Source organism: Triticum aestivum, chromosome 1B (genome assembly GCF_018294505.1).
Source record: "Triticum aestivum cultivar Chinese Spring chromosome 1B, IWGSC CS RefSeq v2.1, whole genome shotgun sequence".
Taxonomy (NCBI): domain Eukaryota; kingdom Viridiplantae; phylum Streptophyta; class Magnoliopsida; order Poales; family Poaceae; genus Triticum; species Triticum aestivum.
In genome coordinates, this window is record NC_057795.1 from 690,507,700 (window position 1) to 690,578,068 (window position 70,369).

At 46.2% G+C, this 70,369-nt stretch overlaps 5 protein-coding genes and 3 long non-coding RNA genes across 9 annotated transcripts in view; 7 read left to right on the forward strand and 1 right to left on the reverse strand.

The window, feature by feature from the left end:
- Positions 1-13,562: 13,562 nt before the first annotated feature.
- On the forward strand, positions 13,563-14,829 carry LOC123082696 (uncharacterized). The gene is made up of 4 exons (XM_044504974.1): positions 13,563-13,706; positions 13,894-13,965; positions 14,439-14,563; positions 14,688-14,829. The coding sequence occupies exons 1-4, from the start codon at positions 13,563-13,565 to the stop codon at positions 14,827-14,829; spliced, it is 483 nt and encodes a 160-aa protein (XP_044360909.1).
- A 3,360-nt stretch (positions 14,830-18,189) lies between these two features.
- LOC123101511 (uncharacterized) lies at positions 18,190-19,605 on the forward strand. The gene is made up of 4 exons (XM_044522930.1): positions 18,190-18,505; positions 18,672-18,743; positions 19,089-19,216; positions 19,346-19,605. The coding sequence occupies exons 1-4, from the start codon at positions 18,362-18,364 to the stop codon at positions 19,482-19,484; spliced, it is 483 nt and encodes a 160-aa protein (XP_044378865.1). The 5' UTR covers positions 18,190-18,361; the 3' UTR covers positions 19,485-19,605.
- A 7,402-nt stretch (positions 19,606-27,007) lies between these two features.
- Positions 27,008-28,455, forward strand: LOC123101523 (uncharacterized). 2 transcript variants are annotated; one of them, XR_006448595.1, is made up of 5 exons: positions 27,008-27,148; positions 27,282-27,421; positions 27,507-27,620; positions 27,884-28,038; positions 28,148-28,455. It is a non-coding gene; the product is annotated as an uncharacterized lncRNA (long non-coding RNA). The 2 variants fall into 2 exon arrangements; XR_006448594.1 differs by having other exon boundaries at positions 27,282-27,620.
- Positions 28,456-31,846: 3,391 nt separating this feature from the next.
- Positions 31,847-35,471, forward strand: LOC123101534 (uncharacterized). The gene is made up of 3 exons (XR_006448596.1): positions 31,847-31,950; positions 32,086-32,235; positions 34,520-35,471. It is a non-coding gene; the product is annotated as an uncharacterized lncRNA (long non-coding RNA).
- Positions 35,472-39,572: 4,101 nt separating this feature from the next.
- LOC123101541 (uncharacterized) lies at positions 39,573-42,542 on the forward strand. The gene is made up of 3 exons (XM_044522944.1): positions 39,573-39,675; positions 41,319-42,185; positions 42,293-42,542. The coding sequence occupies exons 1-3, from the start codon at positions 39,657-39,659 to the stop codon at positions 42,337-42,339; spliced, it is 933 nt and encodes a 310-aa protein (XP_044378879.1). The 5' UTR covers positions 39,573-39,656; the 3' UTR covers positions 42,340-42,542.
- Positions 42,543-57,402: 14,860 nt separating this feature from the next.
- On the reverse strand, positions 57,403-58,244 carry LOC123101552 (uncharacterized). The gene is made up of 3 exons (XR_006448597.1): positions 58,086-58,244; positions 57,919-57,987; positions 57,403-57,628 (listed from the first exon to the last, which is right to left on the reverse strand). It is a non-coding gene; the product is annotated as an uncharacterized lncRNA (long non-coding RNA).
- Positions 58,245-66,309: 8,065 nt separating this feature from the next.
- Positions 66,310-67,444, forward strand: LOC123101559 (uncharacterized). The gene is made up of 3 exons (XM_044522953.1): positions 66,310-66,447; positions 66,818-67,029; positions 67,151-67,444. The coding sequence occupies exons 1-3, from the start codon at positions 66,331-66,333 to the stop codon at positions 67,308-67,310; spliced, it is 489 nt and encodes a 162-aa protein (XP_044378888.1). The 5' UTR covers positions 66,310-66,330; the 3' UTR covers positions 67,311-67,444.
- A 1,564-nt stretch (positions 67,445-69,008) lies between these two features.
- The window catches only part of LOC123149666 (uncharacterized), a 1,551-nt gene continuing 190 nt past the window's right edge, over positions 69,009-70,369 (forward strand). Inside the window, exons 1-4 of the mRNA XM_044569377.1 lie at positions 69,009-69,180; positions 69,278-69,414; positions 69,914-70,125; positions 70,247-70,369. The exon at positions 70,247-70,369 is cut by the window's right edge and continues 190 nt beyond it. Coding sequence (XP_044425312.1) covers positions 69,292-69,414; positions 69,914-70,125; positions 70,247-70,369 — 458 coding nt within the window. The 5' untranslated portion in view covers positions 69,009-69,180; positions 69,278-69,291. The remainder of the gene's footprint in view (positions 69,181-69,277; positions 69,415-69,913; positions 70,126-70,246) is intronic.

A 70,369-nucleotide genomic window follows, 5' to 3' on the forward strand; every position in this document is an offset into this window, starting at 1 on the left:
GAGTTGTACGGTATTCTCCTTCTTCGGCACAGGTTGCACAAGTGCATATGGGTGGATTCTTCGGTCTCGGCAGCGTCTTAACAGGGACAACCAATGCTGGCTCCTATCTACCGGCATCAACTCCCACTTGACATTTTTACAAGATTTGGTCCACAATGCATGAATACTGACGGAACATACTTCAGGATCCAGACCGAAACTAGTTGTCAACCAGTACTTCAACTGTCTAATGTCCAGTCTGTCCGGGTCAGCTAGTGTCATAACGCCATTTTTAAACTCGCTAAGATCAACCCCCAACTCATTATATCGAACATTACCAGCGCCGTAGTAAACATTCAGATTTACTGATTCAGACATTTTCACCTGTCAGACATTGCCATCTTCTCATTAATCACAACGAACTATGCGCTAAAATGCCTCCAAAAATATATTAACACTAAAATTCATAATATGACTTATATACACTAACTAAACTATATTAATCACAATATACACTAATATTATCCGCTACACGAACTATGCGTTAAAATGCCTCCAGAAATATATTAACACTAAAATTCACAATATACACTAATATTATCCGCTACACGAACTATGCGCTAAAATGCCTCCTAAATTAAATTAACACTGAAATTCACAACGAACACTAATATTATCCGCTACACGAACTATGCGCTAATATTTACATAATATTTGTGACGACGTGATTATACCTTCGAAGTGTGTGTCCGCTTCTTGCTTCTCTCTTTGACTCAGCGGCACCGGCCACCTCGCGAAGTACTTGCACCACCGGAGAACGACAACGCCGCCCCCGACGACCGGAGGTTCAACTCCGGTCAGCCCCCAACCTGCTCCTCCTCCTCACCACCTCCTCCTCTGCAGCTGCTGCTACTAGTCACCACCACCTACTACCCGTCCTCCTCTCCACCATGGCTCCTCCTCCCCACCATGGCTGCTCCTCTACACATCAAAAACTATCCCATAGCAAAAAATAACACCGTAGGCCGGTGGAGATTGCTATGATCTACCGATTCTGTGGGTTGGATTTGCAAATGTGTGGCAAATGGAGGAGATCGGCGCGGGGGGGGAGTTCTACAGAGAAGAACTGAGAGAGAGAGAAAGGGAAACGAAGAACAGCAGCGCAGGGGCGAACGGTGCTTATCCGCACCTTTTTGGCCTACACCTGGCCGAAAACCTCTTCGGTCGAAGCCTGGCCGAAAAGGCAAGCTTCGGTCACCGGTGGGCCGAAAACGGCCCAGTTCGGCCTCCTGGCACCCGAAGCTACTATTTTCGGCCGGGCCCCCGCCAACAACGAGTTTTCGGCCCAACCGCGGCCGAAAAGCCTACTTCGGCCACACCCTGGCCGAAAACTGCCTTTTCGGCCCACTCCTGGCCGACGCGCTACTAGTTTTGCGTTTTTTTCATTCTACGCTATAGTTTCCGAAATTGCTACAAAAAATAACATAGTTTTGAAAAAAATTCTTTACGTTGTACGTACAATATCAGAGGATCAAACTTGATCTATTTCTTCCTTAATTTCCTGTTTGTTTGTTTGACAGGAGTTGACACATATAATCTTATATATTTGACCTACCTCTCTCTGCCTGCAGGCGCGTGATGGTCATCGGACGTGCCGTTGATTGTGTGATCAATGGAGCTGCCAAGTTGGCATTTTTCGGTATCGTTACGGCTACTGCTTTTGGTGGCGAGGACGTAGAAGCCTAGGCTCTTACCAAAAGAAACTAGCGAAGACAAAAGATCGACGAATGAGAACCAAAAGATGGCCCCATCTTGTTTTCAGATTAATTATGACCTCTGCAGTTTGGCTAAGATAGCACTATGCTATTGTACGTTGTGATATTTCGTGACAGGGTACTCAGGCTGGATGGAGCGTGCGTGCTTTTCGGCCCGTTCAGGACCGGTCAAGAAATTATCCGTTCCGGTTACAGAATTTCGACACGAAATTTACTCGGTCCAGTCCCGTCTTTGACCGGTCCGGCCGAGCAGACCGACAGGCGCTGGAGGCCGTTCATCGTCATCACAGCCAGCGGCGACACCATGCTCTGGCTGGTAAGATCCATGCGCTGCAAGTCCGGCGGCCATGCCCCAACGTCCTTCTCCAGCGTGGCCGCGCTCCTCCTTGATTCGTTTCCTTTTATTTAGTCGAACAGAGAAGAAAACTCATGTCACGCTCATCAGGTAGAAGAGAATGGAAAACAGAATGAACACGCTGTCACACCCGTGATTATCTCTACTATCTCTACTATTAAAGGAGGATCGAACGTCGTGATGGTTCGACCTCCTTCGATGGTTCAACCTCCCTCATACGACCCCGCAGCAAAAAATAGCAGAGAGAAAACCCACGTTCGACAGATTTTTTTTTTGAAACAACGCACGTTCTCCGCCTCCTCCCCTGAACTGCCGATCTGTATCCTCCCTCCCCCAAAACACAAACCACCGGCACCCCATCCCCACGACCACCCACGTCGGACGCGAGCCTCTCCGATGACCACCGGACGCCCCTTCTTCCTTGATTGCGCCTCCCACTACCACCATCGTTGATATGCCGCCCCACCCATGAACCTTTCGCCATGGCCGCCTCCTTGGCCATGCCTGCATGGCAGCCATGGTCGGGGGTCGACACCGGCCCTGGACGGGGTGGTATGACCATGGCCTGTGCGATGGAGGGGAGGGAGTTTGTGGTGGTCAGCCACGACGGTGGAGGCGGCGACGGAGTTCTAGGAGAGTTACGCGAGCTGCGGTGGTGGAGGCGGCGGCGGACATTGAACCCCGTCACCACGACCCCTGTATCGTCGGTTCTTCCTCTCTCTCTAATCCCTTCCCAATCAAGCTTCGACCCACCCGATCCCCAATTCCACCTCGCTCCTCGCCCTACCCAGGCCCTAACCCCAACCGTCTATCGTGGTGGCAGGCAACGATGCCGAGAGCAGCTTCAAGTTGGGTTGCCAAGGAGGCAAGGACACTGGTCTCACAACTATCCATCCGCGACCAGTCTAGCCCCAACCCAATCCCCAACCCCGCCGGCGGCGCCTCTCCACTAGAGACGGTCACCGAAGTCCACTAAAACGCCTGAGATTGAGGATGTCTGAAGGCGGCAAGAAGAACATGCGGGAGAGCAGATGCGGCCCAAGCTCTAGACGACAGCCTGGTCTTAGTCCTCTGCTACCTCTCAAAGACGTTCATGCCCGGTGCCCTACACATCCACGAGGTACCCACCTATAATAACTCCAACTAATGGTAGATGTCATTTGTGGTGCCCCTTGTTGCGCTACCTCTCCCCGTTACTGATATACTACTTCAGCCTTCAAATTTAGTGCTTTTGTGATATTTGTTTCTTTGTTTAAATGTGTCTTGGGTACTTGATGACATGGTAAATCGTTCTGGATTGCCTCTCAAAGAAGTGAATTGGAATTTGTAACTAGATCATTGGTGCAAACCAGCTGTTACTGTATGGTGTTGCATTACAGATTTTGAGTTGTAATTGAGTTTCACTGTTTCAAGTTTATGGCAAAGCAGATTCTGCTTATTCTGATGCTTAACTGGTAATTGACAGTCCTGGGATGGCGCCCTGAGGTTACAACTTGTTTCAGTGTAATCTTTACACACATTTTTTTAAACTGACACATTTTTCTTAAACTGGAGTATTCTCTTGCTTAGAGGTTTTGACATTGATATGGTGTTACCTTTTTATGAAGATGGGAGTGAGATAGATATTGATACTGCAGCGTCAGCAGTTTGAGTTACAATCAAAGCATGACTGCTGATATAGAGAGCGCAAGACCTGGACTTCAGAAGTGGTGAGGGAATTTTACCGCCTTATAACTATTTCGATCTTATTTTGCAATCTGGATAATTAGGCATTGAAGTGTAAATTGCGTCTTCCAGTTGCTTGTTCGACTGTAGCTTACTCTAGATGTATGGAATATTTGAATTTCTATAGTCACATTAAGATCTAAATTACAGATTTTGCAGGTTATGAGGGGGGTATCCCAATAGATAGGATGCCCGCTGGTAGCAGTTGGCGTGATCTGGTGTGTCACGAATATCAGAACGGGGATGCGGTGTTGTTGTTGTGCCGTTGCACATGTCTATGACTGCTGCATGGCGGTGGCTTATAGCTCAGGGCTAGCGGCACGCAAGCGAGAAATGATGCTTCAGGTTCCGGGCTCGAGAGCAAGCATGCAAGTGGTACGCATCCAATTTTCACGGTCATGTTTTAAGCGATCCGATCAGTTCGCCGCCATTTGTATTTACGTTACAAAATCATATATTCATGGTTTCACCCTATTTTCATGGCCTAGTGGAAGTGGACGGAATACCATCATGTAACCAACTTTGAAAAATTATGTTTGATCTTGAACGAGGAAAAGTTTACCAACAAAGACATCAAGGGACTTATATTTAGGGAGATATTTTAATACCACCCTCAGCCTCAGAAGGATTACATGAACGGCTCTTGAAAAAAAAGCTTTCTATATGCTAGGTTTCTATGATATATCCTTTTTCTCCGTATAATTTTGTCTATCTTGCAACATTCACAACTGATGCTCTTGAGTCTTGATTATTCTGTTATGCAGTGTAGTTGACCATTTCTAGAGGCAATTTCCTAACTTACAAGAAGATACTGAAGTGCGCGGAAGTCAACATGAAGCTTGTTTCTCTCACAAGGTAACTTACATTATCACATGTTTCCTTGTTCTATCTGTTATATATCGGGTTCACAATGATTTGCGCCGTCATACACAGATTATGTTAAAATATATTAGAAGTATCAAAATGTGTTAGTTAATAGGCTTTTTTACAAAGCAGGCTCGTCATATTTCAAAGCTCTATTTATGTATAATATGAATTATTGTGATGCATCACAGATTTTGAAAATTGATGATTTCGACTTTGAGGTGACATAAATTTTGGAATTCGCTATATGGACCTTTGGTCGGCTACTTGCATGACTACAAGGTTTAAAAAAAGACTTGCTGAACTAAAACAATTCACTTGACTCCAATTTCTCGAACAAATGGTCCTCCCAATTCGTCCCACGTTCCTCGAAGGATTCCAACGTATATTTATTAGCTATTTGTCACACACCGACGTGGTATTCTTATTTTCCATTTAATTTCAAACAACATCAATCTAACATATTTCACCTTTGCTACTCTCGCAGCTAGACACATAGAGTGATACGTCAGCGACACCAATCAAGAGTGCAAGCGCACCGATTGATACATTGGACGAATAGTAGCAACGGACCGGAAGGCGGATGACTCTAACAGGCAGGAGAACCTGCAGGGAATACATCACCATTTCACGGATACCAAGGTCGCGTCAGACATCAACATGATGTCCTTTCCCTACTACACTCCATTTAGCGGCATGGCTGCAATTATAGGTTGATACAGCAAGGTTAGTATGGCTACAAAGATGCACTAGAGAAAAGGTCAGGCAAGCTCGCATGGTCGAGCGTGGGAAGGCAGACGGAGAACGGCAATGGTTGATATTTCGGTTAGAGGTTCAGGGTGTGGGGGGCATGGTCAAATTCCTCCCTTCTTTTGAAATTTGTAAGAGACAGGAAACAAGGGCTCTCTTATATATATGACAACACTTGGTCCTCTCTGTTCTGGTTTTTGAAAGTGGTGATGCTCAAGCTTGTGCTAATAGATAGTTTTATCGGAGGGGAAAGCAACTCTGTTTGAAATGAACTTGTAAGTTGTGGAGTTTCAGTGCAATTTTTTTTATTTTGTTTTATTTTTTAGTTGTAGCCCGCCGGATGTAATCTTGCAATTTCCTTTTTATAATGTTGAAATAAAGCCATATTTCAGATAAAGAGTTTGTGTATTAGTGATTCATTTTGTTGCGTGATCTTTGTTGCATATCACTTAGATTAATCCTCATTAGAGAATCTTCTTGTATTTGATGTACATGATGCAAAGAGAACAACTAAAGGTAAGTAATGTATTTATTTTTTACGCTCGAGTGGAATGCATTAGGAAAGAAAGATATGTGGTTTGAGTAACAATCATGCGAAGAACCCAAGCACGATTTTCATATTTTGTTTATCATGGCCACTGCTACCAACCGGCAGATGTTGCTGCTGGATGTCTAACCCTTCATTATCCATGTTAATGTGAGGTTCTTAGTACATGACCATATTGTTCGTCTCCTACCTCAATACTCGCTTGGGAGCCGAGTTTAAAAGGAGATGGCACATGATGCGTGTAGCCGGAGATGCATTGAGCATTTACTATTGTTGTAATTTGATCGCTTATTGCCTTTATAAATGTTTTTGTCCCGTGGCAACGCACGGGCATCCAACTAGTCAAGAGGAAAAGAGGAAAGTGTAAGTCACGCGCCCTACCGCTTTGTTTTCCTTTTAATCAATTCAGAGAAAATAGTCAGAACAAGATAAACGGGGTTCAATTCGATCCGATAATTAAGGCGCCTTTCCACACCGTTCCTTTTATTTACGACGAACATGGGTTCGATCCGTTTCCTTTTTTTTTTCAGTCAAACATGCAGAAAATAGAAGGAATGAATGAAAAATGGTTCGATCCTATAATCACCGTGTCATTCCACAACTAACTTAACGTCAGAACTGATCCGCCACTCACGGCAAGGCCCATACGCAGAAAATCATGGTCCCATGCACGTGCTAAAATACCGAAAAAGGCGTTCGCCCGGCTTTATATACAAACGCACTCCACCACAACACACGCACACACCCAAGGCGGGATACATAGGCGCTGAGCGCAGCAACACCACCCCTAGCACTACAGAGCAATCGGGGTCCTCAACCGTGAACACGCAACCGCGAAGAGATGAAGCCGCATATGACGAACCGTGCGCTCTAAGGTGGCGCCTTCAAGAAGGTTACGACACCAACGCGCCGCCACCGCCCGACCTGACGATCAGAGATTCCCCTGGAGCAACATAATAGCCGATGAGAGCCGCGACGACGCCTTCAAGAAGGAAACGAGCTACGCCGCCGCCGGTCCGTCCGAGGATAGAGCAGGTTTTCACCCCGGCCAACACTCATCGCCACCGAACGTCACACCCACGGCGACCACGCCACCCACATGGCCATGGCCACCGGGCAACACCGATCCACGGGCTCTACCCAAGAGCACCGCGGAGCCACCACCAGGGCCGCCGCCCCGGCCTCTAAGACCTGGATAACACCTCACCTGAGTCCCGCCGCTACCCCAGCCGAAGAAACGAGCGAAAAGGACCCACCTTTCGCACCCCTGGGTGGCCCCCAGCAACGAGACCCAGAAGGCCGGCCAAAACTAACCTCCATCAACCCATCCAACAGCACCGGGTGCGAGACGAGGTCGGTCCTGCTGCCGGGCGCGAGATGGGGTCGGTCCTGCTGTCGGGCGAGAGACGGGGTCGGTCCTGCTGCCGGGCGCGAGATGTGTGATGGATCGCAGCTGGGGGAGGACCTGCCCTTCGAAGAAGGCAACGCCGGACAACGAGGGAGAGGGATCGCAAGTCGAAACGGACTACCTACAAACGACCCGACGCTGAAAAACCAGCCGCCGCCGCAGCCGGCCCGCCAAACTACCGTGATGCCACTGCGGCACCGTGAAACGCCGCCGCAGCCCACAACCGGAGCAGCAGCCACGCCGGGCCGATGCCCCAACCCGCGCCGCCCGCCGGAAACAAAGCGTCAGATCCGGCTGGCGCGCTCCACCACCACCGCCACCAAGTCGCCGGTGTCGAGCGCCCACCAAAGGCACGGGCGGATCCCGGTCAGCCCCGCAGCGGCCAGCAGCACCACCCCGCCTCGCGACCACCGCAGCCGAGCGAGAGGAGCCACACTGCCCACGGCCCGCGCCATCAAAGATGACGCCCGTGAGATCTGGCCGAAGACCAGCCGCGCTGCCACCACCTTCGCGCGCACCATCCGTCCCTACGCCACCTGATGCACCGCGACGACCACCACGGCGGGAGCGCGCCGCCGCGCCACGGCGCTCGTCGCCTGCACCGCGCCCAAGCCGGAGGCAGCCGCCCCGCGCCGGCCCCGTCCTGCGAGAGATCGAGGACGCCCCGCCACCGCCGGCTGCGGGCGGGCTTTGCCCGGCCGAGCCTAGGGCGAAGGCGAGGAAGGAGAGGGAGGAAGGCTGGGGAACCCGGCGGCGGCGGGCTAGGGTTTCCTCCCGGCTGCCGCGCGGGGGCGACACGGGAGGAGGAGGATGGGGGGGATGTTCCCGATTCTCTTCTTGTTAATGAGGGAGAGCTCTAGCCCATGCACGTGCTAAATTACTTGCATGGATCAGCTAAGAACAAACATGCGCATTATCATGGCTAACACCGCGCACTTCCTACTGCACGTCGTACACCTCGCCGCCGGCCCTCGCGCACGTCGTCCACCCTGCCACAGCACCTGCCCACGTTGCCTCCCGTGGTGGGTTGGCCGGTCCGCTCGGTCCAGCCCGAGCTTCGCCTCCGCCGGTCCGGTCCCTGGAAACAGGACCGCCAGCTGGTCGGTCCGGTCCAGTCCAGACCGTCAGCGGCGGGACCGGACCGGCCCGGCCCGGACTGTGTCCACCCTTACATGGTACCATGTTATTATACTCGAGTAGATAGTGTGCATGCATGCATGAAATTGTAGCTTGATGGGAACATATTTGAATAGCTTATACGGTCACTGGCATGCATTGTTGGTGTTATTGGCTTCTTTCTACTGCTTCCGCTTCAAAATGATTTGAATCAACTTAGAAGTTTCACTCTCTGAAACTAATTAGCTTTTTTAGAGAAAAGGCGTAAGGCCCGACTTCAAATTAATGAAGCCATCAACCGGCTAGGATACAACAGTGCTGATACAAAGACGAAAGCTTGAAGAAAAACTGAAAGATAAAAGGCGGCGAGCACGCACATTACAGAGCTAAGCAGAGCAAAGGCGAGCAGGGCACCACCACAGCGAAAACAGGATCAAACTGCCGAAGAACTCTACGCAAGCTAGAACAACGGAGCAACTGCAATCAGTAGACTACACAAGTGGAGGCCGAGAGGACCCGGGCTGCGTGGAGAAAAGCATGGCTCCAGATCTGGCCGCCCCGAGCCTTGCCGGAGGGGAGATGCAATCGCCCCCTACGTCTGAACCGTGCCACAACACGCAGACGCCGTCCACCAGCCGGTTGCCCAGAGCCGAACAAGATGAAGAGCCGCTGAAGGATTGCAGGGGGGCCACCTCGTCACCACCATAGCCGCCATCCCGGAGAGCAGGGCAACGCCGCCGCCACCAAGCACCTTGCCGCGAGACCACAACCTCGCCCTCCCTTGAACGACGCCTCCAAGGAGGACCGAGACGCCACAGAGCCACCGCCGTTCGGCCAGCAAGGCCAAGGCTTTCGCCCGGGATCGTGGGAGAGGAGGAAGGAGGTGACGAAGAAGCCCGACACGCCCTTAGGAGGGAGATCGACACTGGAGCGCCGCCGTCGTCGGGGTCGACGGGAGGTCGACCAGGGGTTTCCCCCGTTCTAAGATGGCCACCACCCACCCTCATGAGCCAGATCTGGCGGCCCGGAGGAGCAGCGCCCAGATTGGTCGAGGGAGGACCACAGCAGAGGAGAGGAGACCGGGAAGCAGCCAGCCGAGGCCAGCGGCACATCCCGCAGCAGCGACGAGCCTCCACTGCCCCACCGCCGCCCACACGGCCAGTGGGGACGGCCAGCACCGGCGGCGCCATCCGCCGGACGAGATCGACGCCACCCTCGCCAATCAGGGCCGCCACCCTGAGATCCAATGCCCCCTGCAGCGTAGAGCAGCAGAGCCTCGCCACCACCTTCACCGGCAGCCGCGCCGGCGAGCGCCTCAGGTGGCGGCGGGGCGGGGAAGGGGGAGGGAGGGGACGGTGAGGCTAGGGTTAGGTCGCTCTCGTGTCGCCCGTGAGGGGCGACGCGAGAGCCGCGGGGAGGAGTGCGTGAACCCCAGCACCCTGAAACTAATTAGCTGACGTCTTGTACAGATCCTTTCACAGCATGATTGCCCTATGCTTTCCCTTCTCTTGATCTATTCATTCTGCACGTTCGTTTTATCAACATGAGGTTATTCATATAGCATTCTTTTACAAACCTGTTCAAAAACATGGGGAGAGACTAATAGTTGAACTAGTGCAACTTAAAAGGACCCACCTTGTCTTAGAGCCCCTCACTTGTTGCGAGCGTCCTACCAGTTGCTAAAGAAACAAAATTCTGGAGCACCATCTTAAGGAATCTGCAAATTTGTTCTAGATCTTGCTATCTTCGACTTTTCCTCCCACATTACAGAGGGAAAGAGATAGGTTGCCGGAAAAATCTGATTCACTTGCTTGTACATGAGCGGCGGTCGGTCGAATGTGAGCATCACCAAAAACTGCAAAATGTAACTGATCCCAGAGCTCATCCGACCCATTAAGAACGGGATTTAGCCCTTTGACTCTGCTCCGACTCTCCTCATCACTTTGAACTACTTTGGAGAACCGGCATCATCACCATAGAGATGGGATAATAATCCCATGAGCTTCTTTCTCACAAGAAATGTATGCCCCAAGTATTTTACCTTTATGCAAGTAGCGGTTGAAGTGAATAAATCTAGTAGTTGGTGAGGGTTCATGATTTTTAGGGTAAAACCCTATGTTCTGCTTTAATTATATTGATGTCATAGGGTATCAAGTACAAGATGATCTACCGCTCAAGATTATATGTTGTGTTCTAAACCCTAAGGTGAGTAATGGTTGTATATCTACGGACTAAACACCCCGGGTTATATAGGCACCAGGGTATCTAGGGTTACATATGGTCGGTTGTCAACTAAGAATAAACACGCTGACTATTAGAGTAGTCCTTGAAGTGTAAGCCAAGTCTTCAGCAGTATCCGTCTTGACCACGCGAGAGTTCATAGCTTCTGGAGTTCTTTCTTCTGGAGATCGGCAGGCCGTAAGCTCGGCCCATGGACTGTGGGTCATATAGGTTAGTACACGCTAGTCCAGGACACCGTCACCACCCACGCCCTTCATTTTTTAGAAAATTTTTATCTATTCATCTTCAATCATGACTAAGAATATTAAAAAATACATCTAGAGTTGAAGGCGCGTCGTCGTCATCGTTCCTTCCTCAACGGAGCCGGACTAAATTTGTTGTAAGAAAGTCATCGTGCTAAGACCCCATAGGAACAACGCACCAGAATAACCGGCTCCAATGAAGCGAAGCGTAGATCGGAAGGACCTACCTGAAGACACATTAACATAGTCAGCGAAGAAGGACTAAAGCAGATCTACCAAGGACAACCACCAACGGAATCCTACAAGATCCACTAGAGACATACCTTCATACACCCTCCGAAGATGCTGCATGCACTACCATGACGAAGGCTAGGCGGGGAGAACCTTCCCGAGGAAGGCCCAAACCCTAACAAAACTCAAAGAAACATCTAAAAACCGAGCCCTCCCCTCGGCAAGGGCCAGGATCCATTGTGCTCCCATGACCCTATGGCCACACGAGGCGAGGCAGATCGGCGGCACCGCCGACGGGAGGCAGGAACCTAGTCGTTTGTTCACTCGGGAGAAGAGACGAAGGGGTAAGGAAGGGGTCGCACTCCAACCGAGGTCCCCTCGGGGAGTACTTCTCCCTCTGTTGATTATCTCTTAGATTGTTTTACATCACATTATCATCACTTCTCCCTCCGTTGGAAGAGAAAGGCATCCCAAGACGGCGGTTACTCAGGAATAGAAAAGGAATGCGAACAAGCATGGGTGGACAGGTGGTTACCAAGCGGGAGGCTCGCGTAAGAGAACAATCAAAGACGGGAAAGGCGGCGGAATCTCCTTCGACAACGGTGGCTACGACCATGACCCGCTCAATGACAACAAGGCAATGCCCACTTCCACAGTGAGAACAACAACAACAAGATTCGAAGGCGCCATGGACGTACTTAGTGCGACCAGGAACTGCACAGCTCGCGTACGACAAGGGGCACGAGGCGGCAGAGTCTTGGCTTTGCCCTCCGCTTCACCGGTGACGGCTTCCAATGCCCAACGTTCGGCGTGGCTTCCCATGGCGTGCAAGTCCTGGCACAAGGCATGACGCTCCTCAAGACGGCTCGGACTCCTCATCAAACGCATTACGCATGCATGATGTTGTTGCTCACTGTGGAACACGCATGTGTTGTTGCTTCTCCTCGTCACCCAGTGTATTTTTCAAACTCTTGCGTGCGGCAGTCAGTTGAACGAAGAAGCTGATCAGTGTGGTTTTAGCTATAATTTTATTTTTGTTGATTGGTTTAAAAAATATAGGACGTGCTCGCGTCAACCGCTGGATCATTTTAAAAGATCTACCGTCTCGCGAGCCGTCCGATTCGATGGTACGAGATGTTTGCACTGTTCCTTTATCTTTATTTTTTCTGTAACAAATCTCTTGTTGCAAACTCTTGTATTTTTTACAGCAAGACCCTCGCTTGTATTTTTTCTGCAACAAATCCTTTGTTGCAAACCTTGTATTTCTGCAAGAAGACCTTTTTTTTGCGGGGAAAAGGGAGTTTTTGTTGCAATATCACATTGTTACAATCAAGAGGCCACAACTCCTCGATACAAGGTGGAACCGAGTGTACCCACACAGCCGTGGTCCTCTCGGAGCGGCTATAGTTGGCCAACCGATCTGCATCACTATTCTGACTATGATGAATTTTCTGAGGTAAAAACTCCCTATTACTCATTAGTTCTTTGATCTCAAGGACTAAGTGACCATAAGCTGATGTAATTAGACCATTGCTAGACAACGTTGAAAGAGCTTCAGATGAGTCCGACTGTACTACCACCGGGAGCAATGTATGTTGGATAGCCAAAGCCATACCTTGCATGAGGGCATGAATCTCCGCTTCCAGTGCGTCATTACAGTTGAAAATATTTTGTTGGGAGACCTTCTACATACCTCTTCTTCTTCTTTATTTTTTCCGCAACAAATCTTTTGTTGGAAAACCTTGTATTTCTGCAACGAGATCTTTGTTGCGTGACCTTTGTTGACCGCTTTCTACTGCAATTTTTGCAATAGAACTCGTGTTACAACAAGCCTTTTGCAACATCGGACATGTTGGAAAGATAATTCTACTGGTAGTTGTGTGCAGCTCGCCGGAGAAGCTCGTCGACGTGCTTGTCAGCGCCTAGCGCCCGGCCGTCAAAGCAGCACCAGGAGACGACAACTCGACGGGGGAACTCGATCTCTCTGTCTGCACGCCTTCTGCAGCATTCATATCGCCAGAGAAACTCGTCGGCGTGGTAGTCGACGTCGAGCGTCGATGGCGGTTCTCTCAAGGATCTAGATCCTGCAATAGAGCCGTTGTTGCGATGATAGAGATTGAAACAATGTGCTAGTTGCAAAATTTGTGGTGGTGACCATGAGGCACGTGGCGTGCAGTGAAGGGGGCGGACGCCAGCGTGCGATCCACCGGGTGATTTATAACGTTTTCGAAATAAAAAACATGTATAGTTTCTGCCAAAGGAAAAAAAAAAGCAAACAAGAGTTAACTACCGATTCGTGTTGTGAGCGGAGGCGGAAGGAAAGCGAACGATGGGGGTTGTTCGGTGCGCTGTGAGGAGGCTCGGTGGCTCCCTGCTCCAGGGAACGCAGGCGGCGGTCGCGGGGGAGGGACGCCGGCTCGTGCCAAGCAGGTTCATGCGCCCCCGCCAGCTCTTCGGCGAGGTCTCCAGCGAGGTATCTTAACCAAAATTGGCATCTTTAATTTTTCTAATAATTTATATGTACCTCTCACGACATCAAGGATTACTTAACCTGACCTGAACCTGTACATCCTGACGTACTGCTGCTTATCATTTAAGCATCTTATTTTCCTGGTTGATCTGAGAATGACTTTTTACTCGTCCCTGCTGGCCTGCTCCAGCGATCGCAGGCGGCGGAGCGACTCCTCCTCGAGCCAGGCTGGCTCATGCGCTACCGCCAGCACGCCAGCGAGGTACCTAAACCCAAATTGACATCTTTTATCTCATGATTTATCTGTCGAAATCATCCGATAATTTAATTCAGTGCAATGGAAACAACAACATGCTTTTTAATCCCACTTGAAGCTGTACTGCTGTACTAACAACAGGACTGGATGCAAATAATACCATTAGTTAAGCAACCTTTTTTCCCTGGTTGATCAGAGCATTATGACCTTTTGCTCATCCCTTTAGCAAATACTTAGTTCCAACTCATCTTCTGCTTGATGCATGCTAGTACAGTATGATTATGTGACTTCGTTTATCCATATACGGCAAGTATGATCCTGTGCCTAGTTGATACACATGCACCATGCATTCTGTACATATCGAACTGACAGACAAGACAATACCCTTCTTAATTATTTACCAGTTGCAGTCAGTGCTTACTTCATGATTGATGATGCAAAGTAAGTACAGTGACCATTATCTATGTGTATTAATCTAGATCCCCAAGAAGAAGAAGCTGTCTGCCTTGGAATCTGAGTTCCAGTGGACACTGAAGACGCTTAATGCCTTGTGTGATAGGTTGGAGGAGCTTCAAAAGGAAACAGCACCAGATGCCTTTGAGTTGTACGTACAATATGCAAGATGCATGCAGATACTATACTTTATTGATTCCTTCCTTAATTTCCTTTTTATTTGTTTTCTCGACAGATACATATATCTTATTTGACCTACCTCTCTCTACCTGCAGGGGTGTGAAGGCCTATGGAAATGCGTTTAAGGCTGTGGTCGGTGGAGCTGCCAGGGCGTTGTTTTGCTTCAGTCTGATTACTTCTCTTATTTTTGGTGGCAACGAGGTGGATGACCAGGCTGCTATCAAGGAAAACCAGTGAAGAAAAGATTAAAAAAAAAGTAGAACCAATGATGGCCTCCGCAGTTTGGCTAGCTAGCACTGTGCTATCTGATTTTTTGTTCAGGTAATTGTTGACGCACTGTTCACTGATGTCGTAGTGTAGAGATGGACAGTCGATAAAGAATTATTCCCACCGGTTACTGTTCTTGCAAATATACTGTCCCGGTCTACTGTTTTGTGCGTCGGCAGCAACATCACAGAAATGAATCGGGAGGCGATCGTGATGGCTCTGTATCAGTATGCCGACGGAGAGAAATGATGTGTTAAAGAAAACCTAAATCATAATCCTTTATATAAGGACGTGGGGGTGAAGGAGGGGGAGAGAAATGATGTGTAAAAGAAATCCCAGTTTTTAATAGTATGCGCATTTTTTCTACGGAAGCACTATTCACGCAGAGGGCAATGTTTAATAGTATGTACATATGGATTCCTCTGCGTATGAATATTACTATAAAAAATAAGTTACTATTACCTCTGTTCCTAAATATATGTTCGTTTAAAGATTTCACTATGGACTATATACGGAGCAAAAAGAGTGAATCTACACTCTAAATACTCCCTCCATTCTCAAATATAAGTGTTTTCTAGAGATTCCAATAAGTGACTATATACGGAACAAAATTATTGAATCTACACTCTAAAATATGTCTACATACATCCGTATGTTGTAGTCCATTTGAAATATCTAAAAAGACTTATATTTAGGAACGGAGAGAGCATATATATAGTTTACATCAAAGGAAAAAGACTTGTATTTAGGAACGGAGGTAATAGTAACTTATATTTTTATTATTGATTGGTTTAAAATATGGGAAAAACTTATCTTTTGCCAGCCGATCTAGCGCCCACGTCCACCGGCTCAGTGTCTGTCGGATCGTCTTTTGATCCAACGGCCGATAGCACCCCACACCCATGCGCACGGGTCTGCAGCTCAGCTGCCGTTTCAGAAACGTTTTCTGCAACTGAGAGTGTGTTTGAAAGCTCTGTGGTGATTAGAGCCAGCAGCGGAGAGGCGGAGTACCGTGCGGCTGGGACAGTGGCGGCGGCTGGGTGGTAGACGGCGGCCAGGGCCGGCCCTATATTTCGGGAGGCCATGGGCGAACTGGAAGATATGGGCCCCTAAGTCAAAGAACCCTTCGATGGTTGAATTTTCATATCACTTTATTTATTTCTTCTCCTTTTTTCCAGCACCCACAAATGCTTCGAGCAACATGGCAAGCTAATGCCCTAACATTAGGGAAATGATTGTCCTCAGCCAGCTGATAATCACAATGCGTCCGCCGCCTTCGTAGCCTGCCACGCATCCTCAACATGATGGCAAGTGCAGACACCTGTTTCAACAACAACAACGGTGTTGTTGCAAATCTTGGTGGTTAACGACTACTGTGACGCGACGCGGCTTCGTTTTGTAGAAATAGTCCTGCAAAAGTAGTCTGCTGGAAAAAAATCCGCAACAAGACGGTTGTTGTAAAAAAAACTGCAACAAGACATATATTGTAAAAAAAATTGCAACAAGATGTCTGTTGCAAGAAATTTTCACAACAAGGCATGTGTTAAAATGGTGGACGGTAACTCTATGGGTCAAATCTAACGGCTCACGGCCTGGCTGATTTTTTATGTTCCCTAAAATTATGAAATAAGGAGTATACAAAATATAAGAAATGTATAGATTGGATGATCGGAACCCTAGTCATGTATACAGAATGACAAAAAAATAGGATGGTTGAATAGATACGGTCAAAGATTGAATTAGAATTCTAAAAAAAAAGATTGAATTAGAAAATTATGCATAGAAAATGTGAAACTTCATGGGATGAATCATTGATGAATAGTTGAATAGACGTACTAAAAAACTACTGAAAATCTGAAATTGATGGATGGATGAATGGACCAGGAACATGGATATTGGATACTACTGGAAAAGATCGGCCGTCACACGTATTGCCGTATTGCGAGAAGGCCTAGTTGCCGGAATAGCGGACTGCTGCGCGCAGCGACAACAACAAGCGGCCGATGCGTCGAGCGAGGAGCGACGGTCCAATGAGACGGCGAAGACGAACCGATGAGCGACGAACAGGAAAAACCAGATCTTTCCATCGATTTGTTTCACACGTATGCATTTCAATCGCCGTCCTGTGCGGCCGTGACTTGCGTGCGCCGATGCTTCGCTACCTGGCCGATCCCATCTCGTTATATTTCTCTCATAATTTTTTTCCTAGCATATTTTTTCTGAGCTATACTATATATATGTGTCCTACGTCATGGGCCCCCGCCCTGGCCTGGGCCCTCGGGCGCCCCCCCTCTGGCCATACCCCAGGGCCGGCCCTGACGGCGGCTAGGCGACCGCGGCAGACAAGCCGCGCTGGACGAGGACGACGTGATCTGAGGTCGATGACGGCTGCACAAGCAGCAGGTGTGCATCCTTTCCCCACTAGATCCACAGATTTTTTCCCCCATTCCTGCAGGGGCCAAATTAAGGGAGGGATGTGATGGTGGGCGGTGGTGATGGTCCCCTGTCACGTTGGTGGGCGGTGGTGGTGGTGCCCCGTCGCGGTGGCGGTGGTGGTTTCCAAAAAAAGAATACAATACTGGCGCACTATCTGTCTGGTGCGCCATTACTAGTTAGAATTAGTAATTGCGCACTTCGCCCGGATGCGCCATTAGTATGTATGGAAAAATGGAAAAAATAATAATTTATTACTAGTGGCGCACTGTGTGTCTGGTGCGTCATTAGTGTCTTCCACACTAATGGCGCATCATCAAATGGTGCGCCATTAGTATATAGTAGTGGCGCACCACCTGACAGGTGCGCCATTAGTGCCCATCCCATCTATAGCCCTTTTCCTAGTAGTGCCCGTCGTGTTGGTGTGCTCCCCGATAGCGGCGCGCTTCTACAACAGCAGGGGCAGTGGTACTACTGCTCTGTTGTGGTTGGCAGCGGCGCGCTCGACGCAGGCAACGGCGACGATGCTTTTGCACACTTTTTTCATTTGCAAAATTTTCCGCAATGTTACCTATGTTGCAAAACTTCTTTCACAACATCATCATTTTTGCCAAAAGAAAAAAAGACAAAAAAAATTCTGCAACACGACCTATGTTGCATAAAAAAACTTCTGCAACCTGACCTATGTTGAAAAAAATCTGAAACAAAACTTATGTTGCAAAAATAATCCGCAACACAACCTCTATGAAAATGTTGTTTGTACATCAAGGTCTTTGTAGCAAAGGTAGAAGAGCACGTTTAGCAACTAGATTGTGTTAAATTTGGAGGCTTGTAAGGTGGCGGATCTTTTAAAAAGATCAGCCGGCCAACGCGTAGTAGCCCCCTTAATGTCTTTGTGCCAAAGAAAAAAAAACAAAGAAGAACAAGTTAACTACCAATTCGTGTTGTCCGCGGAGGCGCAAGGAAAGCGAACGAGCAACCCTAGCCGCCTGAGGGGAACGCCCCGATCCGCAACGTAAGCACGACTTGTCATCCTAATCCCTAACCAATTGTTCGCCGGCCGGCGACAATGGCGGCGGTTCGGTGCGCGGCGAGGAGGCTCGGTGGCTCCCTGCTCCAGCGGACGCAGGCGGCGGTCGCGGAGGAGGGACGCCTGCTCGCGCCAAGCAGGCTCATGCGCTCCCGCCAGCTCTCCGGCCAGGTCTCCGGCGAGGTACGTATCTCACGGAATCAAGGGTCGATGTAGCCACCCATAATCGAATTCCGTGCAACCGAAACAGAAACATCCTGACGTACTGCTGCTTACTATCATTTAACCAACTTATTTTCCTGGTTGATCTGAGAATGACTTTTTACCGGTCCCTGCTGGCCTGCTCCAGCGATCGCAGGTGCCGGAGCGACTCCTCCTTGAGACAGGCCAGATCATGCGCTACCGCCAGCTCGCAAGCGAGGTACCTAAGCCAAAATTGACATCTTTTATCTCATGATTTATCTGCTGAAATCCGATAATTGAATTCAGTGCAAATCATATCATTAAGCAACCTTAGTTTTCCTGGCTGATCTGACTTGAAGCATTATGACTTTTTGCTCATCCGTTTAGCAAATAATTAGTTCCAACTCATCTTCTGATTGATGCATGCCAGTACAGTATGATGATTATGTGACTTCATTTATCCATATACGGCAAGTATGATTCTGTGGCTAGTTGATACACGTGCTGACGTGCACCATGCATTCTGTACATATCCAGCTGACAGACAAGACAGTAACCATTATCTATGTGTATCAATCTCCAGATATCCAAGAGACTAGAGGAGCCGTCTGCCTTGGAATCTGAGGTCCAGTGCAGGATGGAGGAGCTTTTGGCCTCGTGGCGTAAGTTGGGGGAGCTTCACAAGGAAGCAGCACCAGATGCCTTTGAGTTGTACGTACAATATACAAGATGCATTCAGATACAACAATTGATCGAATTCTTCTTTAATTTTCTGTTTGTTTGTTTGACAGGAGTTGATACATACTATATCTTATTTGACCTACCTGTCTCTACCTGCAGGTATGTGAAGGCCTATGGAAATGCGTTTAAGGCTATGGTCGGTGGAGCTGCCAGGGCGTTGTTTTGCTTCAGTCTGATTACTTCTCTTATCTTTGAGTTGTTTGGCTGCTACCAAGGAAAACCAGAGAAGACAAGATAAAGAAAAGGAGAACCAATGATGGCCTCCGAAGTTTGGCTAGCTTGCACTGTGCTATCATACATTGTGATGTTGTGTGACATGGTATCATGTTATTATATCTCTATATATATCTTTTCGGGCACATTGCCTTCATGCGTGAATGATACCGTAGCTTGACAAACATACTTGCGTAGCTTGTATGGTCACTTGCATTCAGTGTTGGTTTTATTGGCTTCTGTCTAGTGCTTTTGATGCAAAGTGATAGCGACCAACTTAGAAGTTTCACCATGTCAAAAAAACTTGGAAGTTTCACTCTGAAAACTAATTGTGTGATGTCTTGTATAGATCCTTTCACTTCATGACCGCCCTATGATTTGCCTTTTCTTGATCTATTCATTTTGCACATTCTTTTTATCAACATGAGGTCACTCATATAGCACTCTATTACAAACATGTTCAAAAACATGGGGAGACTAGTAATTAAACAAGTGCAACTTAAAAAAAGGACCCACCTTATCTTAGAGCCTCTCAATGTTAGAGATGATAAGTGGATCAAGAAACAGATTGCTGAAATTCGTCACACAATCGGGAACAAAAGGGACAAGTATGATATCCACATTGATTGCTACTACTAGGTGAAATGAAATTCTAGCGGAACCGGTTTCTACCTCGTGCATGCTCGCCGTATGTGCATGTACACAATTTGCGAATGAGTACTCTAACGATTATGTTTTCGAGCAGATATTTATTGCACTAAGACTATTTTATTTTTTGATCCCATGGCCCATCCACCCATGCTTTTACTCGTAATCTAAAATGTGTAACACTTTTAACTTTTGAACCAATGATCCAATTTAGAATATGTTTGAAGATTCTTGTTCCCGACATTTATATCTTTAAAACAAGATCAAACTTGAACATATTCTGAACAAGTTTAAATTCGAAATTGATACGATAATGAAACTTATATGAAATGTGAGATGACACGACAATGAAACCGGAGTGAACCAATAATAAAAACATGGAAAAGTGGATGTAATAACCCATAATAAAACTTATATAAAATCCGAGATGAAACACACATGGTTGAAGTGTGGAATGATATAATAATGGAAACATACAAAGGGGGTGTACGAATAAGTAATGAAAGCATGTAAATTTGTGATGATATGAAATTGATATCGTATAGAAACTATGTGAAGAGAACACTATGAAACTTATATGAAAGCTTCAAAAATAGAAAAGAAACTTGAATGAAATAGTACTGAAATCCGGAATGAAAAAGTAGCCAACCCATGTAATGGAAAAGATAATGAAACAAGTAAAAATACAACAAAACACACACGTAATAGTTTCATATAAGTTTCAATATGGTTTCACAATTGAAATTTGTTTTTTTTTCAAAAAAGTTCAAAATTAATTTTGTTTTGGAGATTTTAATACGATGAATGCTAATATTCAAATGGTCTGTCAATCAGATATTTTGTTAAAAAGATATCATTGGTACAAACTATATAATGAAACTCAAAAGCCTGGGCTGGTGGGATATAACTTGTTGTGGGTTCAAAAGATGTCATACTAGTTTTGACTACAAAACATACCCACTAGTCACTTTGTTGTTGGGCCTCCTCACTAGCTGTGCACATGTCAAAACGAGAAGATAGTATGATGTACATGAGTCACACAACGCATAGTATAGCAATATATGTATGTGCACACATGCGTGCATCTAGGACCCTGCAGAAACCGGTTCCCCTAGAAAATCCTTATCCCTACTAGTAGACATATAGGAAACCCTAACACAAGGGATACGAAAACATACAACACAACGGAAGAGAATCATTGGCAATCGCAACGGCACCATCATCGAGTGTCATGTTGAGGAGGAGATCATCAACGTCAGGGAAGAAGCCTTCATTCGGGAACTCGTCGTCGTTTGCAGCCATGATAAACAAAGATCCAACTGTCACACAATGGTGCTCCCCAAAAACCTGATCATCCGCCTTCCTACAGGAGAGGCCTCTTATATACGCCTCGAAACTGACCCACTAAGGAGAGGAAAATAAACTGAGGCAGTGCGTACCTTGTGCATAGGTCCTAGCGCATCTCGGCTCAATTCGAAAAACTTCTCGTGTGCATGGCGGGTGGCGAAGGGGAGTGCGTGTATGTGCCCTTGTCAAGCTCTTACTGGTGTGTGATAAAACTCACCTTATATGTTGGTCTTCCACATCCTGCACTAGCATGCTAGGAAGAAACTTTCAACACCCTCTTTTCATGCATGAATGGGCCATATGGGCCTCTTGGATTTTTCTATCGAATTATTGGAGAAAATAAGTGGGCTAAAACTGAATAATTCCAATAATCCCCCACCACGCGTGAGGCACATGAAGTTTTCCTATGGTTCCGAAACATTGTTTATATACCAATTGTGTAGACTATTAAATTGAACTTCCATCTAGAACTCATTGCTACACTTACTCACAACTTGAATAGTAAACTACACCTTGAACTACAAGTTTTGTGCAAACAAGTTTCACACAAAGCCTTGACCAATACTTGACCGCTGAAAAATTTTCCCGTCACTAGGAGCATATATGTCATACTCTGAAGTTTCTTCATGATTTTACTAGAGAGTTACCAACTCTCACAGGCTGCTAAGTTTAAAGTCTAACTCTCAAATGTGTGTTCTTTCAAGATATTCCATAGGAAAACATCTTTGTCTCACCAATCTGCTCAGAACACATTAAGATAAATATCAACCTACCATATAGATTAGGAGAAAATTGCATCATAACGGAGAAGATTTTTAAGCCCGACCTCAACTTCAAGTGGGGACTTGTGGTTGTCTATGCACTACTAGAAAATACCTTATAGATAGATGCTTAGCATTAGCGAGGGGTATATGAGCTGCGCTACTACTAATTTGTAGCAAGGGGTATAAAACCCTCGCTACTACTAAGTCGATAGTAGTAGTGCGGCTATAAACCCACACCGCTACTAAGTGGTCTCCCCGGGACAGGTCATAGTAGGAGCGAGGGGTATAAACCCCGCGGTACTACTAAGTTGGTAGTACTAGCGTGGGATATAAACTCACACTGCTAGTAAGTGTCCACAGTGCCCCCCGGGACAGGCCATAGTAGTAGCGAGGGGTATAAACCCCGCGCTGCTACTAAGTACAGGGTTTTTTAACAGCCCTGAAATCCCCATCTCCTTCCCTGAATCCCTCCTCACTCCCGTCCCTCTCCCCCTCTCTCCATATAGGCTCTCCCATGGCGCTCCTGCCCATGCGCGACTCCTCCTCCATGGCGCCCAATGAGGCCGCCGCCTCGCGCTGGTGGTGTCCAGGAGCTCGCCGGTCTTCCCTTGCACCTCCATGGCACAACACTGGAGCACCTCACTGCCGACGACTAGCCCCGATGCTCCCTCCATCTCCTTGCTCTCTCCCTCGTTTCTCTTTTTCCTCTCCCCTCTGGTTTGAGTCACCCTCCCATCTCCATCTCCGTGCAGGTCTTCACCATGGATGACCAGGATCTCTCTGCCTTGGCCATGAAGAGGAGTCCCACACCGTCGCCTTTCTCTGCCCTGGATTCGGTCCTCTCCACCGGACGCTGCCAGATCTTACCTCTTCATGTATGTGACTTTGACGACCCCAGATGTCGCTGGATCAAAACCACTGCCTCCATTAACAACACGCATTGGATTGATTTTTTTTTGTTTTTGAAATTAATAGTAGTAGTGTGGTTCACAGACACGCGCTACAGATAATTAGTAGTAGCGTTGGTGCCACCCGCGCTACTACTACCAGTTAGCTGTAGAGAGCTAGTAGTAGAGCGGGCACCCGCACTACTAGTAGGTATTTCCCTAGTACTGATGGCTCGGTCGATCACCGTCATTCTAGGGCATTCCTGGATGAACTCCATAGAATTTTTTTTGCGTCCAATGTCTCGATTGTGGTGGGCGGCGATTTCAATCTCATCCGCCAATCGGGCGACAAAAGCAACGATTGCATCAATTTTCCCTGATTGTGGCTCTTTAATGACTGCATTGCTGACCTGGGACTACGTGAAGTTAATCTCATCGGCACTCATTCACCTGGACGAATAAGCAAGTCAATCCTAGTTTGTTCGTGCTTGATCGTGTTTTCATTTGGCCTGAGTGGGAACTTTGGTGTCCGCTTGCTTCTCTCCATGCGATCAATTACTAGGATCGGCTCCGATCACGTACATTCCACTTTTCCTATCCTCTACAGAGGACATGCCCCGCCCACTCGTTCCACTTTCGGGTTGAATCAACGCGATTTCGTGGGTGCGGTTAGGGATAGGTGGATCGCTGCTAGGGCAAACCAATATCGGTCCCTATTGTCAGTAGATTCTTGCCACTATTGTGCAAAGCGTTGGCGCCAATTTATGAAGGGCTGGTGTGCCACATTGGTCGCAACTTTTGGGATCGTAAAAATACCCTTCTCTAGAGCATTCAGGCGCTTGATATGCGGGGAGACTCCTACTGCCTATTTCCCGATGAGTGGACGCATCGATACGCCCTTGAGGACAAGGTCATGATCATATTCTCCAATGAGGAGTGCAACTGGCACCAGCGCGGTACCCAGATATGGGTTTGCAGGGGGGTACCAACATGACCTACTTCCATGTGATTGCTTACGGTCGGCATTGCCGCAACATCATCTCCCTTCCCTAGGCTGGTGATAGATTCTTGCAGCTGCGTGACAACATTCGCGAGCTTGTCGACGGCTTCTGCCAGAACCTCTTCTCCTTTCCTTGTGGGGTGGTTCAGCATTGGTCCCTCACAGATGGTTGAGTCTGCAGCTAGTCTCGAATTTAGATAATGAGGCCCTCATGTCACCTTTCTCAGAGGACGAAGTCATTGCCACTACCCAAGGGATGAACCCCAACTCAGCACCTGACACCGACGGCCTGCCGTTGTGGTTTTTTCAGGTGTTCTGAAGATCTTTTAAGGTCGAGATGATGGCCATGTTTCTAGGCCTATTATTTCGGAACCCTAGATCTTTCCCGACTTAATTTTAGGGTTATTAGGCTTATCCCAAAGGTTCAAGGGGACTCCGACTTTTATCAGTTCTGCCTGATCATCGTCATTAATGTGAATACACCATCTATTATCCAAAGTATACGTCACTAGGGCGGCACTTCTGGAAGATCGGTTAACCCATCCAAACTAATCCGCCTTTCTCCAAGGGCAGTATATCCTTGATGGGGACCTAGTCTTCCATGAAGTGCTTCATGAGGTCAAAATAATATTCCAGAAGGCATTTTTTCTCTTAAGAATGACTTTCACGAGACATACAATACGCTTGACTGGTCCATCCTTTGGGAAGTGCTTCTTAAGAAGGCCGGGATCATGCAGTTGGTGTCTTGTGGTCGCACTGCAGTGATTAGCAATGGTGAAGTACTACCGTTCTACCACACCTATTGTGGGGTTCATTAGGGGGACCCCTTCTCATCCTTCCTCTTGAACATGGTGGTTGATTCCCTTGTTGCTATCCTTCTCCAGTATTCCGACAACACGATTTGGGTGAAGGCTCTAAGGGAGACATTGTGAACCTCTAACTTATTCGCATTTGCCTGCAACAGATGTTGGGTTTGACCATCAACCTCTCCAAGAGTGAGGTCATGGTCTTGGCGGTGTTCGGAGGGTGAACGACAATCCATTGCCGGCTGACTCAATTGTCCATTTCTTATCTAGGGATCCCAATAAGAGATTCCAGACTCTTGGTGGCGGATCTTAGAACCCTATATCACCAAGCTCCAGCATAGAGTTGATACTTGCAAGGACGTTGTCTTTCCAAGGAGGTTATTACAGTGTTGATTAACACCGCCCTTTCTAGCCTACTTCTGTTCATAATGTGCTTCTAATGCCTCCACGGAACCCTGCATTATGAGATTGCGCAATTCCATCCAAATTCTTCTAGGCTGACGATGGTAATAAGCATAAATACCACGTGGTCTGGTGGACAAATTCTCCTAACCTTGAGCCCGACATGGTGTCCTAGCATCTCGAGCCAAGCTGTTGTTTGTCCTCCAGGTCTCTCTACAATGTGAATTCCCTTTTGCTAGGGCCCTCACCCCTCATGGCACGTTGTTGTCGATTTGGCTTCCCTGACAATTCAGATCTTTCTTTGGATCCGAATCCGAGGTAGGGTCCCCTCCTGGGTGGAGTTCCTGAAGCGCCAGGGACTTGGGATGGCTTTTGCCCGCTCTACGAGGTGACCGAGGACTCCAACCATATTTTTCTCTCATGTGTTACGGCTCAATTCCTATGGAGTTGCTTCAGTGAGGTGGTGACCGGTGGGTGGTGCCACACAAATTTCCCCGACCGCTTTGAAGAACTAGAAGCTAGCTGGGCCAGTTCCCGCCACACTAGGTGGCAGGGCATTATAGCTCTTATTTGGACTCTTATGGACTAACCGTAACAAGCTAGTGATCAAGCTGTCCCCTCTGCGTAGTCCCGCGCGCGGATGCGATTTACTCCCTCCGTTCCTAAATACAAGTCTTTTTAGACATTTCAAATGAACTACAACATACGAATGTACATATTTTAGGGTGTGTAGATTCACCCATTTTGCTCCGTATTTAGTCACTTATTGAAATATCTAGAAAGACTTATACATTTGGGAATGGAGGGAGTAGAACTGCATGGAGGCACGAAACCTTTTCTGACACCGCATGCGCCATGCCATGGAGGCCTGCTCGGAGTAACCGCATGTATCCTGTCATGCTGTGTGCCATGGTTACCGAGAGTCCCAGACCAAGCACCAGGGAATATACTATAGCGATGAAATCTGGGCATCAAGTACTCTGGCCCTCCTCTGCTATAAGTTCAACCCAGGAAGGCGTGAGCACGGTGAACTCGGCAGGCACGAGGAGCACCACACGGCCTCCATTAATTGTCTCCGTCAGCACGGCGAGTGGAAGCTGTGATAAAATTACGGCATCGGCGAAGAAAGAGTGCGGACGAAGAAGACGACCGGAACGCAGCACGGGCGACCAGCATGGTGATGCGTTCCACTTGGCCTTCTTGTGCGAAAATATATAATAGAACACCTGCAACCAGGTCCTCTCTATCTAGCCATCCATTCCCCGATCACGATTGGTGCAAATAGATTTTTCTTTTTTGTTTCTCTCACATAAAACATATCTTGAAGTTCAAATCTTTGCAGCGTGGCAAAGCTTTCTAACTAGAATCTACGATAATTTTTTCAGAATTTTTTGTCAAACATAAATATACAAAAAATGATTTAGCCAGGATACCAGGGCCGGAGTGCAGGTGTTCTAAAAATCCATGTCCCCTTCTTGTGTCTCCCGTCGACCACCAAGTGCTCTAGCCCTCCTCCATTGATATGCATGTGCGTAGATAGTACTGTCATCGGACTCAGACTCCAGGTCGATGTACAAGGCTGTTCGTACATACGTTTCGGAAAAGGATTCAGTTTCAGCCACGCCGATGTACAATTTTCGTACGTACGTTTCCGAAAAGCTGTTCGTTACCCTTTCTTTAGAAAAATAGATAGACAGGAGAGGAGAACAGGAGAAGAGAAGAGAGAAGAGGTATCGATTAGTACCCTTGTTGTCGGCGGAGGCGGAAGGAAGCGGCCAACGACGAACCCTAGCCGCCTGAGGAAGGAACGCCCACTGCCCACATCGATCCGCAAGGTACGCACGCTCGCCAAAACCCACCGAAATCTCCACGCCTGCAACCCGATCGATGGTGTGTGCGTATACGCGGCCGGCCCGCGATGGTGATTCGTGACGGACATAATCCTAATCGCTGATTGATTGATGGCAGGCCGGCGGCGATGGCGGCGGTTCGATGCTTGGCGAGGAGGCTCGGTGGCTCCCTGCTACAGCGAAGGCAGGCGGCGGTCGTGCCAACTGCCAAGCAGGCTCATGATCTCCAGCGAGCTCTCCAGTAAGGTCTCCGCCGAGGTATCTTGACGAAAATTGACATCCTTTTTCTCATCATCCATGACATAGCCAGGCATAATTGAATTCTTCTGTGCAATCGAGACAGCAACATGTACACAGTCAGGAGATCAATCTACTAGCCCAACCAGGCACTTGCGACATCTTGATTTCCTAGTTACGTATTACTAGATAACGATCCATCCGCCTAGACTGATTTCAGGTAATCCGCTGAACAAGGCCCTTACTTAATTAGCAACCAAACCAAACCGAGCACACACATTATATATTTGCTCCATCTATATACAGTAAGTATGATTCTGACACTAGTTGCTACACATGAAGGATGCATTCCGTATATTTTGATTGACGGACAGGACATGATGATTTTTCTTAATTATTTACCAGTCACAATCAGTGCTTAAATAATGATCGGCGATGCAAATTAAGTACACTGACCATTATTATCTACGTTTATCAATCCAGCATGCTCGTGCACACCCTACACGCCTGATCCAGCAGGCGGAGGAGGAGTTGTATGATGTGTTGAACAAGGCTATTGAGAAGAACCCGCTAAAAAAGGAGGCTATTGAGAAGCATTTTTCTGCACAAGCCACTGAGAAAAGATCATTTGACCCTATGTAGGATACAAAATCACTTGATCTTCTTCCTTTAATTTCCTGTTAGTTTGTCTGGCAGGAGTTGTTATATATATATGATCTCATTTGACCTACTCCTCTCTATATACAGGCGCTTTAAGAAGTACACAGGAAGGGCTCGGGGCGCGCTAGATTTGGCTTGCAAGGCGACATTTTTCGTTTATGCTGGTGCTTATCTTTTTGGTATCACTGGTGCCGACAGGCTGTTGGGATTTGCAGAGAAAGTCGGTGAAGAGAAGAGCGAAGATTAAGAACCAAAGATGGCCCCCAACTTGTTTTCAGTTAAATTATGATGACATGCAGTTTGGGTAGCTAGCACCATGCTATCGTTGTGATTGTGTGACATGGTATCATGTTATTATATCTCTTATCTGTACGAGTGAAACCGTAGGACTTGGTGTGGACATACATTGCGTAGCTTGTTGTACGTCAACGGTGGGTCACCGGAAATGGTTGTTGTCCTTATTCTGTCCACTGCTTTTACCAGATTCCAATCGCCTTTGAAGGTTTTACCAGATTCCATATCTCAAACAAAATTGTGTGACGTCTATTAGAGATCCATTCACTCGATTGCGTTGAGTTTTTTCCCGTCACCGAGCGGCAGAGACTATCATTCTTGACTTTCTTTTAATCAACACAAGGTTATTCATTCAGTGCTCCTTTACAAACATGTTCGAAAACATGAAGATAAACTAATGTAACCTCCAGACAATTGAACTTCGGTGTGTATTTTTGAGACATGGGTCTAGGCGCACCCAGTTGACATTTTTTGTAACTGTTAGTAAAAAGGATATAAAAATGTGAAACTTTTTTGCTGCATACTCTAGTGCAGCTACAAAATAATGTCATATGCTGGTTCAGCTACAAAAATCATGAATAGTAGAGTTTATATATTATTGATATATTCAAATTCGATGAAATTTTTGAAAAAGGATGAACTTTTTTCAAATTTATTAACTTTGTTGAAGTTTGTTAACTTTCTTTTTAACTTTCGTGAACATTTTTTAATTCACGAAATTTTTTATTTTTATTTTTTTATTTTTTTACAAAATGTCAATGGCTGACGGAACATCCGCGTTCGAGTGAACGAGGCGAACTGGGTCGGCCCAGTTCACGCGTGTGTGGGTGCCCGTCCTTCTAGCCGGCGCTGAAGGCACTCTATAGCAGCACCCGTGCATGGGAACTGGGAAGGGCTAGATGAAACCGCCCAATAAGTTCATGCTCTTTATTTTAAGGGCATCACAATTGTGTTGTCGCTTATCCTCCTCACCCTCGTCAAAGGTGGCCTTAGTTCTCACACAACCATAATGCGTTTGAATGTGGTCAATTCTAAGGTCTCTCTCGTACGCGCTCGCTTGGAATGAGATGAGAAATCTGTTGTTTTTTGCTACAAGGTTTTTCAAAGGTGTGCATTTGTGGTTACCGATATTTTATTTCATCTCAATCTAGTTTTAGTGGTTATTCATTTGCAATCGGAGTCGCCGCCGGTACAAAAGAGAAACAAACTGCGTGCTATAGATTAAGTTTGCATCCAAAATAAAATATTTAACAGGTAAACTAATATCATATCCAGATGCTAAACATTTTTCTAATCAAATTTCATGTATAACAATGTTAAAATCAATTTACAACTTAAAAGATATGAATAATAGAGATAAGCATTCGTTTTAGATGGATTGTGGACTGATTATGGAAAAATCTAGGGTTTTCTGTTAAAAGGTAAAAAATGATTTGTTTCATTTAAATATGGATGGCTTGTTAATTACCTCAAATGTCACGGGGTTTCTTAAAAAACTAAAAGACGGTCCGGCTATAACTTAAGTTAGACTACGGGTCAATTTATATAAAATGCAAGGGTTCATTTTTAAAAGGGAATCCAACGCGGTAGAGACAATAGTCCCTTTATTAGTAGGTAATATTATTGGGGTATGTTTAGGGCACATCTAGATGTGCCCCGAATTATTGCACATCTAAGTGACTCAATCAAGTATAAAGAAAAAAGGTAAAAAGAATGCCAACATGAATCCCGTGTAGGATCGATAACATAGGGGATTTAGGTGTGCAATACTTAGGGCATCTCCAACAGCGAACCGCCAGTCCCGCGGACATGAATGCGGGAGCTGGCCATCCAACGCTGCGTACATACATTTCAAACAAATTTTTAACTAACCACATAAAATTCATGCAAACATGTCAGATTTTCGTATAAACCAGACGACATTCATGCAAACATGCCGGATTTTCATTACATTTCGAACATTTCGAAAAAAGAGACAAACCCGATCCCAAACCTATCCTACAATATGATGGCGGCTGGCCGTCGTCCACTTCATTTCTATTCTGCATTGGCGACCACCTCCTCCATCTGCCCGTCCCGATGAACGAAGGCGGTAAGACTCGTGAAGTGAAGGTGCAGTCTACGGTGAAGAAGAGTAGAACATCGAAGACGGACCAGGCCACATTGGATCACATACCATGCCCTACACATCCTCGAAGGAGTCCGCCACCTGTCTGTCACGGGTGGACGTGAGGTTCACGATCGAAATGGTGGCGCTGGCACTATCTCGTCCAACCGGGCCGCCCGATAGTTCGTCGGCGGCGCGTAAGAGGCGCAGCTTGCGTTGTTCGCCTCCTCAATCGCCTGCAGCCGCGCCTCCGCAGCGGTGGCTTCCTAGTGAGTGGCGGCTTTAGCACGCATGGCCTCGTAGATCGCATGCTGCTCCAGAACAAAGTTGGGGTTCGCCGCGGCCATGGCCTCCTCGTTCGTGCGCTCGCCGTCGATTTTGCTCTCCGCCAGCCGATGCTGCTCTTGGAGGAATAGGTTGTACTGTTGTTCCTCCTGTGCCTTTTGCAACACCGACATAGGAGCCGGTGCAGGCTGCTCCGCCACCATGGCGGCATTGTAGTGTGCCTGTGCCTGGTCCATGGTGAAGTCGGCATGCATAGGTGCGAGCTTTGGTGCAGTGTCGTCAAAGCCTGTCTCCATTGTGGGGTTGTCATCGGAGACCTTGGGCAAGCTAGCCAGCATGCCGGCCCCTGGCACAGCAGCTCTGGTAGGAGGCCGCAAGGGGCGAACACCTTGTGCTTCATCTCCGTCGAAAGGCTCTCCCATAGAGGGTTGCTGCCTGCAGTGATGGCGGATGTGGTGCAAGGGAGGAGGATGTGGAGCGGCTTCTGTTGTGGTGTGGAGTAAGCCGAGCGTGGCCATCTTTAAATAGCGGATTCCGGTTAGGCCAGTCATCCGGATGCGTCAAATGCACGGCCCCGAGTAGGTTTCTCAGCCGGCGAGCCTGCTTAATGGTGGCATACGGACGAACCGGGCATCCAACGGGCGTGATAGATATCCCTCCCGTCCCGTCCAGCAACGTGTCTCCGTCAGTGAGAGGCCGCATCCGCTCTGTTGCTTGCTTCAATAGGGAGCGACCCTCTACAGTTGCTTGAAGGGGCAGCTGGCGCCGGCGGAACACGCGCGGGCTAGAGAGGAAGGTTTTGGGTGGGCCAAGATGGTCAGAAGCGGACGTGGCTGATGTCTGGACGCTAGCAAAGCGTTCACATTTGTCTCCGGTTTACGGAAGAAAGTGTGTCCGGACTGCGTTGCGAACCAATGTAGATGGCACAACATGTCCAGACCGTGCGGACCGAACGATTGCAGACGGTTTGAAGGTTGGCATCGTACAGCACATCTAGATGTGTTTTAGAAAAAACTCAATTATTTCTAATATATTCAATTATAAGGTGCATTTGGGTGTTTACAAAACAATTTTCTGCCAAGGAAAAAAGAAAAGAAAGAAAGAGTTGTTATTATAATAGGAAAAGTGCCTATCCATTCTTGTTGTCGGCGGAGGTGGAACGACGAACCCTAGCCGCTGTGAAAGGCCCAGATCGATCCGCAAGGTATGCTCACCGAAATCTCTACATACTGCAACTGATCGATGGTGGGGCGGGGCAGCCGCGGCACGCCGGCGGTGGTGAACTAGTGACTCGTGACGAATTTGTCATGCTAAACCCTAACCGATTGTGCGCATGCAGTCGACGATGGCGTTGGTTCGATGCGCCGCGAGGAGGCTGGGTGGCTCCGTGCTCCACCGAACGCAGGCGGCGGCCGCGGAGGCGGGACGCCGGCTCGTGCCAAGCAGGTTCATGCGCTCCCGCCAGCTCTCCGGCGATGTCTCGATCGAGGTATCTTAACCAAATTTGACTTTTTCTCTCATGATTTCTGTATCTCGCGGCATCAAGTGCCGATATAGCCAGTGAAATCCTGTGCAATGGAAACAGCAGCATCTATGTGTCTCTTGTATTAGCTAGAAACAAGAGCAAAATTACTTGTCATAATCAACTTGATTAACCTGACCTGAACACATCCTGACTTACTAGCAACAAGACAGCATGCAAATCAAATCATTAAGAAAACCTTATTTTTTCCAGGTTAATCCGAGCATGATGGCTTTTTGCTTATCCCTTTAGCAAATAATTAGTGGCAGCGCACCCTTTCCCGTTTCGCCCGCGACGCCATCGCTAGCGTCCGGGAGGCTAGCCCTAGCCACGGGCGGAGCTCCCCGCCTTCTCCTCTCCTCCCCTCCCTCGCCTCAGACAGGGGCCACGACCGGGCGAAGCCTGACCGCAGGCAGCGGCGGCAGGGAGTTCTTCTTCCCCTCACGTGGGTGGCTTGACGCGGGGTGGCTCACCCGGACCTTAGTGCCGCCCTAAGCGCTGGGAGCGGCAGCACAGCGGTGCGGCAGGGCTGGAAGATGTCGGCGGTGCGGTGAGCGCCATGGAGGAAGTGCACGCGGGGCCAGTGTTGGCGGCTTCGACTCTTGCAACCCTTCAAGATCTAATCTCGTGGGGCGAGCCGCAGGCGGCGTGGATCACCGGCGGCTGCCCATGTCGTGGCGTCCAGCTGGTGGGGTTGGCAGTGTGACGAAGGTGGTTGACCTCCTCCTCCTCTGCTCTTCGGATGGTGGATGTGGCGGATGAGGGCGGCTCTACTTGTGGGAGATCGGTGTGTGGGTGTATAGGCCCTCTCCGATAGCTTGAGCTTTTGGGTGAACTGGCTGGTGCGTGCAACTCTACATGGTATCGGAGCTAAGAGGTCTTGAGTTCAAGACCCGGCTGACGTAATTAAATTGGGAGTGTTGACTATAAATACAGAGCCCATCTTTTCCTGTCAGCTTGAGCTCATGGGTGAACTGGTTAGGTCTGTAAACATGCAACCAAGAGGTTTAGGGTTCAAAACCCAGTAAACGCAATAAACAATTGCGGTTTGCCCCGACTTCCGCTTCCCACGTCATAAACTCCAAACGAGCATAGATGTGTGTGTGTGTGTGGGGGGGGGGAGGGTGTTGGGGTATAATGTCCGGCCCTCTCCCATAACTTGAGCTCTTTGTTAAACTGGCTGGTGCGTGCAGTTCTACACAGCGGCTCGACGAGGGTGCCAGTTACCAAACGGGCCGTGTCGATGGCCCTCGTGACTGGTGGAGTGGTGCGATGGCTGCCGATGACCTTCCTCTGCTTGGATCTGGTTGGTTGGGCTTCTTTCCTGCCAGAGGGTCCATTTTGGGGTGGAAGGAGGTGCCTTCTACCTCTCACCGGTCGGTGACGCCCATTTGCCATCTTCCTGGTTGCGGGGAGGTCTTGGTTGCCTAGGCGGCAGCCTCGGTGGTGGGTGTCGTGCTTCTCGTGGGCGGGGTGCACGACTCATGTATGGGCTGGTTTTTATGGCCGTTCGGGCGGCGTGGCCGACGGTTCTTCGGCGAGTGGTGGTACTTCGGAGGTAGAGTGTGCGTGCCAAGGGATATTCCCCGTCCGGCTTGGTCGGGCCGATGACGGCGGCACACGTGGGCATCGCCTCCTTCCTGAAGACGACATCGTGGCTACTTTACCCCTTCGGATGGTCCAGTAGAGAACCGTGATCCTTTGGATCCGATGGTGACGGCACTCCGGTGTCGGTCCCCTTCTTGAAGGCACAGTCTTGGATGCCAACATTCGTCAAACTTAGCTTTGTCTCTTTGTGACAGTTCTGTCATAGTGGAGTACTTCAAGCATAGTGGAGTACTCCGACTACTTCAAGCAGGGCCCTCATTGCTCATTTGCCGTTGGTTTGGCGTGTTGGGGTGGTGTGGCTGTTCGTGTATGGATTTACAAATGGTAATCAGCGGTTACTTAGTTATTGATGATATGCAACGCAAGTAGAGTGACCATTATCTATGGGTATCAATCCAGCATGCTTGAAAGTTCCCTGCCTTGGATTCTGAGCTGGAAAAGAACACGAAGGAGCTGGAAGCCACAATAGCTAAGTTGAAGAACACTCCGGGACGCTATGCCTCTACGTTGTACGTACAATAAAAGAGGATCAAAGAAGATGCATGGAACTTTATAAATTTCTTGCTTAATTTCCTGTTTATTTGTTTGTTTGACTGGAGTTGATACATATAATCTCATTTCACATACTACTCAATACTTGCAGGCGCTTGATGTCCTACGGGCGTACAGTTCAGGGTGTGGTCAATGCAGCTAAAGGGTTATTCTTTTTGTGTATGATTTCTGCTGCTGTCCTCGGTCTCGGTTCAGACAAGGGGGTAGAAGCCACAGCTAGTACCAGCGAAAGCAGTGAAGACAAGATCGAAAATTGAGAAACAAAGATGGCCCGAGCTTGTTTTCAGTTCAATTATGACATCTACAGTTTGGCTAGCTAGCAGTATGCGGAAAAAAAATTCTATGAGACCAAGTCTCTGTCTCACGGACCATCATGTGAGACCCGTCCCAATGGATGACACGTGACATTCACAATCTCAAAGCACCAACTCCCACTTTGGCCCGTACAAAAGTACACAGCGATTTAGGGTTTGCTTGGTCTCGCTCTCCTTCGTGACAGCTGAGCCAAAGGACCTTATCGCCGGCGGCCGCTCGGAACGACGGATTGATGACATCTCGTCCATGCCTGCCACGAATGATCTCGGCACCGACATCTGCGTGTGATGACCCTGTGGCGACTTCTTGTCAGTGGCCGCGACGGAAGACCTCGCCGCCAGCGTTACTGGCTGGGCGGACTTTACGTTCACGGTGGTCACGCGCCAAGATGCCGATGCCGATTGCTGGGCATACTCCTTGTCGACGGCGGCTATGCTGAAAGATGACTCCTTGTTGACGGTGGTCACGCGTCAATACGTCCTCGCTGGACCGGACTAACTCCTCGACACCAGCCGGGCACCAAGATGCACACATTAGCTCGTCATCCACATGTTCCTTTCCAGCGCTGCAAGTGCGCCGGAGAGCCGATGTCTGAACTCACCCTTCTGACATACATATAGTTGCTTCATTGGCAAAACAATTCGAGTGTAAACTGCCCTGGCTTCACCAAACTAGAAGATTGGTGTACTTTTCTCTTTAATCAGACGAGAGGGGGAGAGAGAGATGTTTAATTGGCTGACACATAGTCGTCTGCAAGTTAAGCAGTACACAGGGTATTGGCTTTTTATTTTTGCTCTTATGAGCTTTTGTTTTTTTTTCTTACTTCGAGACTTGGAGACTTGTTGCTGGATATTTTTTTAATAATATGAGCCGTATGCATCTTTTTGATGCATCTTTTCGAAAGAAAAAAACAAGGTATTGGCGTCAAATTTTCTCAGTGTACTGCTTAACTTGAACAGGCATGTAAGACATGTGGTGCAGCATATGAATTCCTAGGCTTGAACAGGATTGTAAGGCAAGTGGAATTCACGTATTCTGAACTAGTATGAATATTTTCATTTACTGTTTCTCTTGTGTATGATATCATAGTGTTCGCTGTTTGCAACAAGCTCTTAGTACAATCATATGGTTTAAGAAAATACATATATGTGCGGCGTCACATAGCAGCTGGATGCATCTTGCCCCACGGTCGCCGGTTTGTGGGGCATGACCATCGACGACTGGTCTTGGTCGCATGGTACTGTGTGGCTGCCGGCGACGAGGTCATCCGGCGCCCCCATGAATGAGAGCAGCATGCGAACCCTAGCTCATGGGGTATGAGTTACGTAGGTATCTCTACAATAGATTAATAAGGATACATACGTAACTGGTGTTAAAAAAGGATACATATGTGATTGGAATCGGGAATGGGTAAGTGGGCAATGTTGGATTACGTGCTTTGAGATGAACCTCGTCACGTGTCATACATCGGGAAGGGTCTCACGGGATGGCCTGTGAGACTTGGTCTCATAGAATTTTTTTTTCGCAGTATGCTATCGTACCTTGTGATATTGTGTGATACGGTATCATGTTATTATAACTCTTATCTAGTATTCCCTCCGTCTCAAAATAAGTGACTCAAGTTCGTACTAACTTTAGTTAGTAAAAACTTAAGTCACTTATTTTAGGACGGAGGGAGCTATTTTTTTGAAAAGACTCTATCTATCTGTGTAGATAGAGCTATTTTTTCAAAAAAGCTCTATCTACTCGAGTAGATTACGTGCATGCATCCAACAAACTGTAGCTTGTGGACCACGCTCCATGATTGCCGTCGAAGCACTTTCTCGACAAGATTCCTAGCTGTTACTTCTGGCCATGGTGGCACACGTACTTATTCCCTCCGTTCCAAAATAGATGATCCAAATTTGTATTAACTTTGTACTAAAGTTAGTATAAAGTTGAGTCATCTATTTTGGAACGGGGGGAGTAGATGATAGATGTCAAAGTATACGGCTCCGTGCCCCCAAACCCTAGCCAACAACCACCGCCGCCGTGCTCCCCTGGGCGCCGTTGCTGCCGGTGCCAACGGTGGCGGCGGGCATGGCCTTTGCGCCACGACGGGAGTCCCTCGCGCGGGGGATTCACATCACAGAGGGTGAAGTGATGGAGTCTCTCGACTCACGGCTGGGAGGTACGGCGGAGCTCGACGGGAGGTTGCTGCGGCGGTGCGAGATGAAGGCATGGGCGCTGAGTATCTCCATGGAGGCATCGACGCTATGGCGGCCAGAGGGCCTGGCGGCTGCTGGATGCCTCCACCGCGCGGTCGAGTGACAACATCCTCCATCACGCAGGCATGGCGGCGGAGGGTCCGGTATGGGCCGCAGGGCCCGATATGGGGTCTGCTGGTGTTGAATCAAGAGGTGGTCCTACGATTCTTCTCGCGCACAGACGGTGATCTGCTTTTTTTAAAAAAAAGGGGGATATCCCCGCCTCTGCATCAGAACTATGCATACGACTACCTTTAAAATGGGAGAGATTTTCACTTCTCGGCCTCTGCACCAACTAGGAACGCATACGGCCATTTTAGTATGAGTACTAAGATAAGCATGGTCCTCAGAATTTTTTAAATGAGTATCAAGATATTTCTAGATGCGTGGTTCCACCACACCAAGATTGATCCTCAATAAACGGGGTAAAACCCCCGTGCATCACCTGTCAATTCTAGGAATTGAACTCGGGTCATTAGGCTGCACAACCGCATACCCAACCACTGAGCTAAGGCTCTCTTTGCAGACGGTGATCTGCTTGTTGCCGTTCTCTTCGATCTTGCCATTGACGGGTTCTGGAAGGCTCTGCCAGAGATCCTTTGGGTGCATGACGAGCATAGATTGCTGAATCAGATGGGATCTGGTCGTGCGCGCTGTTATTATGAGTCTATGCTGCTCCAGGAGGGGTGGCGAGATTCGCTGTCTGTTGACCTCATGAGACATGTCTGTGTTTCAGTTTCCATGGGGCTGACAATGGTAACGATATTATGACGGTTGAAATTGGAGGGCTGGTAATGGCGGACCGAGGCTTCGAGGCGATGAAGACTTTTCTTGGTATTTCATGACTCTCAGCAGTGGCCTCAGCATATGGAGGCGGCAACAACGAAGGAGTACCGAGTCTTCTCTTTCAAGGTGAAAACCTAAGATCTGACCTTAATAAGTTGTACCTAGGAAAGGCCTTGTTGCATTGTTTTGATAGCGTGGACTTTCTCGAGGGTGAAAAATCTAAGATCGGCACCGGTGCATTGTTAAAGGCGTCGCTTTTGGAGAATCTAAACTCTATGTGTTGTGTTTGGTGGTGGTTTGCACTGCACTGCAAGGAATTATTCACTATGGCAGGACCTTTTCTTTATTGTTTTTGGTTGGTGTAGAGATAGGTTGTAATTGGTATCTCAGTGGTATTAATATGTTCTTTGTCAAAAAAATCTGTTATAAGATTCGTTTGGTTGTTTATACCCCTTCCGGTATTTTTTAGTCTGCATATAAGTTTTGTCCAAAGTCAAAGTATCCCTACTTTGACCAAACTTGTAGAAAAAGGTACCAACATTCATAATGCTAAATCAACATTGTTAGATTCATTACGAAATGTAGTTTCATATTATATATATATATATATATATATATATATATATATATATATATATATATATATATATTTGATATTGTAGATCTTGATATTTTTAAATATAAATTTGGTCAAACTTTGATATACGAAGTAAAAAGGACCAGAGGGGGTACAAAAACAAATTTATGAAGAAAAACAACAAAGAAGGAAGTAAAAAAAACAAAGAAGGAAAGAGTTATTATTAAGAGGAAAAGTACCTACCCATTCTTGTTGTCGGCGGAGGTGGAAAGAAGGCGAACTAGGAATCCTAGCCGCCTGTGCCTCAACAAAAAAAAAAGAAAAAAAAAGAAAAACCCTAGCCGCCTGTGGAAGGAACGCCCAGATCGATCCGCAAGGTACGCTCACTAAAATCTCCAAAGACTGCAATCTGATCGATGCCCCGGCTCGCCGGCCGTGGTGAACTAGTGATTACTGATTAATGACCAACTTTCATGCAGCCCGTGGACTATGGCGTTGGTTCGGTGCGCCGCGAGGAGGCTGGGTGGCTCCGTGCGGACGCAGGCAGCGATCGTGCCCAGCAGGTTCATGCGCTCCCGCCAACTCTCCAGCGAGGTATGTTAATTAAGCTCTTGACCAAAATTGACTTTTTTCCTCATGATTTTTTTGTCTCACGGCATCAAGTGCCGATATAGCTAGGGATAATTTGTGCAATCGAAACAGCAGCATGCATGTGTCTCAATTACTTATCATCGTCAACTTGTTTAACCTGACATGAACCTGTCAGATGGAGAGCATGCAAATCATATCACTAAGCAACAATATTTTTCCTGGTCAATCCAAGCATGATGGCTTTTTGCTTATCCCTTTATAGCAAATAATTAGTGGCTGTTGGTTTTTCTGACGGCTTAAACAGGCCAGTTAGATCTATTAGTCTAACAAAAAAAAGGATAAAGGGATAACGATAAGTGAAGGGGTCCACGTACCAACGTACGTGAGCCTCGATCAGAACTAACGCGCCCTGATCGGGGGCGCCCAAAAACCAACTCAGGTTTTGGGTCCCCTGTCGCCAGCGCCATATTAAAAGGGATACGGGAGAGAGCTGGGCACCTGCGAGATTACAATTCACGTAAGGTTTACTCTCCTCCCGATATTCTCTCACCACATCCGATCAGGGGGAGTGCTGCAGCGACGGGAAGACCTAAGCCAGCCGCCGCCGCTGTCCCTGGGCAGTGCGGTGGCGTCCTGAAGGAATCAGGACGTCGAGGAGAACATCTACTTCGACTACATCACCCCTGCATCACGCCTGCACCGAGCAGGCGATCATGTCCACTCCCGTGACATGTAAAGAAACCCTAAACCCTTCTCTGTTCATGTTTTAGGTGATCTAGATGCAATCTGTTTCTGCTAATGGCATCCCAGAGATGCATAATTATTCCAACAATGGTATCAGTCGCCAATCTTGATTGCAATAGATTCCTTTATTGTTGATCAGTAGATCACTATCATGTTTAGATCAATGACATGTTTAGGGTTTATGATCAAGATTGAAAGTTTTACCCCTGGTTAGCCCAAATATGCATGCTACTGTCTTAATGCCCTCATGTTGTATTCTAATTTGCCACGGATCTCCACTGCCATTATGCTTAATCTTTTTTAATTAAGCCTCTAAAGAATTAATGCTCATGATTAAGTTTCTGTTAATTTAACTTGATCCTCTTTTAAGTATCTGTTTCCGTTTGGATTATCAAATTAGAAGGCAGAGGGATACATAGCACACATACAGTAGCAAAATCCCATGTTGAAGAACCCTAGAAAAATCCCCAATTTCGGTAGAACCCTAATTCTTTAATTAGGGCTGTTTTAATCCAATCAAGCACTGATGTACACGAATTTGAAAAGAATGAGGAGAATCCTCACCTAACGCGCCGCGTACTCGCCTCTTCCCTTCGGGGCCCGCGCAACGCCCACCGTTGCACGAGGGCGAAGACGCCGCGACGCCGCCGTCCTCGGGACGACGCGTGGGACGCAGTTGAGCCGCCGCCGCTTCCGCTCGAATGGACGCGCCCTTGTCTTGGCCGACGCCGAGCAAGTCGCCGTCGCTCCTCATGCCGCGGTGGCCGGCGTCCCTCCTCCCTCCTTGATGCGCCATGTGCACGGACGCCGGGGCAACGCTCGATGGGGGAGCGCGCGGGATTCATCCTGCTGCACGCTCCTCCGGCGAGCGCAGCCGCCGCGCCGCCATGGCCGGCGCGCCTCGAGCGGCCGTGGTACCGCAGCTCTCTTCGCGAGCGAGAAATGCGGGGGAAGGGGGAGAAAATGACTAGGGTTAGGCCGGTCGGCACTTTTGTTCGGGCTCCAAGCCGCGCTGGCCGTCCGATTCGATCGAGCGGCTCTCAGCGACGCGGAGCACCGGCTCGGGCCTTCGGGCATTAATGGGCCATTTTCGGTCACGGGCTTCGGCCCAGGTTGCCTTAGCCCAGCGCGTTTTTTTTTCTTTACGATTTGCTGCTGGGCTGGACCGATTTACGTGTAGCTGTGGGGTATTTCGGGCCAAAATTACTGTCGCGATTTTCAGTTTTTTCCAGTGCGTTTAAGTTCATAAATATTATGATTTGCACTGTTTAAACCAGAAAATGCCTAAAAATAAAATGAACACATTATTATTCTGGGTAAAATTGAACCAACGAGATTTTTTATTCAGGATTTATTATGTGTTTTGCATGATGAATTTTTAGACATCAAAAATAATGATATTTTCTTTTATGTTGATGTTTAAATTAAGAATGAAATGACTCTAATTTTAATTCGGACCAACGTTGTTTTATTATTACGAGTCATCCCCTGTGATATTTTCATTCCATGTTTTTTCTGCCCAACGGTGTTTTGACATGGAGTTGAAATTAAATACTTGGCATGTTTGTTTATTTACCAACGTAAATTTATAATCATGCAAGTTTACTTATGAACTTTTATGATGATTTCAGCTTCCGCTCCATTCCGGTCCGACACGATCGAACCACTTACGGGGAGTAACTTCCCTCGTTGGAAGTCCCAAGTCGAATTATGTTTGGGTTGTAATGAATTTGACTATGCCTTGAGGGAAGAAAAACCTGTGGCACCTGTGGCAGGTGTCACAGGGTATGCAGAACTCAAGAAGGAGTATGATGTTAAGATGGAAAAGTGGAATAAGTCCAACCATATTGCGCTTCTCATCATGAAAGCGACAATATCGCCGGACATTTCTGAAGCACTCCCTAAGAAAGATACTGCTAAAGATTTCCTCACTGAAATGGAGGAGCAATTTAAAGGCTCCGACAAAGTGTATGCTCATGAGCTTTTTGCTAAACTTCTTCAGAAATACACTATTGACGGAAATGTTAGGCAGCACATATTGAGGGTGGTAAATGCTTTCACCAAGCTTAAGGCTTTGGAGTGTTCTTTAAGTGAAGCCCTTCTTGTCATAATTATTCTTGAGTCTCTTCCTGAAGAGTTTGAACAATTTAAGGTCAACTATAACTCTCTAAAGGAAAAATGGCCACTCTCTGAGATGACCGCAAGGATCGTCCAGGAGGAAGAAAGGATCATGAGGCAGAAGAAAGACCATGTCTTTCATGTTGGCTCTAACAAGAGAAAGCATGACGGACAAGGTTTCCCTAAGCCTCAGAAAAGGCAAGTCAAGAAAGAAGGCACTAAGCCATTCAACCCTAAGGCATTCAAGGGTAAAGAAGCCGGTGGTTCTTCTTCTGCTCCTAGCAGCTCCACTGCTGGAGAAAATGCTTGTAACTTCTGCAAAGAAGAGGGACACTATCAAAGGGACTGCCCAGGCTTTCTAAAATGGATGAACAAAAGAGGTATTGATGAAATTACTTTTGTAGATGAATCACTTTATGTTGATTTTTCAATAAAGTCATGGTGGATTGATTCAGGGGCAACCACTCACGTTGCTAACTCTATGCAGGGATTCGATACGATCCAAACCATAAGAGGAGGAACAAGAAAGCTTAAGGTTGCGAACGGAGTTGAGGCCGATGTTGAAGCTGTGGGATCTCTCACGTTGGAGCTACACACTGGCCACACTCTTAGATTGAATAATGTTATTTATGTGCCTACCTTAAGTAGGAATTTGATTTCAGTTTCTCGTTTAGATGATGATATGTATGAGTGCCATTTTGGCAAGAAACAATTTGCTTTGATCAAATGTAATAAGAATGTAGGCATCGGTGTTAGACGAGGCCAACTATACATGTTATCTCTTAATAATGATTCAGTTATGCATGTGAGTGATGCAATTAATGTTGAGAAGAAATGGAAAGGAGTAAGTAATTCTTCGAAATTGTGGCATTGTCGTTTGGGCCACATTTCGAGGGGGAGAATGGAACGCTTAGTTAAAAATGAAATACTCCTCCCATTAGACTTCTCAGATGCAGACAAATGTGTCGACTGCATTAAAGGAAAATTTGCAAAAACAATTAAGAAAGGAGCAGTTAGAGCCACAAGGGTTTTAGAATTAATTCACACCGACATATGTGGACCCCTTAATGTTAAGTCTGTAGATGGTTTTGATTCGTTCATTACATTCACAGATGACTTTTCCCGCTATGGGTATATTTATCCCATACGTGACCGATCGGAAGCTTTGGAGAAATTCAAAGTCTATAAAGCGGAGGTTGAAAATCAACTGAACGCAAAAATAAAAGTTGTACGGTCTGATCGCGGGGGAGAGTATTATGGTAGGCATGCTCCTTATGGGCAGATTCCTGGACCTTTTGCCAAGTTCTTATCTGAAAATGGAATCATTGCTCAGTACTCAATGCCTGGTGAACCACAACAAAATGGTGTGGCCGAGCGCCGCAACCGCACCCTTATGGATATGGTGCGAAGCATGCTTAGTCACTCTAGTTTACCAGTAAGCCTTTGGATAGAGGCATTAAAGACAGCTGCACACATACTAAATCTTGCTCCAACTAAGTCAGCACCGAACACACCTTACGAGATGTGGGCGGGAAAGAAACCGAGCTTGAATTACTTACGGGTGTGGGGTTGTCCTGCTGAAGCTAAAGTTTTCAATCCACAACTTAAGAAACTGGATCCAAAAACAGTTAGCTGTTTCTTCGTTGGATACCCTCATAGGGGAAAGGGATATCGTTTTTATTGTCCAAGACACACCACCAAGTTTGTGGAGACTAGACAAGCGGTATTTTTTGAGGATAATGAGGTCACAAATTTAAGGGAGATCAATCTTGAGGAGAAGCGGGTTTGTGTACCATCCCCGACTATCCAAGAGATTGTTTTTCCAATACGAAGAAATGTGACATCTGATGATCCTGAATCTCACGGTTCAGTCTCTCAGTCGAATGGTGATCCAGAAACTAATAATGAGAATCCAAACACAAATGAGGATCTCGAGAAAATAATGAAAATGATGATGTTCCACCACCACCTCCGCCCATGGGTAGACCACGGCGTGAGAGGAAGAAAGCCATATCAGATGATTATATCACTTTTTTGATGGAGGACATGAATGATATGGGAAAGGTGGAGGATCCAACCTCATATAAGGAAGCCATTAAAAGCGAAAATTCGTCCAAATGGTTGGTTGCCATGGAAGACGAGTTGAAATCTATGGGCTCAAACGATGTATGGGACTTAGTAGAAGTTCCCGATGGAGCTAAGAAAGTAGGCTGCAAGTGGGTCTACAAAACCAAGTATGATTCCAAAGGGAATGTCGAACGGTTCAAGGCAAGGCTAGTGGCAAAAGGGTATACACAGAGAGAAGGCATTGATTATAAGCAAACCTTCTCCCCTGTGTCAACCAAGGATTCTTTCAGAATCATAATGGCATTAGTAGCTCATTACGACCTAGAACTACACCAAATGGATGTTAAAACGGCATTTCTAAATGGTGACTTAAAAGAAGATGTTTACATGGCTCAGCCAGAAGGCTTTGTTGTGGAAGGAAAGGAACATTTAGCATGTCGTCTAAAGAAATCAATTTATGGCTTGAAGCAAGCTTCAAGAGAGTGGTACCTCAAGTTTGATAAAATTATCAAAACTTTTGGTTTCACCGAAAATGTTGTGGACAACTGCATATACGTTAAGTTTAAAGGCAGTAGGTTCACATTTTTAGTCCTATACGTTGATGACATATTGTTGGCATGTAGCGATAAGGATATGCTGCATGAGACCAAGAATTTTCTGTCATCCAGTTTTGATATGAAAGATCTTGGTGAAGCCTCGTATGTCCTCGGCATCGAGATTCATCGAGATAGGTCCAGAGGAACGTTAGGACTATCTCAAAAGGCATACTTTGAGAGAGTACTGAAAAAATTCAATATGCATAAGTGCTCACCCTCACCTGCTCCTATAGTTAAGGGCGATAAGTTTGGGACATTTCAATGTCCGAGGAACCAATGTGAAACTGATCAGATGAAGTCGGTTCCTTATGCTTCAGCTGTTGGAAGCATCATGTATGCTCAAGTGTGTACACGCCCAGACTTATGTTTTGTAACCGGGGTGCTTGGCAGATACCAATCAAATCCAGGACCGGACCACTGGAAGGCCGCAAAGAAAGTCTTGCGTTATATGCAAGGAACTAAGGACTTCATGCTTACATATAAAAGAACTGATAACCTAGAAATTGTTGGTTATTCAGACTCTGATTTTGCCGGGTGTGTGGATAGTATGAGATCCACGTCAGGTTATATATTCACACTCGCGGGAGGAGCTATATCGTGGAAAAGCTCCAAACAAACGTTAACTGCTGGATCTACGATGCAAGCAGAATTTGTAGCATGTTATGAGGCCACCGGGCAGGCTGTATGGCTAAAGAATTTTATACCCGGACTTAAAGTGGTTGACAGCATATCTAAACCAATTTTATTGTACTGCGATAATGAACCAGCAGTTTTCTATACGAGTAACAACAGGTCAAGTAATGCTGCCAGACACATTGACATAAAGTATCGTGTTGTGAAAGATAGAATCCAGGATCAAACAGTTGATGTTAAACATATAAGAACGAAGCATATGCTTGCGGATCCGCTAACAAAAGGCTTACCACCCAGTATCTTTCGTGAGCATGTTGCCGGCATGGGACTACTGGAGGCCTGATGATTCTGGAATAAGAGGACCATTAAAATAAACCACTCCCCAATTAGTAAAATGTTTTCCATTTCGAAATAGGCGGGTGTACTATAAGTGTTGAGGTTCTATGGCGTTTTGAGCTGTTGTAACACCTCACTTTGGTACATCATTCCTATGTAGAATGGGCGAATGAAGTTAAGCCTAACGATCAAGGGGGAGAATGTTGGTTTTGATCTGACGGCTTAAACAGGCCAGTTAGATCTATTAGTCTAACAAAAAAAGGATAAAGGGATAACGATAAGTGAAGGGGTCCACGTACCAACGTACGTGAGCCTCGATCAGAACTAACGCGCCCTGATCGGGGGCGCCCAAAAACCAACTCAGGTTTTGGGTCCCCTGTCGCCAGCGCCATATTAAAAGGGATACGGGAGAGAGCTGGGCACCTGCGAGATTACAATTCACGTAAGGTTTACTCTCCTCCCGATATTCTCTCACCCCATCCGATCAGGGGGAGTGCTGCAGCGACGGGAAGACCTAAGCCAGCCGCCACCGCTGTCCCTGGGCAGTGCAGGTGGCGTCCTGAAGGAATCAGGACGTCGAGGAGAACATCTACTTCGACTACATCACCCCTGCATCACGCCTGCACCGAGCAGGCGATCATGTCCACTCCCGTGACATGTAAAGAAACCCTAAACCCTTCTCTGTTCATGTTTTAGGTGATCTAGATGCAATCTGTTTCTGCTAATGGCATCCCAGAGATGCATAATTATTCCAACAGTGGCAACCAATAATATGGATGTTGTTGGGGTTCTGATATCTTGAACCATCTCATCTTCTACTTGATGTACTTCCTAGTATGATTCTGTGACTTTATTTATCCATGTATATTAAGTATGATTATGTGACTAGATGCTACACATGCACGATGCATTCTGTACATATGGAGCCTCACTTAATTGAGAGACAAGACAATATCTTTCTTAATTGTTTACCAATCGCAATGGGCGCTTACTTAGTGATTGATGATGTACCATTATTTATATATGTGTGTCAATCCAGCATGCTGGCAAGTCCCCTGCCTTGGAATCTGAGCTGGACATGAAGATGAAGAAGCTGGAAGCCTCGATAGCTCGGTTAAAGAACACTCCAGCACCAGATGCCTCTAAGTTGTACGTGCAATATCAGAGCATGCAACTTGATCATTTTCTCCCTTAATTTCCTGTTTATTTGTTTGCTTGACATGAGTTCATAAATATAATCTCATTTCACCTACCACTCTTTACCTGCAGGCGCTTGATGTCCAACGGACGTGCGGTTCAGGGTGTGATCGATGCAGCTAACAAGTTGATATTTTTGTGTATGATTTCTGCTGCTGTTTACGGTCTTGATTTAGACAAGGGGGTAGAAGGCCAGGCTATTAGCAAGGAAAGCAGTGAAGACAAGATCGAAAAATGAGAACCAAAGATGGCCCAATCTAGTTTTCAGTTCAGTTATGACCTCTACAGTGTGGCTAGCTAGCACTATGCTATCGTACCTTGTGATGTTGTGTGACATGGTATCATGTTGTTCTATCTATTCACTATTCGAGTGGATTGCGTTCATGCATCCACCAAAACTATAGCTTGATAGGAACATACAGAGTTGGCCCCCTCTTGTGTCTGGTCATGCTCCATCACTGACGTCGAAGTCGAGTCCTCGATGAGATTACTAGCTGGTACTTCTGGCCACAGCTACACGCGTACATAGACGATAGACATCGAAGTAATGCATAGATTTTCCAGAACAGAAAGAAGTGTTTCTATGACCTGATTCTGCTTGTTGTTTACTTGCAGTTGGCGTTGCAAATCCCAATTTATCATGTAGTGTAAATCAGTGTCAAATCATCAAATGAAACCGATGTTTCTCCATGGCCAGCTTGCTAATTTGTAATGCTATGGTATTCTCTTCTGGTAAACCACTGCAAGGAGCTTCCTATTCAGTTTCTTGTTAGCTGCTTGTGCCATGTCTGCTAGTAGAGAATATAAATTTCTCAACTCTGAATAAATAGCTGACCATGTTTGTTCATTCTTGAGAGATACGGCTGATGGTGATGCTGCTGTTTTGCCGGGGATGCACGGTAGTGGGCAGCCCAGCGAAGTGAAGCTTGCACTCGGTGAACGCCGTCGATAAGAAGCTCGCCCAGGCTTGATTCGGAGCGAGCCAGCAAATGGAGCAATGATTCTTGGCTTGTGTGTTTTCACTTTCCCAGGCTTGAGTCGTTCCTGGTTGTGTTAAAAAAGCAAAAGAAGCAATATATAAATTTGTGATGTACTTACTAGACTTTACTACGTAGTGATTTTGGTTGAATTTGGTCCTGCCTTTGCTGTGCAGGGTAGGACGGATGGATTATCAATCATACTACCACACATGAGTAGTAACTAGGAGTAGTAATTAAATTAACCTAGTCCACGCAAAGCTGACGTACTGCTGCTGCTACTGTAGATCAATCGAGGAATCAATGCTAAAGATCGTTTGGAGTCAAATTAGGAATAAATTCGCACTAAAAGTTGCATCTTTTACAAGACGAGACATGCATATTTTTTGCAGGAGAAGAAGCTGCGTAATTCATCAATAGATCTAAACAAGGTTTACATCCGGAACACTAACCTCATCGCGATCTAATCCATCTTATACCGAAAAGCTCCACAACTAACAAAAGGAAAAGATAATTTAACACCGAAATAGCTTGATCCTATTATATCCACCACCAGTATGCTAATATAATCGATCTAACCCATTTATCAATACGAGTACATATATGCTCGATGCAGATGCAAGCATAGCTTAGCTTCTCCTCATGTCAGTCCACCACCTGAACATGACATTTTTATCTTCCCGAATCTGCTCCCACGACGGCTTCGTGTCTTGGTCGAGGCCCTCGTCCATGCGGCGAAGGTACTGGTGCTTGAACTTTGCGGGGTTGCCAGCAAAGCACTCGCGCAGGGCCGCCGTGGCCTTGACGCACGCCTCCACGTCCACCACGAGCTCGCCGGTGCCTCGCTCAATATCACGTTTGGATGTTTCGGGACTGTAGTGGCCGCGGCACTCGTCCATGGCCTTGTTGAAGTCGTCAAAGCACCCGCCGTTGGTCACACGATGAATGACGAGCCTCTCGTCGCACCTGGCCCCAGCCTTGCTTGCTTCGCTTGCTGCATGGACCGCTTCCATGTGTGCAAGGAACCCCATGGGCCTTGGGCCTCTCCTAAAACTACACGGACAAAACATGTATTCCAAGCCGGACTCCACGGCGTGCAAATACATAGTGTTTCGTTGCTGACACTCCAAATCCCCGCCACCGTTCGTACCACGCTCAGTCTCAATCAATTAATCAAATTAACAACGTATCCGACCACCCTAAAAAAAACGTATCCGATTCTCAGTCAAAAATAAATAAATAACATATAGGAGTACATGCACGGTACAATGCGCTGCAACCGTGTTTCTATCCATCGCGTTACTTGTGCTACGCTATCTGCTGGCAGATTAATAAGGAAGTTTTTTTTCAAATAAGGAAGTTAAAAGGCTAGAAGATGGGCTAACTTTTTTTTCGCGAATAGAATATGGGCTAGCCAACTATGAATTACTCAGCATTAATTCTTCTTCTTCTACCCCTAAAAAACTATTTCTTCTTTCTTTTTTTTTTGCCGGGAACCAGCACTAATTCAAGGGAACGCCCCCAAAACAACAAATTCAAGTGAGCTCGTATCTGTCACATTAATTCCTTTACAATGGGAGCAACTAACTGAGGAGCGCTCATTCCCAGCCCCCGAAGGGTCACTTGGGGATTGGCTGAGAGTAAGCCACTTGGCACGGCGCGCTCTTAGCCGTCGCCATGTGTCATGCTCTGGGCAATTCATCTGATTTTTTTTCCGCAAGCATTTTCATCTTTTTAGATGCTTTTTCCCTGGTTTTTTTGGTTTTTGGTTTTTCACAGGTTTCCTTAGATTTTGGATAGAAAATATCAAAAAAAAACATTTACATGAAAAACACGTTTTCATTTTTTTCCTTTCTCAAGACATGGTTTTGCTTTCGTGAGAGGCACGGCCGTGCCTCTCAGAAACGAAAAAACACGTTTTCTCTTCTTTTTTTGTCCGCGGGAAGCACGGTTTTGATTCCGCGAGAGGCACGGCCGTATCTCTCGGAAACGGGAAAAAACGCATTTTCTCTTCTTTTTTCGCGAGAGGCACGGCTTTCCTTCCACGAGAGGCACGGTCGTGCCTCTCGAAAACGAAAAGAAAATAAGTTTTCTCTTTTTTTTTCATCCCTCAGAGGCATGGTTTTGCTTCCGCGAGAGGCACGGCCGTGCCTCTCAGAAACGGAGAAAAATGTGTTTTCTTTTTTTCCGTGAGAGACACGATTTTGCTTCCGCGAGAGGCGTCGGACGTGCCTCTCAGAAACGTATTTCGGAAAGGAAAAAAGCATGCTCCTTGTCCGGTCTTTTGTTCTTTTTTTGGAAAAAAAAGGTTCATTGAAACCTATCAACATTTGATCTACTTTAAAAAATCTCAACGCGAGGAATCCAACGGTGAAAACGGTTCGATATTTGGACGCATAATTTAAGAGATAAATCATTTTGAATAAATGGATCTATGAAAAAAAGGGAAAACACCCGGTTGCGACAAGTGACGCACATGCAGCGCGCCACTTGTTGCAACCTGGGGAGGTTGAAGTGACTTTGGAAGGAGTACTGCTCAATTAATGATTTCGTTTACAATCACCTTAGATGCTCTTTTGGGCAGTGCTAGGCACAGGTCGGCTGGCCCAATTCTCGGCCTGTCGGGCCCAGCCGTTCGATCTAGCCTCGATAACTTGTCTGTTCTGGCCTCTTCCTCCTCCTTGAACCGTCTTATATCTTCCTCTGTGTGCAGCTCCGCTAGGGCAAACGCCCGCTGGCCCACGCGCCTCCGCCTCCGTCTGCATCTCCGCTAGGGCAAACAGCCGCTGGCCGCTCGCACTCTGACGCCTCACAGCCCTCCACTGCTCGTCGAAGAACCTTCCCCGCTCATCAATTTCGGTTCCAGCTCCGCCTCGACCGGTTGCAACTCCCATCATTGATGCTACACTGATGCAACACCATGATGCACCGCCGCCGCCGCTCGTCGTCGATACTCGCTGCATAGGATTGCGTGAACGACGACCACCTCTAAATGACATTGAATGGATGAAGCAAAATTCATCTCCGGTGGTAGCAAAAACAACAACGGTTGCAACAAAAAAGTCGCCGCCATTGCGGGATCGCTGCTCTGCCATGATGGATGTAGCAAAATCCTCCGTCGGAGGTAGCAAAGTCCGACGATTGTTGCAGCAAAAATAGTCGCGACCATTGCGGAGGTTGTAGCTCCGTCGTGATGGATGTAGCAAAAAACATCACCTATAGTAGCAAAAAACAATTAGGGTTGCAACAAAAAAGCTGGTAAACACCGTGACCGTCAAAAATAAGTTTCCCTTAAACATAATTGGTGAGCTTCTCAATGAGCTAGCTGGTGCGGCTTTCCTCTCGAAGCTTGACTTGTGCAGAAGACGGCGTTCAAGACACACCATTGGCATTTCCATTTCCGTGTCATGCTGTTCGGACTGACCAATGCACCGGTCATGTTCCAGTGCTTGATGAACAACATCTTTGCCAAACACATTCATAAGTTCGTGATCATATTCTTGGATGACATTTTGGTCTACAGGCCCACCTCCCAGGAACATGAGGAGCACTTGTACACATTGTTGCCCCTCCCATAGCAACACCAACTCTATGCCAAGGAGTCAAAGTGCTCATTTGCCTAGCCGTGCATTGAGTACCTTGGACACGTTATCTCCCGGGACGGAGTGGCCATTGACACGAGTAATACTAACGTGATGCACGCATGACCTACTCCAACAAATGCCACCGAGCTTCGTGGCTTCCTCGGCCTCGCCGACTACTACCCCAAGTTCGTTCCACGGTAAGGGATCATCACCAAACCCCTCACTAAGCTCCTCGCCAAGAAGGGGTTCGAGTGGTCGCCTCATGTGCATGCGGCGTTTTAGCTTCTCAAGAGCTCCATGGTCAACACCCCGGTTATGGCCTTGCTGGACTTCTCGCGCCGTTTTGCATCAAAATGGAGGCCAGTGACACCAGCGTGGCAGTGGCTTTTGTGCAAGAAGGCCACCTGATCGTTTGTCACAACATGGTGCTTGGCGTGCATGACCACGAGAAGGAATTCCTGGCCATGATGATTGCCATGGACAAATGAGGCTCCTATCTCCAAAGGGGAACCTTCATCATCTTCATCGACCACTAGAGTTTGTCTTCTCTCAGTAATCAACAACTCCAAACGGAGCTTTAACAAAAGGGCATGTCGAAGATGATGGGACTCCAATTTTCCTTCAAGTACATGCAAGGCTCGGAAAACAACGCCGCACACGCTTGATCTCATATAGGTCACTTGCTCTCCATCGACGCCTTGTCAGTGTGCCAACCTCAGTGCATGACAGAGGTGGCTGATACGTCTTCAATGTATCTATAATTTTTGATTGTTTCATGCTATTATATTATCTGTTTTGTATGTTTTATATGCATTAATATGCTATTTTATATTATTTTTGGGACTAACCTATTAACCTAGAGCCCAGCGCCAATTTCTGTTGTTTCCTTGTTTTTGAGCTTCGCAGAAAAGGAATAAACGAAGTCCAAACGGAATAAAACTTCACGATGATTTTTTTGAACCAGAAGACACCTAGGAGACATGGAGTTCAAGTCAGAAGAGCCACGAGGCGGCGACAAGGGTGGAGGGCATGCCCCCTACCTTGTGGGCCCCTGGGTGACCCCCTGACCTAGATCGTCCTCCTATATATTCACATATATTCTCAAACCACCAGAAGCATCCACTAAAACAATTTTCCGCCCCTGTAACCTTCTGTTCCCGTGAGATCTCATCTTGGGGCATTTTCCGGCATTCTGCTGGAGGGAGATTCGATCACGGAGGGCATCTACATCAACCCTATTGCCCTTTCGATGAAGCGTGAGTAGTTTACCTCAGACCTACGGGTCCATAGATAGTAGCTAGATGGCTTCTTCTCTATCTTTCATTCTCAATATCATGTTCTCCTCGATGTTTTGGAGATCTATTCGATGTAATCTTCCTTTGCGGTGTGTTTATCAAGATCCGATGAATAGTGGATTTATGATCAACTTATTTATGAATATTATTTGAATCTTCTTTAAATTCTTATATGCATGATTGATATCTTTGTATTTTTCTTCAAACTATCGGTGTGGTTTGGCCAACTAGATTGGTTTTTCTTGCAATGGGAGAGATGCTTAGCTTTGGGTTCAATCTTGCGTGATTTCACCCAGTGACAAAGTAGGAGTAGCGAGACACGTATTGAATTTTTGTCATCGAGGATAAAAAGATGAGGTTTACATCATATTGCATGAGTTTATTCCTCTACATCATGTCATCTTACTTAAGGCGTCACTCCCTTCTTTATGAACTTAATACTTTAGATGCATGCTAGATAGCGGTCGATGTGTGGGGTAATAGTAGTAGATGCAGGCAGGAGTCAGTCTACTTGACACGGACGTGATGCCTATATTTCATAATCATTGCCTTGAATATCGTCATAACTTTGTGTTTTTCTATCAATTGCTCGACAGTAATTTGTTCACCCACCGTATTATTTGCCTTCAAGAGAGAAGCCTATAGTAAAACCTATGGCCCCGGGTCCATTTACCATCATATTAGTTGCCGATCTACTATTTGGCAATCTTTTACATTTAGATCTATAAGCCAAAAAAACCAAAAATATTTTATTTTTTATTTAGTTTTATTTATCTATCTCTATCAGATCTCACCTTTGCAAGTGATCGTGAAGGGATTGACAACGCCTTTATCGTGTTGGGTGCAAGTGTTTGACTGTTTGTGCAGGTATTGGTGATTTGCGTGTTCTTCTCCTGCATTGATACCTTGGTTCTTACCTGAGAGAAATATCTGTCTCTACTGTGCTTCATCACTCTTTCCTCTTCAAGAGAAAAACCAACGCAATTTGAAGAAGTAGCAGTGGCCAAGTCCTACCAAACAAACTCTGAAGCCCGAGACATGCTCCAGTGCCTTGCCTTGTCCAGCCCGAACCATCAAGGCTACGAGCTTCGACAAGGCGTCACTCACTTCAACGAGAGACTATGGACCAGGGTGAACATCACACTCGAGACCAAGTTTGTTAGCGCGTTTCATGCGAGCGTTGTGGGCGGACGCTCTGATATGATGGTGAGATACCGGCGGCAGCGGGTCAAGAAGCATTTTTCATGGAGGAGCCTCACGCGGCCAGTGGAAGACTTTGTGCGCCAATGCTGCGTGAGACAACATGCGAAAGTTGAGCATATCAAGACTCCTGGGCTGCTTCAATCTCTACACATAACCACTGAGCCATGGCACGATCTCACAATGAACTTTATGAGCGACTACCGGCGTCCAAGCGGTAGATGTTCACGTTGAATTCAGAAAATGTTAACAAATTCAAAAATTGTTCACGTATTCAGAAAATGTTCATGTATTCAACAAAAAATCCGTAAATTCCATGATTGTTCATTATTCGAAAAATGATCACCAATTCAAAAACATTCACATATATGAAAAAATGTTTGTAGATTCTAGAAATGTTCAGATATTCGAAAATTGTTCCCATATTCCAGAACAAAACTAAAAAGGGACTTTTTTTAATTTGCAAAAACATTTTGGTAACTTTCCTTGAAAGCCTAACAATTTAGATAAATGCGGATATTCTTTGAATTTCTAAAAAAAGTTAAAATGGGAACAATTTTCAAAAATCTGAAAAATATTTTTAAAGGAACTTTTTTTTAATTGTGAACAAAGTTCAGAAACGGATCATTTTTATAAAATTGAGAATAAATTTTGAAAATGGAAAAATTGTTGAAAATTCAAATAAAAGGAAAAAGTAAAACATAAAAAAATGAAAAATGAAAATAAGAAACTAATAAAAGTATAAACCAATAAAGAAATGAAAAACATGTCTGCAAAATAGATAAAATTTGCTCAAAGAAAAAGAATTGATGAAAACCGGCTTGAAACCCTCTTTGCCTCTTAATGGGCCGGCCCAACACCGGTGCTAGTGCGTTATCGGGCAGATATGTATCGCTATATGTAATACAAAACTTTTGTTATGATTGTGAAAAAAACGCATTAAGCAAGATATGGCATCTACCGCGTTTTTTTAGAGGTACTAATTAACGAGCGCTCCTTCGGGAGCCTCGCAACGATCGGCGCCACTTGGCACGCTCTCAGCCATTCGCCACGTGTCGCGCTCTGGGCGCTCCCTCCGGATTTTTTTTTTCGCACGCGTTTTCGGCTTTTTAAACGGGTTTCTTTTCGGGGTTTTTTGACATTTTGGTTTTCCACCGGTCTTTCCTAGCTTCTCGACCAAAAAAAAAATTTGAAAAAAAATTGCGCAAAAAAACACATTTTCTTTTTTTTCGCGAGAGTGACAGTTTTGCTTTCGCGAGAGTCACGGCCGTGCCTCTCAGAAACGAAAAAAGGTGTTTTCTGTTTTTTGAGGGGTAGGCACGGCGTGAGACGAGGGAGTGTTTTTTGAGGAAGCGTTCATCGGGTGATATAGGAGTGGCAGCTACATGACGAGTAGGATCTCACAGACACGATGACGAACCCAATTAAGCCAAGCCAGTTGGGGATGGTAGAGATGAGAGTTGCCAGAGGGGTGCAACTCCTTCGCAGAAGTTGGAAATGATGAGGTGAGGGAAGGTTAAGGAAAATTGGGGATCATGAGAAGCTGGGGAGTGATGATGTTATGTTGAGAAGGTGAGCAGTGATGCTGCTATGTTGACTTCAGATAATACTCCATCTCCGCCTCCCGGGTACCCCCCCCCCCCCCCCCCCCCCCCAAAAAAAAGAGTCCAAGAAGCTTAGGTAATGTGCCTTGCCAAAGAATGTTTTAAACGTTGACCAATAGAAAATCTCCTTCGAGGGGGACCCCATCGCAACGAGTACTCTTTGTTGGAACTTGCGACCCGGGACAGTTCATGCATTCGGCGACCTTGCATGGGAGTGTAATGTGGCCAATGGTGTTGTAGCCACTAGTAAAGAGAGAAACATCATGGAGGTGTCCCGTGTTGTGTCATATACTCAAAATATGGTGAGACACAGTAGCATGAGTGCCAAGGAATGGAAGGCGCCGACGCACACAACTATACACGATTCACCTATACTTTATATTGGCTCATTTGGTTTTCAAATTCCCTCGGTTGAATCACTGAAGGAGGACATCAAGCCAAACTTCAGAACACCGCCGTGTAGTTATAACCTGGCCGGAGAAATTCCAAACGAGGTTCCAGTTTGATCAGAAGTTCTTTTTGGTAAGAGTACTAGTTATGCTGGGTTAGACCCTACGTGATCCGTTTTTGTTGGGTCCGATCCTACGTGATCAACGTTGCCGAATTTGTTACTTTATTAGAAAAAAAGGTCCTAATTAGTATGGTTGAGAGAGAGTCCTAATAATATATGGCTAGTACTAGTTGGGTCAGTCTGCATAGATAGAGTTTGTTAGCATCGCCAGGTGCAAAGTTTTAGTCGGTTCACAATTTGAGCCCGCGTGCTCAGTACCGGCCGCTTTGGCCATGCAAGGGAGATTTGTTCTGATCGAGAGTTAATAGATACAAACAAAACGTCCCATGTCGGGACATCAAATATTGTCTTCGTTGCTCATCCGTAAAGATTTTGTTGCTGCTGCGCGTGGAGCCGATCTAATCTACTCAACACTAGTTTTTGATCTTACGGTCTTGCATCATTAGTCAACCGGAATTTCTTTTTGCTGCTGCTAATAGTACCGTGAAAGATCGGGGCTGACAACGACTCGCCGTCTAGTCAGGTCTCATCAGAGTGTGCACCGACTATCTTTTGCTTTGGGAAACTGATATGATAAGTACCGTATGGAAGGTTTGGAGGGAACACTTGGTTTTGATAGTGGTTACACTACCAAAAACTGAAATTTTCCTGTGAGCCGAAAACCGACAGGGAAATATGGGAAACCGACAGGAATATCTTTTCCTGTTGGCCAACCGTCGGGAATGGCCGCCAGCCATAGCTTGACAGGGAAAATAAGCTATGTCTGTCGGTTGGCCGACAGGAACTTTATCCCTGTCGGTTTTACTAGTTTCTCTGGCGATTTTGGCCCTACAGGGCGCTGTATAGGCGTCAGGTTTGGCCAACCATGGAAGTGGTATATCCCTGTCACACAGCCGCCAGGATACAAACAAACAAAAAAAATCCATATTGATAGTTTTACACATCTATTCCATTATTCAGAATACTCAGAACATAGAAGCATCGATTTCAATAGTTTACGTCAACCATAATTCACATATACAATTCCATAGAATTTATATGAATCAAAGGCTAACAAAAACAGAGGTCCAACATGAGACCTCATTTTCTATAATGCCTTGCTGCAGCTTAAGTTGCAAGCTGCTCTTCAAGGTTACCCTGCAGTGGCATAATTGAACTTGTGAAAATGAGCAAGTGTCAACAGTTTGCTACAAAAAGGTAACAAGAAACAGGAAAACATATATAAGATATGATCAACATAATCTATTTGGAATCTCGGCTTCTCACATTAACATTGGCATATATACCAAACTTGTTTTTGTCACAGCAGGGTTACCAAATTTAACAGCTATATAGCCAAATAATGGAGTGATTTGTTCTACCATCATGTCTCAGATTTGATGCAAACCATACAGCTGACTAAATCCATTCAAATGACAACCTGAGCAGAAGCTTCTGTGTCAGTTTGATAGAACTATCAGCTAACAGCCAGCGTAGATAATTTATTAGAGACTTCTTGCAAGTCAACTTCAGAACACAATACCAATGTGAATAGAATTAAGTGCAACTCCTCAAGGATGCATAACCACAAAGCTATATAATAAGAAAATAATAGGGAGTTAAGTCTATCCATTCAGATTTGCAAGAATACTCGACAGATCCTTGATCATCTCCATAATAGTAGAAACCAAAGCATTATGCAATAATTTGATAATGTAATAGTAGGGAAAGTTACCTCTTCATTCAGAACAATATGGTAGAATTTCTTGCCTTGATTGAATCTCCTTGTTGTACTGATAATGCTCGTTGTACTTGCCATGCAGCTGGTCAATGCTTCCTAAATCCTAATATAATAAAAGAGCATCAAACCAATAGCTATGGATAAACAGAACTAGAGAACACATTTTTACAGCACTTACAAATTGAGACAATAAAAAATCAAAATGGAATAGAAATAAGTTGTGTTCATACTAAAAAAACATAGAAATTACTGGTTAAATGCAGATCTCATGATCTTTGGCACAATGGACATAGCATGGTATGATTTAATATACATGAGACAACTTGATCAGCAATTATTAATGATAAAACCTTGATTAGAGACCAGGGTGAAAACAAAAGTAAAAATATATACCTTGAATAGAGCAAAGGCTCTTGCATCTCACGTGGATCCCGGATCTTGAATTTTGCTCCTAATCATGAGCTGCAAACTAGAAAAATCAGTCCTCAAATAAGCGCTGGCCAATATTTAATTTCTAGGTTCAAGTACATACAACAACAAAATATGGAAGGGAATATTACCACTTCATTTGGAGGAATATTATACAATTTCTTGACGCCAAGTGATAACCTCAACCTCATCTTTAACCTCTCTGTTGCACTGATGATGTGAATTGTACTTGCAACGCAACTGCTACTGGATAGAGAGCAAACTGTAAGAGAATAAAATCATAAGGAAATAGAATGGTACGTAACATTTGGACTGAACAAACATTACTTTCATGACGCGTTCCCTGCATTATTTTCATTTTCAGTGCATTATTCTGGACAGAGCGAACCAAAGCAATGCGCTTCAGGAAAGAGTTCCCTGCATTATTTTCATTTTCAGTTCAAGGCAGCAATATGGTCACCGGTTAAAGCTTGAAAAAAAATGATATTTCCAACTGACACACCAGACGAAGCATCTAAATGATCTCAACATAGTTAAAGGCCATATTATAAACACATGTATATACCCTGTACAAGCCACTCAAAAACAGAGGAACCATGTTCATGTATGAAAATTCCGGGAAGTAAAAATGACCAATGTGCACCTCCATGTATATCTACTCCCTCCGTCCGGAAATACTTGTCATCAAAATAAATAAAAGGGGATGTATATGGATGAATTTTAGTTCTAGATACATCCCTTTTTGTCCATTTTGATGACAAGTATTTTCGGACGGAGGGAGTATATCACAAAATATGAGTTGTTATATACAACCAAAAAACAGCAATCAATCTTGGAGAATAATAAAAATTCAACAGATCATCATAAGGAAAATCATGCCCCTAAGAATTTATTGGTCATGTAACCTGGAAATGAAAGCAAAAGATCTCATACAACCTTTCTAAAAGCAGTTGGCTCTAGTACCAGTACAGTATCTTGCAGCATACGGTTGCATAGGAGAGGCGTTCAACTACTTTGGCCTATTAAAAATGAATGTCCGTATAGACCCATTTGCTTCCGCTAGTACCCAACAAATTAGGGAGAAGAAAATGCTTATTATTTTATTATGAATCCAAACGGAGGTGCTTATAGATGAAATTTATCAGAAGGATACAGATCCGAAAGAAGAGAATATACATCGATTATTATAAGTGAAAAAACACCATAGTAGAGGTAGCGCCTGGATCTGGAAGAGACGCTACTTGGATGGAACGGGGTGGTACTCAAAGAAGGATGCTACGGCGGTCGAGTGACGGCAGTGGCAGCGACGTTGACGGAGACCCTCCCCGCGGAGGCAGTAGGGAGGTTGACGGCGATATTCCGGAAGGGGTCGTTCCATGGTCGACGACCCTACAAACATGGCAGAGGGGACATGCGAGAGATTGGAGGAGGTGGAGCCGGCGGCGAGGGATTCAGCGCGCAGCCCGATGCGGCGGCGACGGCGGCTAGGGATTTGGGGCGCATCTGGGCGGCGGCGGCGAGGGATTTGGGACGGAACAGGGAGTGGGAAGATAAGGGTGGGTAATGATTTGGGATTATTTTTTTCACCAGGGCTTTATATCAGTCGGTGAGCGGCGGGCCAGAATTCGGCTAAGCGGCGGGACGGGCTTTCACTTTGGCGCGCGCAGCTGAAATTCCAATAGCGCCAAACATGGGCCTCTTTTTCCTGTGAGTTACACACGTCAGGGATACAGGTTAGTTCTGTGGGCTGAGCACGGGCCGACACCAATATTATTAATTCTGTGAGTCTTCGGTTAGCCCACATGAATATACCTCATTTTCCTGTGCGCTACTGCGGGCCCGACAGGAAAAAATGATGACTCATAGAAATATTTCAGTTTCTGGTAGTGTTATGAGGTGGCTAGTAGTGGTCGATTATGCCTTTGTTGGAAGAACTCAATGAGGTGAGTCTAATGAATTATTTTAGACCACAAACCACCTCCTTTTTGGATGGTGCCGGGTAATGCCTATCTGGAGAGCGCTGGGTGCAAATGGCGACCTCAACTGCCGCTCTGTCTGGGCTCATACACCTCCACCCTCCAATAATCCTACACCTACGAAGGACTACGAAGAGGCTACGTAAGCCTTCCTTCCCTAATTCTTTGCCCCCCTGATTTTCAGTGAGGGTGGGCCCCGCCTCGGCCTAACACCAATCAAAATCTACCAACTGCCTAATCACGTAACATTACGTTAACTTCTTTCGTAAGTGTAGCATTACTCCTCCACCCTCTGCCCCCCAACACAACTAGAACATGATTCGACTGCTTCTGCTTTGGAGGATCTGGAACCATTCCCACGACACAGCCTTCGACGCGATGCGCCCCAACTTGAGACGCGTCATTGGCATGGTCTCCGCCGACCTCAAGAACTAGCCTTCTGTGTCACTCCTGACAAGCGGCCGTCTATCCTGGCCTGGGTGCCCTTCCTAAACAACCTTGATGTCTGAGCGCTCCTGTTTTCACACACCAGACAGGCGTCGATGAAGCCCGCGCTAGACCGAATGGACCGTATAACAACCACCAGAGCCGATGTGTGCGGGTGCAGCAGCGAGGTAGGCGATCATGCACGAGTGATGTGATGAAGTGGACGAGCGCCAGAAACTAACTGACAGCTGAAACTTTGACAACACCGACAGAAATGGATTTTCTGAAACTGGCGAATTGAATTTTTTGAAAGTTTGACAGCACCTACTTAACTGACGAACTGAACGTATGCATGTCCATGTTTTGGCTGAGTTTCAGGTTAGTTAGATCAGGCCGTTGTGGAAGCTTGTAGGATGACACGATTTCAGCTAATGCAGCGGCAACATAGCTGCGCACGGGTGGACGTGGGATGGCATGGCCGCATGCAATACCCGTTCCTAGTTATTCTTTTGTTCCTTTCGGTTGTATGTAAGCAAAACAGCTTGACTGCACAAATAGAGAGAAATATATAAAAGGCTGCAATCAGTTGCACGCATTTCCTTTTCCAAAAAAAAATCAGTTGCACGCATAGCAAACATCTCGTGTTCATCAGAGTTGTTCCTCGCGTAGAGTTCATCGCGCAGTTAGCCTGTGCAGCAACAGAAAGGGCTACACCATGGTTGGGGACGAGTCGAGGCCATGGTCCAGAACTCCAGATTGGCGGCAGTGCACGCACGACAGTGACAGTGAGCGGCGGCATGCGGCTACGGTGCACGGGGAGGAGAGGACGGAAGGAGAGACGAAGCTCGGGGACATGGTGGTTCACCCGGGGGCTGCCGATGGCGATAGTGACTGTTTTTTTTTCGGTCCTATTGAGCGGCTCGGTTAAAGACCACACCGGACCGACAATGTTTCGGGCCGAAAATTGCAGCCTAGACCGAAAAGTTTTTCTACCGGTCCTGTACCGTATGGTCCGGTCCATAATGGACCACGAGGAGGTGAAAAGCCCGCTCATTATGTCCAGCCTTAGCCGTGGACGTGCTAGAGCTAGACCTTGGCTAGTGCTGGCGGCGGCGATAAGAAGCAACAACAAGCGCATGTTCTACAACAATGAGTAGTAGCAGAGGAGGCCACGGAGGTGTACCGCCGAACACCGCGATGAGGCATTTCGCTGTACACACCGATGAGAGCTATTGAATTTATGAAACAGGTTTGCTAATTCTCATCTAGATGAGGATTAACAATGTCTCATCTAACCCCTACACCAATTAATTAATCAAACAAGAAAATAGAAGCAAAAATGCACACGAAACTCCACGTAAAATCAAATGGTGTAGAAATTAGATGAGACTAAGTGATTTCTCGTCTAGATGAGAGCTAGGCACACACACCCTTTACGAAAATAGGGCAATAATAATGGCTAGGTTGATACAATGACAGTTTGAGTTTTGTAAGTGTGGCAAATCAGCCATGGAAAGCCTTCCTTGATCATATCTTTAGATGTTGGTTTTCTTACAGACAAGATAAGATGAAAAGCAGGTAAACACAGAACCACATACAAAAGGCACACTAACAACTTGGTCCTGCAGACTAGGCCTGGGCGTTCGGTTCCCCCGAACCGAACGGTTCGGTATTTCGGTGTTTCAATTTTGTCGGTTCCTTGAAAACGTGGACCGATCGGTCTCTAGCAATAAACGAAACCGAGGCTTCGGTTCCCTCATCAATCGGTTCGGTACTCGGTTTTGTACCGAACAGACAGCTGGCGGGTTGGGCTAGCCGGATGGGATGGCTGCTGTACTCATTTTCTCGGCTGGGCTAAGAGATATGGTTTGTGTGGGCTAGATAACAACACGTGTTATGCTCAAAGAAAAAAAAACAGGCTGTGAGCGAGACAACACGCAACAACAAACAACACCTAGGCTAGGTTCAATAAAAAAAGAAAGGCAGGCGGGCCTCCAGTACACGTGACGAGAAGCATGGAGGGAATCTCGGGCCAGCCGGCCAGCCTATGGCACTGTTCGCCACTAAATCACATTAACGCGCCATCAATTCATTTGATTTTTTTGCAAGGATAATTGATGTTCGTTGGCTAGTAGCACAAAGCGTATAAATGGGAGCTAATTTATGGAGACGCGCCAGACAGTTAGTGGTAGGCCTCGGTGCTTCGGTCAATTCGGTTGACAGGCTGTGTAGACCGATTTCACCGAACAAAATTCGGTTTCTCAGAATTGCTAACCGAGCATAGTATCGAACAATTCGGTTTCGGTCACTTCGGCTTCGGTTCAGGTTAAATCGGTTTGGTCGTTCGGTTTTCGGTTTATATGCCCACCCCTACTGCAGACCACAACTACTTGCACACTTGTAGAATCATACGACCACGAGGCCATCCAGCGCCATATTGTTGTGTTCTACTACTGCTGCCTCTTCGAACCAGTGACTAAAGCCATTCATTCATTGCTGGTTAGCACTTAGGGCCTGTTCGGAGTCTCGCCGCTCCGCACGACTCCGCTCCCGGAGCGGCCCGAGCTTCAGTTGAAAATACGGAGTGGAGAAAGAGATGCTCCGTAGATTCTTGTATTTCTTGGAGCAGTGGATTGACGAACAGGCCTTTAGTAGCCAGAGCCATGCCCTCCACCCCTCTTGGCACTACTTGTCCGCGGTCTTGCCCGAGTGTGGACCCATTTATCCGTAAGCATATAGCCTGACACCATGGCCCCGGCTAAACCCAAGAAATCGTTGAGTCGCTTCGAGAACCGCTTCGACCGCCTGCATCGGCTGTCGATAGGGAAGAACAGAATTCATCAGCGAATTATCATAATAATATGAACCCCAAAAAAAAGGATCAGGACAAAGGATCAGCAGCATAGTCACAGAGTAATTAATACCACAGTGGGTCGTCGGGCCTAGGATCGATCTGCACGTACGGCAAGCTGCTGGAGCATGCCTACGTTCTGAAACCCTTCCTTGATGAGGCGGGTGTAGTATCGCCGTTCGTGTCGGCGATCAGGGTGAACAAATCTTCCTTCTTCTGTTTGATTTCCTTCAGCGCGTACTATAATACTCCCTCCGTTCCGATTTACTCGTCGTGGTTTTAGTTCAAGAGTAAATCGGAACGGAGGGAGTACCTCTCAATCTGGGCATGCATGACAAGCGTTCAACTAGGCAATCTGGCCATGATCGTTTTTCAGTACCTGAGCAGCGGTGGAGGAGGCGGGAGTTTAGAGGCCGCAAGCGGCAGGCGGCCGTGCTCCAAGTCGGCCACCTCCAGGAAACCCCCCGACATGGACTGATCGTGATACGTACGGTGCCCCGTGAACGGAGACCGATCGTGATACGTACGGTGCCGGGTGCAAGCCAATCGTCGCTTGGTATTCTTATATATATATATATATATATATATATATATATATATATATATATATATATATATATATATATATATCTTACATGATATCTCTCTGTAATAAAGGGAGAAATACATAGTAGCGATCGACAGATCAATTTTGACCCTAGCTGGTAACGCCATGACGAGCCACCTTGCATACGGGCAAGCGTGCCGTGCATCGCAGGAAGCAGCAATGGCCGGCGCCAGGTGCGACGAGAGGCTCGTCATACATCACGTGACCAACGGTGGATGCTTCGACGACTTCAACAAGGCGATGGAAGAGTGCCACGGCCGCTACAGTCCCAACACGTCACAACTCGACCTGATCCGAGGCGTCGCCAAGCGCGTCGTGGACGTGGAGGCGTGCATCAAGGCCACGGCGGCCCTGCGCGAGTGTTTTGCCGGCAACCCCGCGGTGTTCAAGCATCAGTACCTCCGCCGCATGGACGAGGGCCTCGACCAGGACACCAACCCGTCGCCGGATGATATTTCAAGGGATGAACGTGCCATGTTCAGGTGGTGGACTGGCATGAAGAGAAGCTAATCAAGCATACTCGTATAGATATATAGACAGATGGGTTAGTCGATTATATTAGCATACTACTTGCTGGATATAATTAATAGGCACAAGCTATTTCGGTGTCTAATTTCTCTTTTCCTTTTAGTTGTCGAGTTCTTTTGGTATTGTAAGAGGATTAGATCGATCACACGTATGAGCGATGAAGTTACTATATACTGGATATATAATAGGCAAAAGTTATGAGATTGTTTACAGTACATCTAATTAATATGAGCTGTCCATTCTTGATCATTCAATGGACTAGATCCATCAATACTACTGAACAAGAGTAGTATTTTCTGTCCAAAGATAAAATCGGAAGATAAACAAAACAAAAATACTAAAACTCTACACGCAAAATCAAAACCGCGTGTTTTCTTCTCGATGCAGTCCATCCGTTCCGGGACTGTTGGCGGAAGCCCGATTCAATTATTTTTCAATAGATCTAATCGCTTTGGAGCTTTTCATTTATTTCTCGCCTACACACAGTTTTGGTGTTACAAGACTTTGCTAGTTGCTGGCGTGTTTTTGGATGTGTGTGAGTTGGAGTTCGATATGTGCAACCTAGCCATGCAAAGACCAGGTGTGTGCTCTTTGTTTTATGTATCTTCTTAATTCTCCATTCTAAGCCAACATAATCCACTTTTTTGGCGGAAAAAAGGAGACGACGGTACCTTGCCTGGAAGACATCACGTACAAAGCTATCGAAGCTAGCCTCCCTAACTAGATCAATCATGTCCAGATGCATTAGTACGATACATATGATGAGCATCCTTTTCTAAAACACAAGTCGGCGGCGGCACACAATCAACATATGCATACAATGCAATCGAATCTCGCTAGAACACAGGATGGGCGAACAATGGTGGCAGCACATAGGGAATACATGGCGGACTGTCATACAGTATAGACGGATGCCGCCGTTGGCAGGCGCCGGCAACGATGTGCCTCCAAGAGGGGTTCTATAAATTACGAACCAAACATTGACAAGATTACCCATGTAATCAACGGCTGAGATTACCCATGTAATACTAGTGGGTAGAAGGAGTAGGATGTACCGTAAATAGTCTCAAAAGTTATTTCTATGTTCAATTCTCTTTCTGTGTTAGTTGTGGAGTTTCTCAATACGTGCATGATACTTATACGTAGTTGGGAAAAGTATATGTTTTTTCTCCCTCAACTTTATGGATAGTTTAGAAATATCCTTCAACTTCTAAACCAGACAAAATTAATCCTTCAACGGTTAAAAATAGATACTTTTTGTCCCTCAGACCACTTCGGGTGGATTTGTACTGATGTGGACCTGGTATTTTCTTTCTCACTTGCACCACCACATGGCCACAGGTCAGTATGGCACCATCGTGTCCATGCTGGCACCGAGGCTCACTTTCTTCCCGTAGCATCATGGCCATCTGCTCGGCTAGGTTCTGACTGGTCAGCTCCGACGCCATCATGGCCATCATGAATTTGAAAAAGTTCATAAATTGGAGGCAAAAATTTCATGTTATTTCAACATGTTCACGGCTCTGAAAAAAGTTTGAGGATTTGAAATTGCTCGGCCATACAAAAAATTGATGTCTTACATTGAAAACAATAAAAAAGAGAATGAAAACGTGAAACGAAACAAAACCAATAGAAAACCAGCGAGAAAAACAAAGTAAAAACTGAGATAATACCGGCCCAGAAATTAACCCCTTCAAGAAATCCTGTATGAAGGGCCGAAAGGGCCGTGCTTCTCAAGGAGAATCGCCGCTTTTGTATCGAATCGGATAGAATTCCTGGAAGGGGCAAAAGAAAGTAAACTTTGTCCGCGTCGCTCTCCATATCGGCCAAGCAAGGAGAAGGAGAGACCTACAAGGAAGGAAGAGGAACGCTCACTAAAATCTGCGAAATTTCCATAGATTGAAACACGATCGATAGTATAGGTGGTGAGGAGCGGCCGGCGGTGGTGACCAAATCCTTACTAGTTGCTTGCAGGCCGGGGAATATCCATGTCGGCGGCGCTTCGATCCGCGGCGAGGAGGCTCGGCCGTGGCTCCCTGCTCCAGCGAACGCAGTCGGAGGGGCTCTTCTCGCCTAGCAGAAGCAGGCTCGTCCACACCAGTGAGGTATCTCAACCAAAGCTGACATATTTAACCTCATGATTTTCCTCACGTCATCAAGGATCACGTCATAGGGCGATAATCCAATTCTGCGTAATGGAAACAGCAACTTGCATGTGTTAAGATGACTTTTCTTCTCCTTTCAATTTGGATGGAGACAAGTTTGAATGTTTGATAGAGCAAGATTACCTAGCATCATATTACACAGGTCGCAAAATTACCATGCATGTATGTTGCATTTTGTATATATCAAGCCCTTACTTAATTGACATACAAGACAATATTCTTCTTAAATTATTTACCGATCACAATCAGCAATTACTTAACTCTCCATGATACAAAGTACATTGATCATCATCTACGTGTGTCAATCCAGCATGCTCCTACAGACCTTACGCGTGAGATCCAGGAGAAGAGAGATGAGGTACGAAACTTGGTATCTAAGGCGGTGCAGAAGAAAAGGGAGTTGTATGCGTTGGGTAAGGCAGACAAGAATTGTGAGACTCTTGGTGAGCATCACATGCTTCCACTAGCACTCCCATATCTTTCTCGGCAAAAAGTCGTTCCAAAACCACATGGCACTCTCAGGTACGTAAAAATTATCAGAGATTCAAACAAGATGCATGCAGATACAAAATCACTTTGTCTATTCTTCCTTAACTTCGTGTTTGTTTGAAAGGAATTGGTATTTTTCTCTTTTGACCTGTAGGACCTTGATGCGGTTCGCTACAAGGGCTAACGCTTTGCTGGATGCAGCTGCCCACGCGACAATCTTCATTTTGGTTACTACTGCTTGGGTTAGAGCTAGGGGCGGCATTGGGGTAAAAGCCCAAACTGTTGATGAGGAAAATCAGGGAAGACAAGATTGAAAATTGAGAACCAAAGATGGCTCCGCCAGCTTGTTTTCAGTTAAGTTATGATGACTTACAGTTTGGCTAGCTAGCTAGCACTATGACATTGTTGTGATATTGTGTGACATGATATGTTATCGTATCTCTATCTATCCTAGTAGATTGCTTGTATGAATGAAAGCCGTAGGATATTTTTGCTGTGCTATTTCACAATACCCTAGAATCATATCTGCTAGTGACAAATGCGTCCCAAGGCCTCTCCCCCTGCCGGGCCATTTTTTCGAACTTCTTTTTTTTTCGAACTTTCTTTTTGAATTTTTGAACAAAATTTTGAATTCTCAAGAACAAGAAGAGAGCAAAAAAGAATTACAAAGAAATAGAAAAAATGAAGTAAAGACACATTTTTTGAAACTCCCTAATTTTTGTAAGTGCAAACTTTTTTATAAATTTGTGAAGAATTTTCAAGAAACGCGAATATGTTTTGAAATAAAAACGAAAAAGGAAAAAGGAAAGAAAAAGAAACAGAAAAAGGAGAGAAAAGAAAAAAAAGAAATAGCGATAGGAAAAAAAACCCGGTTCAGGAACCTCCTAGAAAGTTTCCAAAATCGGAAAAAACCAGTTCAGGAACCTCCTGGAAGGTTCCCAACACCAGGATGGCAGAAGCGGTGGGCGGGCCGGCCCATATCATCCCTCGCTCGTGAACCTCTATGCGAAAGCTCAAGAACTTGGCGCAATATGCATCACATAGGGTTTTTCGAGCATACACTCCAAGAAAATTAACTCTAGAAGATTTTCAAAAAACAAGGGGAAAAGCTTGGTCAACCGACAGATCTTTTCTTTCACGTCCGCCACGTTCTAAGCTTGACACGCGTCTTGATGGGCCAACGCACCGCTTCTCTCCTTCATCCCTATCTCCACCGGAATGGCCACGCATATTTATCTCTCCTATCCATGCCTTGAATCAAACCTTCACCCGCAACCTCTTTCTGGATCTCATTTGACCATGCAGAGCGCTCCGTACTCCAGTTCTTGCAACTGGGCACTTATTCCAAAAAGGCATACTGCAACGTATTCTCAGGTTGACCCTCCCATCCCCTACCTCTATCTCTCCACCCGTGCCTCTTTCCGTGGATCTCATCCCCGCCTCCTCTTAAACAAGCACGTTGCTGCATCCCCACCACATCGACGGTGGTCACTGGCGTCCTTCCTCGGTCGTAAAAACGCAGGTGCTGCAGAGACCACGGGGTGCTCTCTCCGTTGCAGCGGTCGGTGTTCTTGCATGTTTTGGCAACACACAGTCTTGTTGCAGGAATAGATAGAAGAGGTTGGAGATGTTGAGTTCTATTGCAATGGAGGTTTGGCAACAAGGGTCTTGTTACGGAAAAATAGAGAAAAAGAAGTCTTGCAGGTCTTGTTGCAGAAAAATAGAGAAGAATTCTTTTTGCAACAGGGGTCTTGTTGCATAAATTAGAGAAGAGAAGATTTTGCAACAGATGTCTTGTTGCAGATAATTAGAGAAGATTGTTTGTAACATGGCTCTTGTGGCAGGAAGTTAGAAAAGAAGAGATTTTGCAACAAGCGCATTGTTGCAGAAAGTTGAAGAAGAAGAAAGGACGACTCGCCTCGTACAATCAGACGGCTTGTGAGGCGGCGGATCTTTTAGAAGGATCCGTCGGCCGACGCGAAGCACGACCCAAAAATAAGTTAGGGTAGACTATTATTTGGGCCGGCCCTTTTTAGAAAGGGTAGCGAAAGGGCCCAACCTACCGGCCGTGCTTCTCCTCTTTTGTATCGAAATCGGATAGGATTCCTGGAAGGGGATCCGCGTCGTTCTAGATCTCGGTGAAGCGAGGAGAAGGAGACCAATAAGAATCCTATAAGAATCGAGGTACGCTCACCAAAATCTACGAAATTTCAAGATCGATCGTATCGCTTGCGAGGAGCGGCCGGCGGTGGTGACCAAATCCCTAAGTAATTGCTTGCAGGCCGGCGAAGATCCATGGCGGCGGCGCTTCGATCCGCGGCGAGGAGGCTCTGGCTCGGCCGTGGCTCCCTGCTCCAGCGAACGCAGGCGGAGGGGCTCTTCTCGCCAAGCAGAAGCAGGCTCGTCCACACCAGTGAGGTATCTCAACCAAAACTGACATCTTTCTATTTGGATGGGGACAAGTTTGAATGTTTGATAGAGCAAGATTACCTAGCATCATTTTATCTCCGTCCCAAAATTCTAATCTTACATTTATCTATAAATACGGATGTATCCAACACTAAAATGTGACTAGATAGATACATCCGTATTCAGACAAGTCAAAGACAAAAAATTTGGGACAGAGGGAGTACTTATTTAACCTTGAACCGATTTAGAGTAATCTGGTCCTTATTTAATTAGCAACCAAACTGAACCTATATTATATATTGGCTCCATCTATTCTATATACAGTAAGTATGGTTTTGTTATTAGATGTTACACATGCATGTATGTTGCATTTTGTATATATCAAGCCCTTACTTAATTGACATACAAGACAATATTCTTCTTAAATTATTTACCGATCACAATCAGCAATTACTTAACTCTCCATGATACAAAGTACATTGATCATCATCTACGTGTGTCAATCCAGCATGCTCCTACAGACCTTACGCGTGAGATCCAGGAGAAGAGAGATGAGGTACGAAACTTGGTATCTAAGGCGGTGCAGAAGAAAAGGGAGTTGTATGCGTTGGGTAAGGCAGACAAGAATTGTGAGACTCTTGGTGAGCATCACATGCTTCCACTAGCACTCCCATATCTTTCTCGGCAAAAAGTCGTTCCAAAACCACATGGCACTCTCAGGTACGTAAAAATTATCAGAGATTCAAACAAGATGCATGCAGATACAAAATCACTTTGTCTATTCTTCCTTAACTTCGTGTTTGTTTGAAAGGAATTGGTATTTTTCTCTTTTGACCTGTAGGACCTTGATGCGGTTCGCTACAAGGGCTAACGCTTTGCTGGATGCAGCTGCCCACGCGACAATCTTCATTTTGGTTACTACTGCTTGGGTTAGAGCTAGGGGCGGCATTGGGGTAAAAGCCCA

What these genes read in the sequence shown, in the direction of transcription:
- LOC123101511 (XM_044522930.1), top strand. Translation starts at nt 18,362, where the DNA reads ATGGCGGCGGTTCGGTGCGCGGCGAGGAGGCTCGGTGGCTCCCTGCTC. An exon ending in CCGGCCAGGTCTCCGGCGAG is followed by an intron (nt 18,506 to 18,671) that starts GTACGTATCTCA and finishes GGCCTGCTCCAG; the next exon opens with CGATCGCAGGTGCCGGAGCG. An exon ending in GCACCAGATGCCTTTGAGTT is followed by an intron (nt 19,217 to 19,345) that starts GTACGTACAATA and finishes CTCTACCTGCAG; the next exon opens with GTATGTGAAGGCCTATGGAA.
- LOC123101559 (XM_044522953.1), top strand. Translation starts at nt 66,331, where the DNA reads ATGTCGGCGGCGCTTCGATCCGCGGCGAGGAGGCTCGGCCGTGGCTCC. An exon ending in GGCTCGTCCACACCAGTGAG is followed by an intron (nt 66,448 to 66,817) that starts GTATCTCAACCA and finishes GTGTCAATCCAG; the next exon opens with CATGCTCCTACAGACCTTAC. An exon ending in AAACCACATGGCACTCTCAG is followed by an intron (nt 67,030 to 67,150) that starts GTACGTAAAAAT and finishes TTTGACCTGTAG; the next exon opens with GACCTTGATGCGGTTCGCTA.
- LOC123101541 (XM_044522944.1), top strand. An exon ending in AAAATGGATGAACAAAAGAG is followed by an intron (nt 42,186 to 42,292) that starts GTATTGATGAAA and finishes AACTCTATGCAG; the next exon opens with GGATTCGATACGATCCAAAC.
- LOC123082696 (XM_044504974.1), top strand. Translation starts at nt 13,563, where the DNA reads ATGGGGGTTGTTCGGTGCGCTGTGAGGAGGCTCGGTGGCTCCCTGCTC. An exon ending in TCGGCGAGGTCTCCAGCGAG is followed by an intron (nt 13,707 to 13,893) that starts GTATCTTAACCA and finishes GGCCTGCTCCAG; the next exon opens with CGATCGCAGGCGGCGGAGCG. An exon ending in ACCGCCAGCACGCCAGCGAG is followed by an intron (nt 13,966 to 14,438) that starts GTACCTAAACCC and finishes GTATTAATCTAG; the next exon opens with ATCCCCAAGAAGAAGAAGCT.